Raw genomic sequence first — 72089 nt, forward strand, 5'->3', positions numbered from 1 at the left:
GCTGATGGGCATCTAGGTTGCTTCCATGTCCTGGCTATTATAAACAGTGCTGCTATGAACATTGGGGTGCACGTGTCTCTTTCAGATACAGGCAGATTCTTTACCATCTGAGCCACCAGGGAAGCCTTAAATATCATCCATTCCATTCTCTTATTTGATAAATGGTGGGGGAGGGGGGGAACTAGACACATAAAGACAAGTTCAAACAAAAAGTGTCTCTAACCGCCTCTAACTTCAGAAGAGAGTTTTAAATAGTGCTTAGAAAACATGAACAAAAGCATAAATCAAGCAGATGTAGCCTTGCTCTTTGATTTGAGACTATCTGGGGAAAAAATGTAATAAGCCAATCTACTGTCTTACTTCAGAAACAAATGCAAAACACTTTAAGGAGGTTAGTTCATGCCCCAATTAACCAAACTATTCAACTATGAGAGAACAGTCCAGGATCAAAACTGCTTTGAGTCATGATGAATAATGAGTGAGTGAATGGACTAATTAATAACGCTATGACAGTGTAAGTCACTTCACTGGAGCCTAAATTTTGGATGCCAAGAGTTGCATTTTAGTGATTAATATTCACTATATAAGGTCAATAAAATTTATTTTTTAATATTAGGAAATCCAATTTTATACTTCATAGCAGAGAAGGAATCTGAGATTAGAGAAGTTTATAATAACAAGGAAGCAATTGCAATGCAATTTATGTACTCTGATAAGAGCAAAATAATAGATCTCATTATTGTAGAAACAAGTTCAGAGGGGTAATTCTTTATTTTATACATGAAACATTTAAAAATTTAAAGTGACATGGTGAAACCATGAATTTTACACAATTGCTCTTAACAATAATTTATCAAGCTAAGACATTTACTCACAGATGTAAAATTTCATATGATGTGGGTGTGTATTTAAAGTTTAATTCCCTTAACAGGAATTTAATGTAACTCTCGCAATTTCACAAGCATTCTATTTATTAAGCACTTAATATTATTATTAATTATTAGTTTTTCTTTTCATATCTCAATTTCTTACACTTCATGTTCATCAAGACCTGTAAGCACATATTACAGTATCTTATCCTGACCTCTTCTATAGCTATAATTTTTAAAGCCTCTCCTATAGCCTTAGATTCTTTTTTCCTCTTACACTCTCTCATCACATATTTTTCTATTTCTCTGTCTCTGTCCTTCTTATACTATTTGCAGTAGTCAAAAAACGATGATAGCAACAAAAATGAAGCCTATAAGGACATATAACATTATAGAGTTGAAACATCTGGATAAAAATCATACATTTTATTAATCACCTGAATGTATTGGCATCACAAATATTGTTTCATCTTTGCCAATATTTCAGTTTTTCATTGTTACACAAATCTCTTAGTTACAAGGTAAAAGTTACATAGCTGCTAAGAGGTGGTCAGTAGGGCCCTGCATCACCAAACAAAACCTAATTGACCATGAACATTAACAATTAAATGGTTAAAACACATCATAAAGAATATTTATCCTTCATGTCACATAATTACCATTTTGTCATTATTATGAGGGTTAGAGTGCTTAAAATTTACTATCATATCAACTTGCAAGTCTATAATATGGTACTGTTAACTATACTCACCAAGCTGTATATTAGATCTCTGGGACATTATTTCTCTTATAATTGGATGTTTGTACCCTTTGATTGGCATCTCCCCGTTTTCTCTTTCCCACAGTCCTTGACGATCATTGTTCAGTTTTCTATTTCTATGAGTTCAACTTGTTTGATTCTGCATATAAGTGAAATCAAACTATATTTTTCTTTCTCTGTTTGACTTATTTATGCCCTTAAGGTCCATCTGTGTTGATTAAAATGGAAAATTTTCTCTTTCCTCAGGACTGAGTAAGATTCTGGAATGTGTGTATGGGTGGGTAGATGTGTGTGCATGTTTGTGAATATATGTTTTGTTGATGTTGTTCAGTCACTCAGTTGAGTCTGACTCTTTGCAACCCCATGGACTGCAGCATGCCAGGTTTCCCTGTCCTTCACTGTCTCCCAGAGGTTATTCAAAATCATGTCCATTGAGTCGATGACGCCATGCAACCATCTCATCCTCTGTCATCCCCTTCTCTTCCTGTCCTCAGTCTTTCCCAGCTTCAGAGTCTTTTCCAATGAGTTGGCTCTTTGCATCAGGTGGCCAAAGTATTGAAGCTTCAGCTTCAGTCCTTCCAATGAATATTAAGGCTGATTTCCTATAGGAAATATATATATATTATATATATAATAAATAAATATATATAATAATAATAAATAAAAATAAAATAATAATAAATATATATATTATATTTATTTCCTATAGGAAATATATAAGTTTAAGTATAAAACAAAATACTCTAAAGCTTTCAGCTGTAAAGATGGAATAAATTCATTATGACACAGAACTAAGTGAAGCATTCTTAGGCATAACAACAAAAGCATGATACTGTTAACCTGAGATGAATAAACTGCCAGATAATTTCTCCAGCAAGATAGATTGATTTGGGACCAGCAGAGAACTGCAGTCGGTGGTCTGCAACCATGGAAATCCCCACAGGGAAAGGCAAGGAGAATGCTTTTATATAGAGAAATTGGTTTTATACATGTACAGTGATAAGTGGGAACTTTTGAGTCTCTCATAGTACTAGCTGCTATTTGATCCAAACCAGAGCTTTTTCTTTTTAGCAAAGCTACAGTTGTTCGATTTCCAATCTTGTTTGCGTTTTCTGAGGCCAATTGTTGGGCTTCTCTTGCTGATTTTTCTAAATTATTATTTGGAGAATTATCCCTTTGAACCACAACAGAGTTTTGGCCACGGTGGGCCTTTTTAAGGGCAGCATTCCTTGTGGAAATGTCAGCAAGGTAATACCCCTTAGCTTCAGAGAGTCAAGTTTAAAATGCCCTAGAAGCTTAATAATAGCTAAAGCAGCAGATAAAAAATATTGCATCCAGCAATTCTTGGACATAGGAGCCATTTTTTAAATTTTATTTCTACTGGAAGTAAAATAGTTATATTGCTTTCATAACATTCCAAAGTCATGTTACTCCAAAACCATATCTGCTATTAGGATAAATATTGGCAGTTTTGTCCTTGGCTAAAGTACAGGCCTGTGTAATTGCATATAATTCAGCCTGTTGGGCTAAAATAGCCATAGTAAAGATTCTGCCTTAACAACATCAAAAGGAGATGGCATAGCATATCCTGAACAATATTTGTCATTGTTTCCTTTAAAAAAAACCATCAGTGAAACATGAGAAGTCACTATTTCTCAAGTGAATTTCCTGCAGATCACTATGAAGAGTCAGGAGGTCATTTGTCAGTGTTAAGCAGTCTTGAGAGACTTTATCCATGATGAAGGGGAGAAGAGTAGCTGGGTTAAGGTTATTACAATGTCCAAGACTCATGTTAGGAGCTGCTAATACAAGGACTTCATAGGAGGTGAAGAAGATGATTGAGAAATGCTGAGTGTAAGCACTTGTTTGCTCACCAGCCCTGAAGGCTTAGAGGATCTTCTCTGATCCCCACATGTGTAACAAAAATGTTCACTTGACATAAACAGACTGCCAAATATCTCTCCAGCAAAAATGGGTTTATTTGGGATTAGCAGAGAATTGCAGTTTGGGATCTGCAAACATGTAAGTCCACGTGTAAGTCCCTGCATGGCAAGAAAAGAATACCCTTATAAAAGGGAAAAGAATATTAGGAAGGCTATAGTAAGCAAAGCATTCATGGCTTTTCATTGGCTGAAAACTTGCCAGGAAAGAAAAGGAGTCTTTATTCTTCCTGTTCAGCTTGTCTATTGTCACAGACTGTATAGAGCTCTCCATCTTTGGCTGCAAAGTATATAATCAGTCTGATTTCGGTGTTTATCTGGTGATGTCATTGTGTAGAGTCCTCTCATGTTGTTGGAAGGGGGTGTTTGCTATGTGTTTTGTTCTCTTGGCAAAACTGTTAGCCCTGTTTCATTTTGTACTCCAAGGCCAAACTTGCCTGTTACTCCAGATATGTCTTGACTTCCTATTTTTCCATTCCAGTCCCCTATGATGAAAAGGACATCTTTTTTGGTATTAATTTTAGAAGATCTTGAAGGTCATCATAGAACTGTTCAACTTCAGCTTCTTCAGCATTAGTGATTGGGGCATAGACTTGGATTACTGTGATATTAAATGGTTTGCCTTGGAAATTAACATATCATTCTGTCATTTTTGAGATTGCACCAAAGTGCTATATTTCAGATTCTTTGTTGACTATGAGGGCTACTCCATTTCTTCTAAGGGACTCTTGCCCACAGTGGTAGATATAATGGTTATCTGAGTTAAATTTGCCCATTCCAGTCCATTTTACTTCACTGATTCCTAAACTCTCAGTGTTCACCATTGCCATCTCCTATTTGACCACTTCCAATTTACCTTGATTCATGGACCTAATGTTCCAGGTTCCTATGCAATATTGTTCTTTATAGTATCGGACTTCCATCATCAGTCACATCCACAACCGGGTGTTGTTTTTGCTTTGGCTCCATCTCCTCATTCTTCCTGGAATTACTTCTCCACTCTTCTCCAGTAGTATATTGGGCACCTACCAACCTAGGGAGTTCATCTTTCAGTGTCATTATCTTTTTGCCATTTCATACTGTTCATGGGGTTATCAAGGCAAGAATACTGAAGTGGTTTGCCATTCCCTTCTCCAGTGGACCACGTTTTGTCAGAACTCTACACAATAACCAGTCCATCTTGGGTGGCCCTACACCACATGGCTCATAGTTTCACTGAGTTAGACAAGGCTGTGGTCCATGTGATCAGTTTGGTTAGTTTTCTGTGATTGTGGTTTTCATTCTTTCTGCCCTCTGATGAATAAAGATGAAAGACTTATGGAAGTTTCCAGATGGGAGATGCTGACTGTGGGGGAAACTGGGTCATGATTTGATGTGCAGGGCCATGCTTAGTAAAAGTTTAATCTGATTTTCTCTTGATGAGCTGGATATGTTCCCTCCATATTGTTTGGCCTGAGGACCAAGGGTTGACCCACATCTTATACAGTCAGCAAAAACAAGACCTGGAGCTGACTGTGGCACAGAGCATGAAGTCCTTATTGCAAATTCAGACTTAAACTGAAGAAAGTAGGGAAAACCATTGGACCATTCAGGTATGACCTAAGTGAAATCCTTCTGATTATACAGTGGAAGTGACAGATTCAAGGGATTAGATCTGATGGACAGAGTGCCTGAAGAAATATGAATGGAAGTTTGTGATGTTGTACAGGAGGCAGACCATTGTACAAAACCATCCCCAAGAAAAACAAAAGCAAAAATGGTTGTCTGAGCAGGCCTTACAAATAGCTGAGAAAAGAAGAGTAGCTGAAGGCAAAGGAGAAAAGGAAAGATATACCCATCTGAATGCAGAGTTCCAGAAAATAGCAAGGAGAGACAATAAAGCATTTTTAAGTGGATAATGCAAAGAAATAGAGTAGGACAATAGAATGGGAAAGACTAGAGATCTCATCAAGAAAATTAGAGATACCAAGGGAACATTTCATGCAAAGATGGGCACAATAAAGGACAGAAACAGTATGGATCAAACAGAAGCAGAAGATATTAAGAAGAGGTGGCAAAAATACACAGAAGAACTACACAGAAAAGATCTTAATGACTTAGATAACCAAGATGATGTGATCACTCACCTAGAAACAGACATCCTGAAGTCCAAAGTTAAGTGGGCCTTAGGAAACATCACTACGAACAAAGCTAGTGGAGGTGATGGAATTCCAGCTGAGCTAGTTCATGTCCTAAAAGAGGATGTAAAAGTACTGCACTCAACATGCCAGCAAGTTTGGAATATTCAGCAGTGGCCACAGGACTATTAAAGTTCTGTTTTAATTCCAATCCCTAAGAAAGGCAATGCCAAAGAATGTTCAAACTACCACACAATTGCACTCATCTCACACATTAGCAAAGTAATGCTCAAAATTCTCCAAGCAAGGTTTCAACAGGACGTAAACTGAGAACTTCCAGATGTTCAAGCTGGATTTAGAAAAGACAGAGGAACCAGAGATCAAATTGCCAACATCTGTTGGATCATCAAAAAAGCAAGAGAGTTCCAGAAAGATATCTTCTTCTGCTTTATTGATTACACCAAATCCTTTGACTCTGTGGATCACAACAAACTGTGGAAAATTCTTCAAGAGATGGGAATACCAGACCAGCTTACCTGCCTCTTGAGAACTCTGTATGTAGGTCAAGAAGCAACAATTGGAACCAGACATCAAACAATGTACTGGTTCCAAAGTGGGAAAAGAGTATGTTAAGGCTGTATATTTTCAGCCTGCTTATTTAACTTCTATGCAGAGTACATCATGCAAGATGATGGCTGGATGAAGCACAAGCTGGAATCAAGATTGCCCAGAGAAATATCAATAACCTCAGATATTCAGATGTCACCACCCTTATGGCAGAAAGCAAAGAAGAACTGAAGAGCCTCTTGATGAAAGTGAAAGAGGAGAGTGAAAAAGTTGGCTTAAAACTCAACATTCAGAAGACTAAGATCATGGCATCCAGTCCCATCACTTCATGGCAATTAGATGGGAAAACAGTGGAAACAGTGTCAGACTTTATTTTGGGGGAGCTTCAAAATCACTGCAGATGGTGAGTGCAGCCATGAAATTAAAAGAGGCTTGCTCCTTTGAAGAAAAGCTATGACCAACCTAGACAGCATAATAAAAAGCAGAGACATTATTTTGCCAACAAAGGTCCATCTAGTCAAAGCTATGGTTTTTCCAGTAATCATGTATGAATGTGAGAGTTGCACTATAAAGAAAGCTGAGAAAAAAAAAAAAAAAGAAAGCTGAGGGCCAAAAAATTGATGCTTTTGAATTGTGGTGTTGGAAAAGACTCTTGCGAGTCCCTGGGACTGCAAGGAGATTCAACCAGTCCATCCTAAAGGAAATCAGTCCTGAACATTCATTTTAAGGACTCATGTTGAAGCTGAAGCTCCAATACTTCTGGCCACCTGATTTGAAGAACTGACTCAGTTGAAAAGATCCTGATGCTGGGAAAAGTTGAAGACTGGAGGAGAAGGGGATGACAGAGGATGAGATGGTTTGATGGCATCACTGACTCAATGGACATTAGTTTGAGTAGGCTCTGGGAGTTGGTGATGGACATAAGGCCTGGTGTACTGCAGTCCATGGAAAGAGTCGGATATGACTAAACTACTGAACTGAACTGTACTGAACTGAACTGATTGTTGCAGAATGTGACGATGCCCTCTTCTGTTCTCCCAACTATTTAATTGAGATTTCTCTTTATTAAAGTTTTTTTTTTTTTTTAAATGCATCAGAGACTTCCCTCGTGGCTCAGCTGAGTTAGAATCTGCCTGCACTGCAGGAGACCCGGGTTCAGTCCCTGGATTGGGAAGATGCCCTGGAGAAGGAAATGGCCAACGTCTCCAATATTCTTGACTGGAGAATTCTATGGATGGAGGAGTCTGGCTGGTGAAAGTCCATGGGGTTGCAAAGAGTCAAGCACAACTGAGTGACTTTCCCTTTCAATTTTCATAATACATAAAATAACTTGATATACTGGACTTCATCAAAATTAAAAACCTATATTCTGAAAAAGACTTCATTACAAGGATGAAAAGGCAAACTAAGACTGGGGAAATTATTTGCACACCACTTATTTGTCCAATGACTCAGATCTAGAATCAATAAAGAACTCTAAAAATTAACAGTAAAAAAGCAAACAACGCAATCAGACTATGAGCAAAAGACATCAGCATACTTCAGCAAAAAGGACATACTGATATCAAATAAGCACATGATCAAGTATAATCTATAAAAATACTCAATCACTGTGTTGTACACCTAAAACTAATATACTATTGTAAATCGGCTACCCTTCAATTTAAAAAAAAAAAAAATAAGCACACAAAAAGAGACTCAATATTGTTAGACATTAGGGAAATGGAAATGTAAACCATAATGAGATATCATATACTTTCTAAATTTGTCACAGTCACAAATTATGTGAGAATTCAGAAAAATGGAACCTCTCGTATATTGCTGGTGGGACTAAAAGGTACATCTGCCCTGGAATATAGTGAAATATTTCTCAAAATGCTAATTATATGCATACTAACAATCTAGCTATCATACTCTTGGCCTTTATCCCAGAGAACTGAAAACATATTGGTAAGTTCTAATATCCACGTTAATGTGTAGTTTCCTGAGAGTAGACATGAGTATTTTAGGTCAAAGGCCTATTGGGCTTCCCTGGTGGCTCAGACGGTAAAGAATCTACCTGCAATGTGGAAGACCTGGGTTTGATCCCTGGGTTGGGAAGATCCCCTGGAGGAGGGCAGGGCAACCCACTCCCGTTTTCTTGCCTGGAGCGTCCCTGTGGACAGAGGAGACCGGCGGGCTACAGTCCATGGAGTCACAGAGTTGGACACGACTGAGTGACTAAGCGCAGCACACAGCACAACGCAAAAGCTAATTTCCCGCCCCCCGCCCCCTGCTTCCCCAATCTTTCCACCTTTTAGGTCAAAAAGAGCAGTTTGAAGTGTTGTTATTGGAGTAATATGTGAGAAAGTTACACAGGAACTCTGTACTATTTTTGCAGTTCCTTGTTATTCTATATATTTCAAAATAAAGGTTTAAAAGATAATATGCTTATAAACCTGTACCATTGTCAGTATCTATGCAAAATAACATCTTCAAAATGTTTCAAAAAATGAAATACATAAAATCTCATTAGAGATTAGTGTTGATGAACTTTTACAATGGATTTTGATGATAAGGGACACAAACTTTGAACTCCAGTTAAGTGAGATATTGTTGTTCAGTCACTCAGTCATGTCCGACTCTTTGCAACCCTGGACTGTAGCACGCCAGGCTTCCCTGTCCTTCACTATCTCCTGGAGTTTGCTGAAATTCATGTCCATCGAGTTGGTGATGCTATCTAACCATCTCATATTCTGCCACACTCTTCTCCTTTTGTGAAATATTACCCCCCAATAAATTATATTTTTCTCATTAGTATTGTATTACATTAACTTGTATTACATTACTTGTAATTACATTAACTTGCATTACAAAAATGTATATACACTGTGATGATGATGATGCTTTCATATGAAGCTGCCATGGAAACACTTGTATTTTTGCCCCTGATTTCCCTGAGTCCTAAGTTTTGTTTTGTTTTGTCTATCAGTTATCCTTAAGGAATAATTTCCTGGGATTTTGAGAGTGTTGTATGTATGGGTTTCTCAGTGCTAAAGAATCCAACTGCCAATGCATCAGACACAGGAGATGCAGATTCTATCCATGCATCAGGAAGATCCCTTGGAGGAGGAAATGGCAACCTATTCCAGTATTTTTGCCAGGAAAATTCCATGGACAGAGGAGCTGGCGGGCTACTGAGCACACAGGTGCATTGAAAGAGTAGCTCAGTGAATTTGCAGGTAAGGTGGTGGAGATTTAGTGTTTAGCTGCTTTTTTCACAAGTTCTCACGCAATGATCCATTTCATAACCACAGTTTATCTTCACCTTTTAAGGTTCTTAGTGTCACTCATTGCTAAGCTTTTCTGGGATTCCACAAAAAGAATCAGCTTTCTTCTCCTTGATACTGCCTTCTGTGAGCACTGAGGTTCCATTTTTCACTCTGATAAGCTGGTTACCAATTTTCTATCTGCTCACCTGATCTTCCAAAATGTATTGACATCTCTCTCTCATTCCCTCCCCATTTCTCTTTGTCCATGAGGATTGATATCATTTTTATTTCTTTCCTTATATTACTATTAGCAAAATTTCATGACAGATTGGATATAATTTTTTGTGATTATTTTTCTATATTTAAAGAGAAGTCCTTTTCTTTAAATTTAAAATAGCTAAATATATAGGAAACACTGTAATAACTATTAAAATTTTCATTCAGTGAATTAAAACACTTTATCAAGTTCCAGAGAATAATCAAATGCATTGTGGGTTAGCAGCTACCACTAAACAAATGAGCTTACATGTCAAATGACATATCATTTTGTCAGTCGTGAAGTAGAACTGAAATACAGCCTCCTTTTCTATTACAAAATCTCATGCAGAATAATCCTGTTACTGCTACCTAAATTTCAAGAACTTGAAAAGTCCACCAAATTTTTACACATACTGCTGAGTCAATTTTACAGGTTTAAACAATAAGAAAATATATGGAAATACACAAATCTTAAATAATATTTATTCTATAAATAGAAGATAATATTTTAATATATTAATCTTGACTTTATTGCTTTTGGATTAATAGCATGCTGATATAAAAAAGGCAAAAAATGAAGAATTGGAGTAGTAACTGGAGTGCAAATTAATGCAGAGTCTCAAGATTTTGCCAGATTTTCTGACACTATTCCTAACCTGCTCGATGCCCTGGGGCTTCGTGCTGTCTAAGATACTGGATGAAAATGCTGCAGTGTGTTCAAGTGTAACTGCATGCTCAATTAGGCACAGAATTGTCAGTTTCAAGCAGCAAGTTAGACCCATCTTATTGAAAATGAACCCTACAAAACCTATCTTCTGAGGCAGTTTTTATAGGATCCTACTCTATCCTGAATATACAACTCCACTGCCTTGGCAAAATTGTGTACAGTTGTAAAAAAGCTCCTCCTCAAGACACTGTTGGCTTATAACATTTAAAGAGCAGAGGGACAATGAGATGGGGTTAAAAAAAAAATCCCAGCACAGGAATTAAAAGAAAAATCCTTGGCCCTGGCAAACCTTTTTTGATAAATTGGTGTTTTGTGTATTGTAAAGGACAAAAATGGAAATTTTGACCTCTATTAAAATGATATTAACCAATGATCTGATATTTTTTTAAATATTGAAATATCCTCACTGAATTGAACTATTTTAACATGGATTAATAAAAAGCCAAAAGTCAGAAGTTGTCTAATGAATATAAAATATTTCTGTGAAAATATTACGTTCAACATTTAAACATTCAAACCTAGCAATCAAGTTAAGATGATGTTCTTATATTTGTAGTGAGATATGAGTCAAGTGGGCCAAATTGAGTGGGCTTTAAATGGGGGGAAAATTAGGTGTAGGAGAGGAAGACATATTTTGAAATTTGTTAGTGTCTCTTAGACAATGAAAATCATTATATAAAAGAGAACATTCTTAAATCAGTAGAATCCAAAGTTACTTTGAAAAGTAAAGACATTTGAACTACTAGTGGTTAGCTCATTTGATTAGACTAGATAATACTAGAAAATCTGAGGTGAACTCTTGTGAATCATACTAGGCAGTTCATTGATAATCTATTTGTCATAGTGACGATCAAAGTGAGAAAAAAGGGGTTATTTTGTTTTAGCTGTCGTTCCTAGGGATAAATGTTCTAACCATATGTTCTCTATTCTCTAACACTGCTCTTTAAAATAATCATCTCCACAGTTTCCCCTTTTTTCTCCCTTCCTTCCTTTTTTCCTTCCTTTCTTCCTTTTTCTCCTCCCTTCCTTCCTTCTACTTCCCTCCTTTGTTTTCCTTTAATCTCTCACATGGTACATAAGCCTAACAGGAACTGAGACATAGATTTAAATCCCCCATTTGTTGTCCTAGACAAATTCTAAACATTAATGAATTTTTCTCTAGACTAGATACAAGTTTACCTTGTAATATCGTTGTGAGCATTCATGAGTCTAATTAAAATTGCTAACTCATTGGCTGGCAAAAGACCAATATTCAAAATATGACAAATATTATTTTACCTGCCTGCACACTATTATGTTGGCTTGAGTAACTCTTCTCTTCAACTCTATCAAATCATCTATCTTTAAACCCTACAAAATCACCTAGGAAAAAAAGAGACCTTGGTTTTTTAGGAGGAGGTCTAATTTTGAAATCTAGTGACTAATTTGTATTCCCGAGAATACTTCAGTTAGATCATCAGATTTGCTTCCAACGCCCTGTTCTGTGCTGTGCTCAGTTGTGTTCAACTCTTTGCAATCCCGTGGACTGTAGCCCTAGGTTCTTCTGTCCATAGAATTTCCCGGACAAGAGTAGTGGAATGGGTTGACATTTCCTACTACAGGGGATCTGCCCCACCCAGGGATTGAACCCATGTCTCCTACATCTCCTCCATTGCAGATTCTTTACCTACTGAGCCACCTTGGAAGCCTGTTCCATTGTGACATGCTATACTGAGTTCTTCAGGGCAGTATATATGTGGGAGACACCTCTGGCTCAGTAAAGTCTTTTCCTATAATCTTAAGGCAGTTAATAAGTTACCACATCTAGTTCCTCAAAAAATAAAATGAGTATTGTTTCAGAGTCTTCTGAATTAAGATTGTAACACATAACTAGGCACCGAGTGAACTCCACAGTCTCTTCCTATCTTTGCAGAACAAATAGCACAGACCTTGGGCATCAACCAAATTCATGACCAGTCTTTCCAGGAACATACCTGGAATATTTCCTACATTTCCTTTACTCATGACATCCCTTTATTGTTGTTGTTGTTATCTAGTCGCTAAACTGTGCCATCTTTTTGCAAGCCCATGGACTGTAGACCACCAGGCTCCTCTGTCCATGGGATTTCCCAAGTGGAGTGGGTTGCCATTTTCTTTTCCAGGGTATCTTCCTGACCCAGGGATGGAGCCTGTGTCTCCTGCATTGGCAGGTTGATTCTTCACCACTGAGCCACCAGAGAGGTCCGACATCCCTTTATCACAGCATCCTTCACTTGCCCGTATAATACCAACAAAATCAAATCCATCTATATCAAATCATGGTACTAATTATATCTGTATTTCTCAATATTTGTCTGGAAACCACTAGCATCAAAATTGACTTTAGAATATAGTTAAATTGCAAATCTTTGAACCCTATTCAAGACTAAATCAGAATCTCTGAACTGGCAGCATATTATTAAATTAAACAATCCTAAGGGATCCTGTACACCTTGAAACTTGAGAACCACTATTGATAGATGATAGGTATATGGTAGGTGAAAGAGAGAGAGGGAGAAAGAGTTTAGTAGATAAATTAGAGATTTCCTAGTTTTCTTGGTTGTCAGCCCAACAATCCTTGGTATTCCATAATTTGGAGCTGTGTTACTCCAATGTCTGCCTTCATCTTCAGCTTCCTTCTCCTTGTACATCTCTGTATCCAAATTTTCCTTTTCTTTTAAGAATATAATTAATTTATCGCATTAACTCACTGAATTAAGGCTCAGCCTAATCCAGGATGACTTAGTCTTCACTTGATGCTGCTGCTGCTGCTAAGTCACTTCAGTCGTGCCCGACTCTGTGCGACCCTATGGACAGCAGCCCACCAGGCTCCCCTGTCTACAGGATTCTCCAGGAAAGAATAATGGAGTGGGTTGCCATTTCCTTCTGCCATTACTTGATAACATTTGCAAAGAACATATTTCCAAGTCATGTTCACCAGTGCCAGAGGTAAGGATTTCAGCAGATCTCTTTGAGGACAAAATTCATCTCTCTCCCTCTCTCATCTCTCTCTCTCCCCCATCCCCATAAATACATGTATATATTTACATAAATATATATATGTGTGTGTGTGTATTTCTATCATGCAATGCTAGCCTATATTCTAGAAGGAAGTGAAGTGAAGTGAAGTTGCTCAGTCGTGTCCAACTCTTTGCAACCCCATGGACTGTAGTCTACCAGACTCCTCCATCCATGGGACTCTCCAGGCAAGAATACTGGAGAGTAGCAACTCCCAAATCTTCTAGGTTTAAGACAACCAAAGGTTTATCTGCTACCCTGTCATGGGACTTAACTAACATTAACTTAACCTGACATAACTTCTAGGTCTGAAGCATCATTAGTCATCATGTCATGGAATAGGAAGATGACAAACCGTATACTGTCTCTTAAAGCCTTCTGCTCAGAAGTGGCACGTGCTCCTCTACTTATCTTCCATTGGCCATAAAATCAAATGGCCACATACAATTTCAAGGACAATTACAAAATCTACACTAAAGTATGATCTAGTCATATGCCTGGAAAGTGAATTTAATTTAGGAAGATCACAGTATATCCAATAAATTTACTTCTATACATTTGCAATTTATATTTTGCTTTGAGTTGTTTTCAGTCAGCTCAGTCACTCAGTCGTGTCTAACTCTTTGCGACCCCATGGACTGCAGCATGCCAGGCTTCCCTGTCCATCACCGACTCCTGGAGCTTGCTCAAACTCGTGTCCATCAAGTCAGTGATGCCATGCAACCACCTCATCCTCTGTGGTCCCCTTCTCCTGCCTTCAGTCTTTCCCAGCATCAGGGTCCGGTATAGAAAAGTAGGATACTGCTACTTCTTCATATTTTGAGTGTGTTTATTGGGAGATATTTCAGTAAGGTCTTATGTATATTATCTCATTTGGTCTTCAAAACAATCCTATGAAATTGATAGTGTTATAACCTGCATTTTACAGGAAACCAATAGATAGTCATAGTAACTTGCCAATGTCACATATGTAGCAATAGGCAAGGCAATAATTCAAACTCAGATTTGTCTTTAGATTCCAACCTATAAGAAGTAAATCACTTTGTCATTCATTTATTTGTTTAAAGGAACCAGGCTGTAGTATAAATAAACAAGTAGACAGGAAAATAAATAATGTAAGTAAACAAACATAATATACCATTAGTACCTCCAAAATGCCAAGAACAATGCCTTATCAATCAGTTCCTCAGTCTTTATTTATGACTATCCCTTCTTACTGGGACAAACTTATGAATCAGTTGTGGTCCTGGCATAACCATTTTTACTGTCAAAAGTGTCTCATTTTGAAATAAAACATATAGTTACCATATTTATCCATAATTCTGAAATTCATAAAGCCCCAAATGTTATTTTTTTTAATTTTGTAACAAATGAATTTTGTACAAAGAATAACCTAAAAAGAGATCGGATGATTTATTGTCTATTTATTACTCTTGGTATAAATAATTATATGTTTCAATGCAGATATATGATTGACACTAGGTATTCTTCCAGACTCTCCTAACAGCATCATCTAATTTAGAACCTGAAATCCAAAACACAGCTAGATTTAAAGTGTTTTTCAAATAAGGGACAATGAAACTGAAGTAATAATATGTAAATATATGAAGACATATGAGTGAATAAACATAGAGGAACCAAATTTACTGTTTCCAATGCATTTATTTTTGGTAATAATCATGATACCGACATTGTATAAGGAGCTCTGCTAGTTGATGATTAGTTCAGTTATAGATGAGAACAGTGGCATTAGAATGATTAGAATTTTTGCCTGAGATGACATGAGGCAGATGGTGAAGCATCCCATATCTATCTTCAAAGACAGTGCCATTTTTTTAATAGTCTGTTATAGTACTTGTCACCTAACTGGACACTCATATCAGAAGTTTTTTTATATCGTGTTCACAGAATGTAAAAGGGAGTTCTCATATCCTTAATTGTAATTTTAAAATAATAGTTGAATATAGAGTGGAGGAAAAGAACTATAGCCAATAAACATTTTGGAATTTGGAACAGACAGTAGCTAATTCAAATTTGAAAAGCTCAACTAGAATAAAGTTGTATTCAGGGTATTAATACTTATCAGTGAAAATATACTCAATTACTGCCAGGACTCATTGGTATTTGTTATGTTAAGTGTTAATTAAAGTTTAGCCAAATGGTCTTTTTCTTCTTTCAGAGGTGCCTCTTGTGTTTCATTCTCGTAGGCCTCTGTAACAAGCAGGGCTGCTCATCATTAAATTAGTGTGTTGTTTATGGAGTTAAGCATATGGTTAACCCAGTTGTAGTTTACAAAATGATTTAGCATGAGTTGATAAAATTAAATTTTCATAAATTCTAGTATAATCACAATTTCTATTTTGTAAAATGTGTACACAAATTTGAAGTCATTAAGATGAAATAATTACATTACACTTGGAAACCATTATTCATTCCATAAAGCAAAAGTAATGCAAAACATGCTGTCTGAAATTACTTTTGCTGAGTAACTCAGAAAAGAAAATACAACTACAAGTAGAACTTGTGTGCAAAACTTGTATACAAAATGGCTTATCAGTTACTGACTTGAATAATTTATTCATTATTTTTACCATCATTTAGAGCTTTTAATTGTAGCAGATGAAAAACTTTTTGATTCTCCTGGGGCTTCCCAGGTGGCTCAGTGGTAAAGAATCCACCTGCCAATGCAGGAGATGCAGGTTCAATCCCTGGGTTGGGAGGATCCCCTGGAGAAGGAAGGGGAACCCACTGCAGTATTTTTGCCTGGGAAATTCCATGGACAGATGACCTGGCAGGCTATACAGTTCATGGGGTCACAAAAGAGTCCAACAAGATTTAGTGACTAAACAACAACGATAGACTCTCTTAGGTTCAGAATCTAAAAGGCCTGTAAAACTAAAAACAGATTACTAGGAGAAAAGGCATAAATATTTATTAATTTTAGTAAGGGAAACAGACTGAGAGAAAGGTTACAAATGGAAGAAAAACTGATTTTTAGGAAAGATAAATGGGCTCTTAGGAGAATAGATGGAAGATATGATAGTTTGTGACAATATCTGTCTTGGTCTGGTGACTCTCCATTTCAGGACATTTCCTCTCCTGTGATAAAAGTTAATCTTACCTGGTAGAGAAATTCTCAGTGAAGGGATTTAAGACAATTTTTTCTTCTCTTTTTGTATGGTAGAATCTGTTTTAAGGCAGATAAAGGGGTTCGGCAAAAGTCTCTCTCTACATTTGTTGATTCTCAAATGTCTTCAGCTCAAAAATTAATCCTTACTCCAGAGTGACATATTTGGAGTTGGCTTATTTTTTATCTCCTTCACAACCATATCATTAATTTAGGTATTTTAACAAAATTATATTTTTAAAAATCTACTATTAATATATTTCAGATGTTAGTGCACAGAACCATCTATATAAGTCCATAATCACCAAAAAGCTCAACCTTTTACAGAAAAAAAAAAAAAAAAAAATCTACTACAAAACTCCAATTTTCATGAGACACTGCTGTTCAACATGACACCTATCCCAAGGTTTTGATTTCTTCGGAGATAGAGTAAGGGAAGTGAGAAGCTATAAGGGGAGATTAAAAGTTGTTATTTGGCTGGTATTGTCATCTAATCTCTGGCAGGTCCCTCCTCACCCCACCTTACACCCACCCCACCATTTCCCCCATGACCAGGAATTTCTCTACCTTTTATTTCTATAAATAAACAGGGAAAATGTTTATAAATTATGGTCAGTACTTCTTTTCAGTCACCCAGTACCCAGTATTGCCTACCCTTTCTCGGACTTATTTCTTTTTGGTCTTTAAGAGGCCCCTGTGCCAAGGCAAGAGCTGATATTTGACTTGTAGTTTTGTGATCTGCAGTTTGACTGAAAGGCTTGTAACTTCCTTCAGTTTGAGTAAATGATCTTTCATCTCCCTCTCCTTTTACTATTATTTCTTTCTGAAGTTCTTATTATATTTAAAATTTTTGATCTGTTATGTATAACTCTAAGATTATCTCTCATAATGTTCTTTTTTTGCTTATATCGTTTAAAAATATTTCCCTATATAATTCTTAAAGAGTGAGAAAATAACATATAAAAATTCTATAAAGAAAAAAAAACAAATTAGAATTTATTGTTTTCTTTTAAAGCAGGTTTTCATTTTACCAGCCACCAAGCATGACCTGAAGCTTTGCCATGCAGAAAACAACTATTTATTTATTCCAAATTATGAACTTCTCTTTCCCCCCAGGCTTCCTGGTGGCTCAGATGGTAAAGCGTCTATCTGCAGTGCTGGAGACCAGGGTTCGATCCCTGGGTCAGGAAGATCCCCTGGAGGAAATGGCAACCCACTCCAGTACTCTTGCCTGGAAAATCCCATGGACAGAGGAGCCTGGTAGGCTATAGTCCATGGGGTTGCAAAGAGTCGGACACGACTGAGTGACTTTATTTACTCACTTACTTGCTTAATTATGGCTGTAACTGCATGTTATTCCTTGGCTTTTCTCCATATTTGTATGAGTTAAATATTTACATAAAATGAAACCATACAGAAATAATCTGTTCTAATTCTTTTACTTAGTATTGTGATTGTGAGAAGTATCCATATTATTATGTGTAGCTATAATTTGTTCTGTTTGATCACTATATAATTTTCCATTCTTTGAATATAGCAACACTGATTTAGTTATTCTCCTGTTGATGGGCAATGAGTTTCCATGTATCTAATTTATTTAAATTATATATAATTTAATTATTTAAATTATTTGTTATCAATGTTGTATAGTTTTCTTTGTTCATAATTATCTTCTTAGTTAATTCATAAATATTAATTATTTTTTATACTATTGTAAATGGAGTTGATTTTGTAATTTGCTTACAGACTATTCTTTGTTTTTGTAGCAGAAATGAAACTTATTTTTCTAGATTGGCTTTGTGGGCTGCTACTTTGCTGAATTCACTTATTAATTCAGATCTTCTGGGTGGAGTCTATCGTGTTTTCTGTATATGAGATAATAGCATCTATGACCAGAGATAATTTTATTTCTTCTTTTCCAGTTTGGATACTGTTTATTTCTTTATCTTACTTCATTTCTCTGGTAGAACTTCCACTACCATGTTAAATAGGAGGGGTGAAATCAAACATGCTTCTCTTGTTCATGATCTAAGAGGAAAAGCTTTCTATATTTTACTATGGGTATGAACTTTGCTGTGACTTTTTCTTATTTTTTTTTTATTATTGTTATGTTGAGATTACTCTCTTCTATTGTTAGATTTTGAGTGCTTCTGTCTTGCAAGGATATGGAATTTTGTCAGTTTTTTCCTGAATCAATTGCAGTGATTGTGTGTGTATTTTTCTTCATTCTGTTAATTCGGTCAATATTCATGTATTGACTTATCCTTGCATTCCATGGATAAATTCAACTTGCTCATGCTATAAAAATTTTTAATATGCTGATGAATTGTGGGTTTATTGTTTTGTTTTGTTTTGTTTTAATTCGGAAAGTTTCAGCCTCACTGCTTGTTATTGGTAAAATTAGAATTATTATCAAATTCTAGAAAACCTCTATTAAATTTTCTTCATGTATAAGCACTTAAAGATTTCCCTGGTGGCTCAGACGGTAAAGCGTCTGCCCACAATGAGGGAGACCTGGGTTCAATCCCTGGGTAGGGAAGATCTCCTGGAGAAGGAAATGGCAACCCACTCTAGTATTCTTGCCTGGTAAATCCCATGGACAGAGGAGCCTGGTAGGCTACAGTCTATGGGGTCGCAAAGTGTCCAGCATGACTGAACGACTTCACTTTCACTTGCACTCTGATTGAAGTGAGAGAGGAGCTTCTGAACCCTGAGTCTGAGCCTGAAGCACTTAGAAAGCATATTCCTTGTTTTTAATACTGGTACAAGTTTCACACACACACAGACACAGGAATAATAAAAATTATTTTGTGCAATTCCTACCAAAAAGGAAAATGAATGTGTGGTGTACTTATAATTGTATATACATATTATTAATTATGTTCTTAATGAGAAAGACATTCCACTTTTATTACACATTAGTAAGAGCTGAATTTTATGCCTACAGTTTTATGTATCTGATCATTTGAGACAAAGTAACCTTTATTATTGCCCCAGCTTACCACCTGGAAAGTGTTTCAAGGCTGCAGTGTGGGGAGAAGAGAGTTAAAGAGAGAAGAGGAGAAAGCCAGAAGACCAAGGCAGCTAGATTGTGTTCATGTTCTCCCTGAGAATTACTCACACTTCCTTTCTTTGTAACAGTCAGTGAAACATTATGCCAGTTTTTGAGATTTTAATCCTATTAAAAGAAGATCAAGTTCTGAGTTATATTATCTGTGAGTTTATTTCATCCAACTCTTCCTAGCTCATTGGGATTGCTTTTATAATTAAAAATAAGAATACTACCCAGTTTTGAAAATTCTGTCTAGAACTATCTGTAGCATGTCTCTTTGTAACAGGATAAGATTTCACATGTTTTACACAATCTGTCAATTTCATATTTTCCACATCAAATGGTTGTAACGGGACTTTAGTAGCAAATATTTGAAGTTAGGTGTCTCACGGTGAATCTGGCAATGCATCTCGGTCCTTTTGGATGTTCCATGGTGGTTCTGATATCTTGTTTTATCCCCCTTTGTTTGCTTTCACCTTCATACATGCTCATATTTTTAAATGTTTTCTGGTTAATATCACATTGCTTAAAATCCTCACACATTCTTTTAAAAATTGTTTTTATCATGGATGCAAATATAGGAAACATAATTGATTTTTATCAATGCAAATAAAAAGTTTAGACATCATAGTGTAAATGTAATAAAAGTAATAAAAGACTAAATGAGTACTATATCTCAATCATTTGCGTTGTCTTATGAAGTTATTAGAATGTCTCATTTGCAGTAGTATTTGAAAGATCACATTTCGTCTTGATTGTAAATCCTCACAATGAAACATAATTTTAAATAAACATCAGATTATGTCCAATGACTTTTATCTAAATCACTACTATTCCTTAAACAATGCACTAGATTTATGTATGCTACTGCTCTCGTCTACTTCCTTCATTGTAGGGAATTGGAAAACAATGCTAATAAAACAGAGTAACAATCTGCAATTTATAAATATGGAAACTGAGAAACAGAGAGATTAAGGATACACAGGTCTTAAATGCAAGAGTGGGAATGTAACCCTAGGCAAGTGGTTTTTTCTTTTCTTTTTTGAGAATCCATAAAATACTCTGAGGTGTCAAACTATGCTGAAAACAACAATCCTAAAGTTATGCTTCAGCCGTTACTTTCTAGTTCAGTATTCCATTTTTACATTTGAACCTGTAAGTTTTTAAATATCAAATTTTAAATTAAAATAAAAAAGATACTACAAAAATTAAAAGGGTGCTTTTTGGTTTTATTTTCGTGGTGTATCTGGGTATTAAGAGGATTCAATGAAGAAAGAACAGAACAATTAAAGCTATGATTTGAGAACAACTGTGGTAAAAACTTAAAGTAATTTAAGGAACCCAAACATGTTATGTAACTCAAGAAATTATGTGATGCTGTTATTGTTCATTTTACTTGCTAATTAGTTTTTTTAATAAAAGGTATAACAAACATGCCAGCAGACTGAAGGCTGTGCAGTTCTTAATCTACTTGATTAAATAATTATGCAGTCTATGTCCTGTTAGCTTAGATAGGATGTTGGTATCATTTTTTTTTTTTCCACTTCTTATGTTTTTTAGCTTTGGTCTTAAGCTCTTGCATTCTTGACATCATAAATCTACTTTTATTGTCTAACCTCCCACTAAACAACTACATTTCCTACTTTCTAGGTTTTCAAAAACTATGAGATTAAAATGAAAAATAGTATTTGGCTCATTTTGTGGTAGATACAATAAAAATGCACACTGGAGCAAAAATTTGAAATTGTTTTTCCTCAAATCTTAGAGTAGTAAGCACTTAAGTGAAATGTTTCAAAATTTTTACCACAATTTGAAAACTGAATCAAAGAGATGCCTTTTAAAAACAGTCTCCAGAGCTTCTTTTTATATTAGGGAATATCTATTTCCTAAATTTATGGGAAAAAGAAAGATATTATATGATTATTTAGATTTTCTTTCTTAAGAAACTATGCGCAGTTTGAGGGAAGGGAATAATACTGAAATAGGAAAATTATAGAACACTAATTCCAAAATACTTTTTACTATTCTAAAAGGAAAAGAAGAATAGAACATTTCATTTTTACATATGAATAAAATGATAAATTGAATATATTGGTTATTTGATACTGATTTTATCATTAAAAGTAACAACTGCAATGATAATAGTAACAGTAATAAGAGCCATGAGTTTCCACATCCACATTTTCCCCTCCTTCACTCCAAATATTCTTTCAAGTTTCTTTCTGTTGCAGTGAGGAAATATGTAGTTCTTGAATATATATTTTAATTATGTGCCTGAAGTTCAAGACTAGCTCTGTTTTGTGAGTTTAAATGACTTTAGAAAAGAGTTGATTCATAGTTGGAAATACATGAAAAAGTGAAAGTGTTAGTCATGTTTGACTCTTTGCAATCCCATGAACTATAGCCCACCAGGCTCCTCTGTCCATGGAATTTTTCAGTAAGTATACCGAAGTGGATAGCCATTCCCTTCTCCAGGGGGATCTTCCCGACCCAGGGATCAAACCCCAGTCTCCTGCATCGCAGATAAGTTCTTTACCATTTGAGCCACCAGGGAAATACTTGGGCACGTTTAAAATTTACATGATGATAAAATTTATATCTGGGTTAGCAGTGGACAAATTTGGTAAATTGTCAGTATTTCCTGATTCTTGAACAAGCATCTTGCATAAGTAGAAAGGTAAGTCAGTAGTAGGTCATTCTTTAAGTATGTAGAATTTAAATAACTCCTAGCTGGATTTCTGTTCTGAAGACTATTTTTCTTTTAAAATAAAAAAAAAAAAACAAGAAGAAAAGAGAATTAAAATAATTAACATCATTCTGGTAAATTATTCATATGTAAAATATTGTTGACAGCTTAATAAGCAAAAATCATTCATTTTGTCTATAAAGAACAACCAGAAAGGATATCTGTAATATTGCTTTCTCCATTGGAATGCAGTAGATGCTATACTAAGTCCCAGCTTTCGGGAGTTATTTTATCTGGTGGAAATAGAGCCAGCAAAATTGGAAATGACTCAAATCATTTATATATCATACTTATATGCAATTAGTTGTCATAAAAATTGTTTTGCCTCTGTGCTTTTAACAAAACCATAAAGCTTCAGCAAATAGTAGGCCCTGATGTAACTGTAACTTCTGTGAGAGCTCTTAATTCATATGCATATGTGTTATTCAGATTAATAAAGGAAACAGTGAATAGAATGGGAAAATATGGAATCAAAACTTATTGCTGTATAGTTTCTCATATTCGACCATAATGCTTTTTTAAAAAGTGTATCATTTATACAACCACAAACTGCTAAGTCATAAAAGTGAAGAGAAAAAAATAATTTTTCATACCACATTGGAAATATTCATGGTTGATTTCCCAGTAAGAAAACTTGGTAGGATGTTGCTTATGAAAACTTTTTCAATTCAAGTGTGGCCTATTATTCTGCAAGTAGATGTGGGTGAGAGGTAGTAATGGGAAGCAAAAGCTGTATAAATAGTTATTGCAATTAGTGAAAGTGAGAGAATAAACAATGAGTGGGCAGAGAAGGAATTCTTAAAAACCTCTAGAGGGTATGGTTGTGGAAAGCAGTATGATTTTTTAATTTTTGAAAATTGTGCAGACATACCTCAATAGTTATGTAAAACTGGGCATCTCATGAGTTCCCAGTATATCCGGCAAAATTTTACGCTAATTCTTTATTCACTCGTAAAAATATAGGCAAGATATCAGATATAATTTATGAGAGATAAATGACCTAGATACTATCTTTCTAAGTTTCCGTACCATTCAGTATGTTCTCACTCATAATTACTATCCCAAGCAAGAAATTTAACATGACAGTTTTGTCATTTAGGTAATGGCTATGTCTCACTCCTTTTCAAGAGGTCTGAAAATATTCAATATTTATTCATTCACTTGTTGTCTATTAAATTTTCTTTCTACAAAGTTTTTTAAGCACTAGGAATAGAGTGATGAGCAACAGTTTACTTCTAAGAACATTAAAATGAGAAAATAAAGTGTTTGGCTATTGATATACGAACAGGAATGTTAAGTTTCGATGACATTTATCTCTGCTGCTGCATATTATTGAAGGGAGTGTCACAGACTCCCTATAATCTGTTAAGTAAAAGAGAAGATTTCTTGGTTCTTATGTATTTGCATTTCTATTGTTGTCAGATACCTTGAAATTAATATCTCTGAAACATGGAAATGGCTAGAAAATGATGTCATTATAGGAGACTAGAAGACATTCAGCTCATAAGAATAGGGAAAGTAGGAATCTTGCTTTTGAATATAATTTAGAAGAAAACAGGTCTAATCAGAGTTCTAGTCTGAATAGTTCTAAAACCTATTTATTTTTTAAATAAAACTGCCTCAGTCTTGTTTGTGATGAAATCTAAAATATTTGTCATGTTACAATCAATATAAGATGCCAGCTGATTAAGCTGTATTTGTCAGTTTATCAGACATGTTAGAACTGTAATTGGGTAGATTAATTAATAGATTAATGAATATTTTCCAAACAATGTGCAGAATGTTGGCATCTTGAAAAGTGGGAGAAAATGGACTTGAAGTCCAGAAGTATAATTCAATATAAAAAGGCTGAAAAATGACCAAGAGGATGGGTAGTGCACAAACAGCAAGAATCAGAGATATTATTATATTTCCTTTCACTGTATCTGTATCATCACAAAGACCAATTAGGTTTACTAATAAGTAGTAAATATACAAAGCATGTGTGGCTACAGTATTTCAGAAGCCTTGAACTTGTCATACACAAGCATCAGCCCTTAAACTGCAGATTTATTTACAACAAACGAGACATAAAAGCATACTCTGATAAAGCGTTTTTAAATCACCAGTCAGATCAGTACTTACAAAAGCCTCAAAAAAGAAAAAAAAAGACAAAAGCCTCATTTGTCTATTAGTCAATTTGGTTAGTAGATTTCACAAGAGGATATGCTTTGTTAACTCTTCTGTTCCAAATATTGAAGATTAAAAGCACAGTGACCTTTTAAACTTACAGTGTAACATTATGAGAATAGCACAAAACCATTTTCACATAGGGGTGATATAGTGATTACACCATATACCACAATAGGTAGTAGGATAATGGATTATTACTGGCCAAAGACATTTTCTCATTATGCTTTCATATGCTTTAAACATGTTTAAATTTTTTAATTACAGTAATTCACTATAATTTTTGAGTGCTAAATAAGTTTACATAAAATCATATTTCTCAAATGTATATAATCTAAAATATAAATCAAAATATAATCACACATTTCTGTTTTCACAATTAATTATCTATTGGTAAAGGTCACTAAATAATTTCAATAAGTTGAATACCCAACACGATATTTAACAAAGGACCTGTCCATTATCTCTGTATTTTACAACGCATTTAATTCTTCTTCTTTTTTGACACAATGCGTAACTGTGAGAGTTTTAAAACCATCAACTATTATATGATTCATTATCATATTAAATGTATATAAAACCTATTTTTCTCAAGACATGACAGCACATTTTGCATTCCTGCACTATTGACTTACAACTTTTCCTGTGATGTAAGACACTATTGACTTGGATTTTAGCCATAGCTATATATCAGTTTCTAATGGCACATCTTGGTCTTTTTCCAGAAATACTTGAGTACATTCACAGTGTATGATTTAAACCTTTTCAGTCTGTATCACCTGGGAGCCACAACATGTGCAGATTTTGACCTTTCAAGTTACTCTCCAATGACAAATTTTTTAACTGAAGACAAAGAAATAAGGAAAAATCACTTAAATTATCTTCCATGTTTTCTAGTTTTTGTTCTTTTTAAAATAAAGTTTAATTTATGGTTATTTACTTTCCCAAAGAAAATGAGAATGAGACTTAAAAATATATTGAATCTTACTACTGACAGACCACAGGAAACAGGTGTATAAAAAAGAGAAGACAAAATAGCTCAAAAATAGTTGCCTAGACTCCTATTTTCAGTTATTCTTCCATTGTTTTTTGGAGCCCAAAAAATTGAGCTCCGTTTCCTACTATTCTACCATGGCTTTTGTATCAAGGTCTCTTGTCGTTACCAGTTTTATTAGCTAATGGTCAGTTTTTTGGTTTTACTTCATTTTCATTTGATTTCATTTTGGTCTTGATAGCATTTGAGAAAACTCAATGATTCCTTCTTAAAATACGCATTTTTTTTAATTTTTGAGACACCATGCACTTCTGATTTTCCTCTTACCTCATCAGCTGCTCCTTTTAAATCTCCTTTCCTAAATTGTTTATCGTCTATCTATTCTCTTCATGGAACATTCAGTACTTGTTTATTGTACATCTCCCTTCAGTCAACCCTCACTCCCTTGGCAATATTATCTGACTCAGTTCAATTCAGTCACTGACTCTTTGTGACCCCATGACTGCAAAACTCCAGGCTTCCCTGTCCATCACCAACTCCTGGAGCTTGCTCAAACTCATGACCATCAAGTCAGTGATGCCATGTAACCATCTCATCCTCTGACGTCTCCTCCTCCTGCTTTCCATCTTCCCCAGCATCAGGGTCTTTTCAAATGAGTCAGTTCTTCAGATCAGGTGGCCAAAGTATTGGAGTTTCAACTTCAGCATCAGTCCTTCCAATGAATAGTCAGGACTGATTTTCTTTAGGATGGACTTTTTGAATCTCCTTGCAGTTCAAGGAACTCTCAAGAGTCTTTTCCAACACCACATTTCAAAAGCATCAGTTCTTCGGCACTCAGCTTTCTTTATGGTCCAACTCTCACATCCTACATGGCTACTGGAAAAACTATAGCTTTGACTAGGTGGACCTTTGTTGGTAAAGTAATGTGTCTGCTTTTTAATATGCTGCCTAGGTTGGTCATAACTTTTTTCCCAAGGAGAAGTGTCTTTTAATTTCCTGGCGGCAGTCACCATCTGCAGTGATTTTGGAGTCAAAAAAATAAAGTCTGTCACTGTTTCCATCGTTTCCCCATCTATTTGTCGTGAAGTGATGGGACCAGATGCCATGATCTTAGTTTTCTGAATGTTGAGTTTTAAGCCAACTTTTTCACTCTCCTCTTTCACTTTCATCAAGAGACTCTTTAGTTCTTCTTCATTTTCTGCCATAACGGTGTGGCGTGTCATCTACATATCTGAGTTTACTGATATTTCTCTGGGCAATCTTGATTCTGGCTTATGCTTCATCCAGTCCAGCATTTCTCATGATGTACTCTGTATATATATGGCTGTAAATATGACTACCCTCAAATTTTAATTTCTTGCCTAAATAACTTCTGAGAATGAAGACTACTGTATGCAACTATCCATTCAACACTTCCAACTGGACATTTCATGAAATCCTCAAACATCACCTGTCTAAAATTGAGCCTCTGATGCTCAGCAACAGCCCCACCACCTCTACTGCTCCTACTATCTTCCCAATTTTGATTGTTTCCTCAGCCTGGACACTTAGAACCTTTAATCCTCTTCCAAGTAGTTACCACTATACATCCTCTAGAGTGGCTAAATAAAAATGAAAAAAAAAGAAAAAGAAAAAAAAACAACAGAAAGCATTGGTATGATGCGAAAGAAACATGGAATTCTCATGCATTATTAATGAGAGTGAAACTGTTACAGTTTATTTTGAAATATATTTGGCATTATCTATTAAACTTGAACATATCCAGCAATTCTACTCCTAGGAATGTGTCTATCAAAAAATTATGTACATATGTACCAAGAAATAGTGACTATATTTACAATAACATGACTCATAATAGGTCTTTCTGGAAATCTGTCCATGAAGGGTAAAAAAAGATTTTTTTAAATGCAATTCATGAAATGGAAAAAGAAAATGTAGTGAAAAGTTAACAAATTGCAAACGACTACACAGAAGATTTTCATAAACATTTTGAACAACAAAAGTCATAAAAATTCATATTTATGATTCAATTTATAAATGTTCAGAGGTAGAAAAATTTAAAATACAGTGGTAAATTTGAGGTGAAATTTTAGAAAGCAAGAGAGGAGAACATGATAATATCACTATTTCTTGACCTGGGTAATATTTACATGTGTTTCTTCACTTTGCAATATTTAAACTATAAACATATGATGTGTACATGTTCTGTGTATGTGTTTTACTTCAAAAGTATTTTAAAAATAAGAAAAAAATACCTTCTGCTTCATCAAATCACCATAGATTATCCAAATATTTGTAGAAGTAAAAATGGTTGAAAATTGAATATACTAATAAATATTCCAGAACTGCAAAATAAGGATATATTCTAACAATAGAACATGCACTAAAGCTTGCTTTGTAAATAATTCAAGTCTATACAATGCTAAGTAGTAGTATTGAATCTTGAGAATAGTAAATAAAAATATTTGTGAATGAGTCACTGTTAAAAAGGTAAGCAAACATAGTTTGTCTGTGTTAGCATCACAGAATTTTCTAATAGTAAAAGAATACCCAAGAAGAAAGTCATTTTTTTTTATTTCAACTAAACAATTGAGAAACTGAATTTTCTTGATATAGTCAGCTAAAAACTTATCAATGAAATGAATAGCATGTTTACAATATATCCAGTTAGTGTAAACACAGAACAGAGATTGATCCTCATCTCCTATGGATCCTGCATCGCAGGTAGGTTCTTACCCACTGAGTCCCCAGGGAAGCCCAAGGAAGCTACATACATGTTCTCAAATTCACTGGTCAGATGACATTTCAGGAATGCGTTTTTTCCAGTACCACCATCACCAACAAATGCAAGTTTGAACTGAACTTGGGGTTCTCCTTGTGCAGCCACTGTGATGTTACTGTGAGTGGAAGAGAAAGAAATGAGGCCTGCTGCATGGCAGCGTGGCTGGATCTGCCCCATGTGCCCCGGGCCCACAGATGCCTCCATCCTGGATCCTGGCCACTGGACGCAGCATATTTAAACATCAAATGTGTTTAAATCCATGAGTTTGTAACAATATATAAGTAGACCCAACAAAAATAAAACTCTCAAGGGCTACATTTGGAAAGTGTACACTAACTCATTATTTTGAAAACAAGCAAATGAAGCAAAAATAATCTAGTTCCATCTTGGCTTTCCTATATGGACTGTATCTCAGTCACAGTAACTGAATTGGATAAGGATGACTTTCTTATACAAATATTTAGAGTTAATAAATAAAGAAATGATAATAGCATTATATAATAACTATTTTGCATCCCCTTATAAGGAAATGTATCTAGGCAATGATCATTAGTGACTATCAATATCACAGATGTTATATGCTTCTGATGGAATTGCAAAATACCTATGCAAAACCTATATAAAGTGTGTATGCATGCTCAATCACTCAGTCGTGTCTGACTCTGCAACCCCATGGACTCTAGCCTGCCAGGATCCCCTGTCCATGGGATTATTCCAGCAAGAATACTATAGTGGGTTGCCATTTCCTACTCTTGAGTAGAAAAGATTCCCTGGAGTAGGAAATGTATCCACATTTCTTGCATCTCCTGTGTTGACAGACAGATTCTTTACCAACCGCACCACCTGGGAAGCCCCTTCTTATTAAAAAACAAAAACAAAAACAAAAAAACCTCTAAAATAAAATTAATCAGTGTTTTTGATAAAGCTCATTTATAAGAAATACAAAAATTAAACAACAATAACAACAGCAATAATAAAATAAAAGAACATATTAAATGACACCACAGAAAGACAATGGAAACATCTAGATTACAAAATCATACAAGACATGTAACTTGTTTTCTTCAACAAATAAATTGCAAGGAGAGAAAAATAAGAGAAAAGGGAAGAGATAGCAATACATTTTATAAAACTTAAAATAACCAACAACTTGCAATACCAACTTTTATTTGGAAAGTGATCTGTATATGCTAAGTTGCTTCAGTCATGTCAAACTCTCTGCAACCCTATGGATGGTAGCCTGCCAGGCTCCTCTGTCCATGGGATTTTCCAAGAAAGAATACTGGAGTGAGTTGCCATTTCCTTCTCCACTATATGTATGTATGTTTGTGTGTGTTTCTGTAATGTTGCTTAGTCGCTAAGTTATCCAACTCTTTTAAGACCCCATGGACTGTAGCCCACCAGGCTCTTCTATCCATGAAATTTCCCAGGCAAGAATACTGGAGTGAGTTGCCACTTCCTTCTCCAAAAGTCATATATGACTGGAACAAAACAAAAATAATTAACAATGGCCCTGTAACTAACTCCTGCTTTCTCTCCAAGGGGAATGCTGGTCTTCACCAGAACTCCTTGTTTTTAACAGTTTAACAGGATTTAACTAGACTGCCTGTGTGTGTGTGTGTGTGTGTGTGTGTGTGTGTGTGTGTGTGTATAATTTATGGAAAATATATGACTAGAGAGGTTAAGCTAGCCATATAATCTCTTTTCCCAAGGTAATTCATCAAATATAATATCTAAGAAACCACAGATTTTAGCACCTCTTTTTCTGCTTACATTGACTACATATACACGTTCGAACATTCTATAGTTGTGTGGTCCTGAATCAAAATGTATGTAGAGGGATGGGGCAAATAAGAAGTTACATTTGAATGCCACTCACCTCAAGAAAAAAGAAATGCTATGTCTATGCCTCTTTTTAACTTGTGTCACTTGAATTGTTAGTGAAATTTGGCATTGATTAAAATCCATGACTGCTGTGAATCTATCTTGATAAGTCAACTCTTACGAAAATGAAGGAAAAAATTGGAGTAATTTGAACACTGATGAATATTTGATCGTATTAAGGAATTTGGGAGACTTTTAGTTATGATTGCTACCTTTGGGTTTTTAAAAAGTCCTTTTATTTATAAGAGTTATGTACATGCTGAAATATGTATTACAAAATAATCAGGTGGAGTATATATTCAAAATTATACAGAGGAGAGTGGGGAGGAAATACGTTTATAGATGAAACCAAATTGGCTAAATGTTGATGCTGATTAGACCTAAGTAATGAGTACATAATAACTCATTATACTATTCTGTTTATTTAGGAATATGCTTTCATTGAGACACATTTACAAAATGTAAAAAAAAAAAGTTTAGAAGCTTTGGAAGTATTTGTTAATCATGTAAATAAATAAACATGTGGAATGAATTGCATTGATATGTGGTATAAGCAGCCATAATGTCGATTAAATGTTGATAGTTCTATAATTTTGGGCACCACTGCAATTCAAAGCACAGCTTGATTTGACAATAGTTAGCTGGCATACAGAATATACACTGATAAATACATATGAAACAAAACAAAAAAGAAAAAAATCACTGACAGTGCTTATAAAAAAGTGAGTGCAAATTGATTGAGAATCTCTGGTATTAGGGTAAGAAAGGAAATAGCTTATGAATACTAGATCTAAATTTTTATACATGCATTAATCCTGAAATAAAATAAACTTTATCCAGTTTTACCATACCTACTGATAGTAATAATGTTGGCTGATAAAAATGTAGCACCAGTGTTCAGAGCTTCTGGGAAAGCAGCCAGGGTAAATACTGATAAAACAAAATGGTCTTGGGACATAATGATCTGGGGACATAGCAATGATTTCAAAGATTTCTGCAGATTGGTGTTGAGATAGGTGATGCCCAGGAAGTGAGTGGGGTTTAAACCCCCAAATTTGGCAAAATGATAATAGCATGAGTAAGAATAGGAATAAATACAGCCGTTTGAAACAAAGTGAACCTATAAAATAATCTTGTGTCTATGATGATCAGAAAAAAAAGATTAACATTAAACTCTAATTAAGCATAGTCAAGTGGAGCAGTTTGGTGAAATTTTCTAAAAGGCTCTCCTGGTGATTATCACAATTTGTGAGATGACGAGTAGAGAGTAAATTTCTAACTTGTTTATGGAACTGCAAGTGTCCTCATTATTGTTCACCTGGTGACACAAATGTTTCATTTCCTGGTAAAATAAATTATTCTCAAGATAAAATAATTGCATTAATAATAATTAGGCCAGGCTTATCTAATGAGCTGACACTTGGGAGAAAACAAGCCTATAGGAAATAACTCCCTAAGCCTGATTAATACCTTGTGGAAATGGAACATAAGGAATAAACCCAAGTTTTTAATGGTTATAGCCAGACATTAACCACATAAAAAGACTCAGCCACGCACAGGAGGTGGACCTATCACAGTGCACTTCTTTCCAGTAAAGATCTTCTCTGGTGTGTAGTCAAGCCTAATATGTTTATGAGGTACCGCAGCTACATCATTTTCTGTGAATCAATGTCCATCTACAGGTCATATCCACTCTATGGCTGAAAAACAGAATCATGCAAATATCCTATCTTGGTGTCATTAGAGGTCAATTAGAAGGAGAGATGTTCAAATGATTCCGTATTTGTTATTACCCAAAGAATTGACCCTCTTCTTTTTAAAGAAATTGGTTTAGGAAATGTCATTTTTCCAGCACCTCCACTGTTTCTATCCAAGTTCAATGCAGCATCTTCTCTTGCCTGCATAATTGCTGTGGCTTTCTAACCTGTCACTGTGCTCCCACGATCATTCTCGGTTTCTGTAAATCTGATTATGTCAATCATGAAAACCTTACATACACTTCACACTTAACTTAAAAGTGATAGTCCTTGCAACTGCCTGTAGGCCTTACATGAACAGATCCCCCCAAGATCTCTTTTATTTAGTCTCCTTCCTAGCAGCCTTCCTCTTGCTCATTTTGCTTCAACCACACTATCTTCTTTTTATTACTGACTCACTGGGCATGATTTTGTCTCTGGCCTGTTGCATTTATTGCTTCTTATAACCAGAACATTCCAGCCCCAAATGTTAGTATAGCTCACTTTCTTAATTCTGTTTGGCCTGTACTCAAATTCAACCTTCTCAGTATGGTTTTCCATGTTTGCTATCTTTAGAATCTCAAATTCCAGTCCAGCACATTCTTCCATGTTTTTTAGTTGTCTTTATAGCCATCTGATATAATATTAATAAATATTTTAACTATACATATTCTTTCTCCTCTCAGTATAGAAAACAGTTCCTTGGGGGCTAGAATTTTGTCAGTTTTGTTCACATGTATGTTTCCAGCATCTAAAGCAGTGCCATTAAATAATGATAGAAGGATGGACAAATAGTCATGTCCGACCATTGAGACCCCATGAACTGTAGCCCACCAAGTATCTATTTAAATAATAGATAATTTTTTTTAAAAATCAACCAAGGAAGAAGATAGCTACAAATATCCTGAAATCATATTGTTAAATTTGATTTTCACATTTCCTTCTAAATACTGGAGTATCTTCATGAGATGAACAGAATTAAATTTATATCATTATGCACTTTCACTCAATAGCAAAGGAAAAATGAGTAATATATGAAACCTGGACATAAGAGGTTTGATTTCAGATGATTGTGGATATTACCAGCAATTGTCCTGTTTTTCATCTACAAATAGGAAATACAGATTATTCCATTTTGTGTCATTTTATCAAGTCAGGAATTGGTCCTGTTTCTTCAATGAACTAAATAAAGAAAATTTAGTAATCTATATGTATTAACAAGTGCATACATGCTCAGTTGCTTCAGTAGTGTCCAACTCTTTGCAACTTTATGGGCTGTAGCCCACCAGGCTCCTCTTTCCATGGGATTCTCCAAGCAAAAATACTGGAGTAGGTTGCCATGCCCTCCTCCAGGGGATATTCCCAACCCAAGAATTGACCTTGTGCCTCTTATGTCTCCTGCATTGGTAGACGGATTCTTTACCACTGAGCCACAGGGGAAGCCCCATATTAACAAGTACTTTCATAAATTTTAAGGGAAAATCAAAAAGCTCAAGAAATTTGTGCCCTAAATAAGCTATTGTCTCTGGCAGTAACTACTGAAAGCCTATAATACACATCTATCCAAAGTAGTTCTCCTGTCTTTCTTCTTGAAAGCCACTGGCATTACCTTATTTCAAGTCTGACTATTGCTAATTGTTCTCTGTGTCTTTAGTCTTTACTGCTCCAGCCTCCACATTTCTTACTGGGACTGGGGGTGCTGTTTCCAAAGCTCCTAAGATAAAGTGTGCTGCCTCCTTAGAGTGATACGTGGTATTTTCCACGATCCGTCAAAATATCTATCTGTACATCCTAACATGTCCCTGTATCAGTCTTTTACCAAGCTGATCAAACTATGTATAGCTTTCTCAAATAACTATATTATCTCTATTTTGCTCTCTGCAAGAAATTCCTTTCACCTCATCTGGTGAACATTTACTAACCCTACAAAGCCAGTCTAAAATATTTGGGGTTTTTTTGTTGCAAAAAATACATTATATTACTAAAAGAATTTTAACTTTTGTTATAAGTATCTATCTAAATACTGTGATATCTTTATTGGTGGGGATTGTCATACTATTTTTATAACTCAAGTTCTTGTCACAGACAATTTCTTTAAGTATAATTCAATAAAGAAAATAATTTCAGAGCATTTTAAAATTCACTATTATTATGTAAAGTAATTTTGACCATAAAATCAAATTTATTGTATTTATTATTTATTTGTTTTGAAGTACCATCAGTTTTCTTTTCCTTAGGATTTCTAAATGAGATTCTGACTTTTAGAACTGTCTCTTCCTTTAGAATTTCTGATTTGTCATCATTCCCATATTATGGAAATTTTTTTTTTAATTTGCTTTCCTTTTTAGACTAGGAAAGTTGTTCAACTTGCCTATTATGAACTTAAACCAGGTAGTTTTTTATACAACTTTCTCCCTACTTCCAATTTATCATCTAACTCTTCCTTGTTGATAGAGAAAAGTCCAGAGTTAAGTTTCTTGTCTTGATCCTTCATCCTACTGAGAGCTGAAACGGTCAAATAGTCAAGTCAAAATTTTATGAAATGTTTAGTTTTCAGCAGAATATAAGCTGCAAAGAAAATTTAAGTCCTTTTTCCCTTCTCTTGTTTCTCCTGTTTCATTTTTACTGTCTGTATTGTTAAACTCAAACCTTCTCCTTGTATGGTGAAACATAAACACACACACACACACATATACAACACACCTTGTCTTTTTTTTTTTTTTAATGTGTTTACAGTTAACTTTTTAGGGTATTACTTCCACTCCCATGTTATTTTTTCTTTATTACTCTTCTAAATATGGTTTTCCAGTCCCTACTTAAACCTTAGTACCAAGAAAATACATCACCTTAGATTTGAAAGGCATATGAACATCTGTTTTGTTCAGGTGACTCTTTGGTGCTTGATGGTTCTATACAACACCTCCAATAAGTGTTTAACAAACCTCAGCTTGAAAACCTCGTGTCTCAAACCGAGAGTTTTCCCTTAAATTGAAAAGAGGCTTTAAAGTAGTTCAAAAACAAATGGAATTTTCGTTACTATTACTCACTGGCTCCATGGCTACTTTTTAGCATCTTACAAAACATAGACTTCAACTTCCAAATGAAAAGCACAAGTATTTAAATGATGCACTAATGATTCACTGAATTTTTATTTTCATCTGTTAGCAATTTTAATTTTAAACAAATTTTCAAATTTAACAAATAAGCATATAAAATTAGCTTATAATTTCGAATCTGTTCTGGCCCATAACAATCTAAATTTCTTAAATTTTCTCAATTAAAAAGTATTTTATTTTGAACATTTTTTTCTTTCTTGATCATTTATTTCGTCTTTATTAAATTCTACTGTAAAATTACAAAGTTAACACACACAATCACCATAGCAAATGAAACAATATAAAATATATAAAGAAAAAATAATCATCACTGATTTCCTCCCCCTTCCCACCACTGACCGACTGAAATCAGTGTTGACAAAATTGTTTCTTCCACGGGTTCTTCCTTGTAAAGAGAAATGGTTGCACATATCACAAAGTTGTTTTGCTTTTGTACTTATTTTAGCATACCTATATTGTTCTTTTTTAGCAATGTACTATGCTCTTCCCTCTATATCAATGGATAATACCAATCACACTCCCTTCCACAGCTGTAAAATAGGTTAGTCACTCAGTCATGCCCAACTATTTATGACCCCACGGACTGTTAGCACGCCAGACTCCTCTATCCATGGGATTTTCCAAGCAAGAATACTGGAGTAAGTTGCCATTCTCTTTTCCAGGGGATCTTCCAGACCCAGGGATTGAACTTGGGTCACCTGCATTGCAGGTGGATTCTTTACCATCTGAACCACCAGGGAAGCCCATGTATAATATTTTATATTAATTTTGACCCACTACTTAGTAGATATTGTGTTTTCAAGTATTTTATCAGTTTTTGACTGAATAATCATAATTAATTATTGCTTTAATTTGCTTTTCAGATTAAGTTAGATAAAACTTCAAGAGATTAATTTACTTCACTTATGAAGTAGAGTAGTTTTACCTTCTTCACAGCTCAATTGTAATGAGCAAACAAGACGAAGTATACAGCTATGTCTATAACCATTATCTTAAGCATAGAAAATTTGTAAAAAGCAATAGTAGGGTTAGTAGAGTTTCTCTCAAGTCATTCAGCAAGCATGCATCAGCATCCCCTGTATGCCAGCCCCTATTCCTGTCCCTGTAGATTCAAACAGTCACCTTAAATACAATTTATTTTCTCATGTAATTCATAGGAGGGGGACATTAGTTACAGTTGGGTGGTTCTTGAAGTGATGGCTTCAGTGGATAGCTTATGAGTGAAAAATGAGCACAAACATGGATGTAAGAAGACAGGGGAGAAGGAAACAAGAACAACTCATTTCTTGTTTTGTTTTGCCTTTGATTCGATAGCCTTCATAATTTGCCCTTTACTTACTTTTCCAATATTGCATCCTAGTAAACCTCAATCCACACCTTCCACTCTAGTTAGATTGGTTCAAATATGACATGTCTATCCTTCCTATGTTACTTCATTCTAAAAGACTAAAAGACTGTAATACAACCTAGTTATCTCTGCCCGTTTAAATCCTAACCATGTTTCAAGTTCCCATTGAAATCCTTCCTCATGACTGCAAATTCTTTTGACTGAAGAGCAACTTGTTTGATATAACAGAATATAAGAGAATATTTTAAAAATAACTGAACATGGAGTGAATAAGTTGAGGTTAGATAATTCAAAATTTTAATGCCACTTGTATAGCCTATCAGTGATCTTCAAATACCAATCACCAACTATCTCTTCTAAAGTAGTAATATAATTCTTTATAATATACACCACCCAATAGTTGGACAACTTTCCTCTGATTGAGTTTAGCCACTGCCTCTTGAGCCAAATCTAACTTTTATGTATAACAAAATAGCAGTGTGTTAATCCAGATGCCAATGATCTGTTTATTACTTAGTTCCCTTTTTTAACTTAATAAGTGAATACCAAATCTATTGTTTTAGTATTTTCCAGCTTTACATTTTTAAGAAGGAATATTTTCCTATATAATGTATATCAGTCTTTTATAGTTAATAAAATATAATGTAGATAATATATATTATTTTGGGGACACAAAGGATCATCTAAAAATACTCAGAGATTTTCCCCAATGGTTTCATGATTCTATTTAACTCAATAACTATATATATATATATATATATATATATGTATATATATATATATACTAGTTACAGAAAGACTTGTGTAGAATATAAAAATAACCAAAGTATTCTCTACTGAGAAACTCTGTAGCATGCTTTTTATCCTACTAAAAATGTCCCTACACAACAGTCTCAGAAAGATAAATAATCATTCATTTTCTTACTATTTCCGAAATTTAGAAATAAGTTTAAGAACGAGTGCAATAAGTTAGAACAAGACCCACTTAAGTATGTGCAACCTCTGATAAAAAATGAAAAATTGAGCCAGTTATCATGACAATTTAAGCTTAAAAAGTAATTTTCTTGAGTTACCTGGCTATCTGAAGCAAATGAGCCTTTTTAGTTCAATTTATACAAAGTGCCCTTAATTCTTCATGGTATTTTGTGCAAAGCCAAGAAAAGCCTATATTTCTCTTCTTGCTGAAACAAAAAATTATGCTGAAGATAAAGTTAAATCTAAGCTATACTATAAATCATGACATCGAAATAAATCTACCTTTAACTGATTTGGTTGAATCTTCCCTATCAAAGCAAAGCAAAAGTTATTTTAAGAATGTCTAAAAGTTCATATATATGTCATAGCGTAACTGTTTTCCTATTCCTTCATTATGTATTTTACAACTAGCATCAAATGTTATCTTGCTTTGTAACTCCAGGAAATATTCTAATCCAACAAAACAGGATGATTCCTACTCATTTCTCAGCAAGAAAACTAATTTTCAGACACTGTGATGATAAAATGAATGTCTTCTCATCCCACTTCCCTACCCCCAAAATAATTTGACATTCTAAAAGTCCAGTGCTTTTAAAAATGCTGCATTCAAAGCTCCAATATATATATAATACATAATAATTCTATCCCTTGATTCTTATATTTTTTAAGGATTTAAATTTCTTATAGTTTTTTTAATGCTTTTTGAAGATTTTAGATGCATCCAAAACCCCAATTCTTCTCAGATAATTTTAGTTGTAATTTAAAACTACCTTCTAAACAAGACTTTAATTCTGAAGGAACCAAGTACCAATGATAACCCAATCTTCTCTCCATAATTGGACATACAGCTCTTCCTCCATTTTCAGGGTAATTAATAATTGGATAAGTTTAAAAAAGCGGGAGAAAAGAAAGAAAGAAAGACTAGTCTATCAGAAATACCATTTTTAATGTAGTCATCAGTAATATGACATGAATTAGTCTACTGTTATTTCATAGTGAAATTGATATAAAGAAAATCGATTGTCCTCTTCTCACTAATCAAATCTTAACTACTTTTTGGAGACATTAAACAATAATTTTAAATGGTCCCAAACCAGGTCTGTCTAATCTCAATGACTAAACATGAGGCAATACAAAATACTCTAGGCTTGGAGTAATTTAAAGCATTTATAGTCTTATCTTTTTGATCCATTCTCAAAGTCTAATGTCATGTATTTAAAGAACTACTTCTAATTCCATCGATTGTGCATAGATTCCAGATGGAGGGAGCTCTGATCATTACTTGGTAGTATTATTTAGATTAGACAGAAGACTGTAACTCTACCTAACACAATTCAATATAGATTCTACTTATAAACATTACACTAAGTCTGAGTCAAATCTCTTAACAAAAGTTTTGAAGAGAGGTACTTGGTGGGTATATGGGGCTTAGGTATTCAACAGTATCACTTTTCCAAGAGTAGTGAAAAATATTTCCTAGAATAAAAGTGAAGGAATGGTAAAATTAATGTAATAAAGTTTTCGGAAAAAATTTTGCTTTAAAATGCATAATTTGTTTTCAGGTTTTTTTAAGGAAAATATACACTAATCAGTTTAATGCTCTGATACTTCATTATTTAATATATACCAAAAATAATTATTTTTAGGAACAGTGATATTTTAGGTGATATCTGAGAATAGTCTAACACATTAAAAAAAAGAAGTGAAATAACATTTTAAAGATATATGTTCATTTGTATCACCATCTTATTTTCAAAAAGACTCAATGCAGTAAATTTATGTACTTTAATTTTGATTACTAAAGTACCATTACCATATTAATTTTGCACATTTGTATTAATACTTTAGTGGCAGTTTATGCTTATTTTTGATTTTTAAAGAAAACATATTAATATAAATCATTCAAAGCGGTTTTCCCTCTGTGCTTCACTTTACTCTTACTAATGTGTATTATCTAATTGTTCGAATTGTGAGATAAAGAGAAAAAGACACAAAGAGAAAGAAAGAGGAGATAAAAGCATCATTTTTCCAGTCTGACTTCTCAGTGAGAGTATAAATACGATGACTTCTCTCACGACAGAGATCACACACAGACGTGCACACACATCCCTGTATTTCTAATCGCTTTTCAGTTGGAGTGACAGCGTTTTCTCATCGTTTGCACTTTAGTATCATTCAGTTCCCTGGCGTCCTTCCAATGATCCTTTTCTCAGAAAAACCTGGTTTTCACCTCTCCTTGTTTACAGCGCATTCAAACTTCCCAGCTCTCTTCTCTCTTCTGCTTTTCTGACTTTCACTTATAAGTAAATGGAAGGCCTGAAAAGCCTCCCTGCTGGGCAGCACTAACTTTAGAAAGTGACTTTCTAATGACTGAGAGACTGTCCTTTAGGAAATTTCAATTTTTCCATCCATGAATCACCCTCCTTAGCATTCTTTCATTATTTTAGAGATCCCTTTGTCTAGGAGCTCATTTAGAACAGTGTAGCCAAGTGGAAAGGGGTTGAGCTGAAAGTCAGTGAAATGAGGTTTCTGTCCTGGCTCTTGTTCTGCATACTCAGTGACTCTGTTGCCCTGAATTCCTGGTGATAAAAAAAGAACATTTCCTTGCTTTCCTCCCCTACCCTCCTTCTCATTCTTATACTCTTTGTTCTTCTTCTTTATCCTTCAAAGAGCTTTAAAGAAAAAATTTCATACTGTACAAAAAAACTTTGTATAAGCAAGGAGATGTTCCTAGTTAAAGAGTGACAAATCAGTGTATTGCAAAATATAGATCCTTTTGTTCACTACACAATAATAAATGTGGTAGAGGTGTATGATGAAAGAAATAATATCTTCACGCAGGGTCTACTGTTTTGTGCCACATGCCCTGTTTATTCTTCACTAAATGGTGACATGAGTATACTATCCCAATTATATAGGTAAAAAAATAGGCCCAGAGATTTTAATATTCTTTGTTCATTCATTTTGTTAGTGCAGGGGAAAAAAAGGCTAAACATTAGTGTTTGTTATAATCTGGAAGGAGAGAGGAATATGTAGTAACTGCTTAATGGGTACAGTGTTTCTTCTTGGGGTGATAAAAGTGTTTTGGAACTACATAAAAGTGGTTGGTTGTATAATATTGTGAATATGGGAAATGTTGCTTAATTGTTACCTTAATATGATTAATTTTATGTTTTGTGAATTTCACAGAAAAGTTTTTTCATCAATAAATTTAAACAGTGTTTTATTGGGGTTAAATTAAGATTATTTTGCCCAGAAGACCCCAAAATACTCATATAATGCCTCCAAAGTAACCATACTCTGAAATCCTTGCAGGGGGAATAAAGGAGAGAAAAACAAAGTGCAAAAGTGTTTGTATCTGAGGTCTTGCCCTTAAACCTCAATATGGCACTCCAGTGGTTGGCTGGATAGGGTACTATTGTCATATAACTCTGTAGGTAAGCTATGAATGCTGAACCCAGGGCAAGCTGAAAGGACCACTTAGGCTATTGTTCACGAGCCCCAAATCAAGTCTTGAATCTTGATCCAAAGCATATCTGACAGTTTCAGAGAAAAAGGAAAAAAGCAGGCAGAAAGAGAAAAATATTCTGTTTCATTTGTTCTTAAGAGCCAGGTTTTCTTTTCTTTCTTTCTTTCTTTTTTTTTTCTTATTGAAACAAGGTTTATTTTGCAAACAAATTAGTCTTAATTTGGCTATATTTACTGGAAATGAGGATAATTTTATTTTTCCAGGTACCTTCTATTTATTTAATTAATTTATTTATTTTAATTGGAGGCTAATTACTTTACAATACTGTAGTGGTTTTTGCCATACAATGACATGCATCAGCCACGGGTGTACATGTGTTCCCCATCCTGAAGCCACCTCCCACCTCCCTCCCCATCCCATCCCTCAGGGTCATCCCAGTGCACCAACCCTGAGCACCCTGTCTCATGCATCGAACCTGGGCTGGCAATCTGTTTCACATATAATATACACGTTTCAATGCTATTCTCTCAAATCAGGAAATGAGGATAATTTTAGACAGAAAAAAATTATGTTTCAACAATATAACTTTGTGGATATTAAATTCTAGTGTTCAATTTCTTTTTTTTTTTTTTTTAATTTACTGCCTAACACTCATTTCCTGAATGGCTTCTCATTATTATTGTTATATTATTGTTAACTTTAATTTTTTTTCATTTATTTTTATTAGTTGGAGGCTGTATACTTTACAATATTGTAGTAGTTTTCTCAGATAAACAGAAATGGTTCTGTCAGTGGTGTGTGTAATTTCCTCAGTTCTGTCTCGCCACAGCAAAAATTTGAAGTGACGGCTGGACCAGTGTTACAGCTTAGTTTTATTTACAATGCAGAGGAAAATACATTCTCAAGGTGTGAGGGTGAGTCAACCCAAAAGAAGGGAAGAGAAGAGAAGCCCCGGGCTCAATTTTGGCTCCTCTTTTCATGTTTTTTCTCCTCCCCTTGAGCCTGCCCTATGTAAACTGGGCTAGTCAGGAGGGCTGTTTGTTTCACCTGAGGTCCTCACTCCGGTGGTCTTTGGACATTCCTTTGTTCTATTTTCACAAGCTTTTCCCTTCTTTATCCTTTAACCACCGCCATTTTGGACCCCTTTAGCCCACTCCAGTAATCTTATCTGGGAAATCCCATGGATTGAGGAGCCTGGTAGGCTACAGTCCATGGGGCCACTAAAAGTCAGACACAACTGAGCAACTTCACTTTCACTTCCCTATTCTAACTACCTAACAGTTCTAACCACTCTAACATTTATAAACCACAAAAACCTTGAACAACTTATTTGATAACTAAGCTCATTCTCAGGTATAAAATGGGGACACTAATAAGACTTTTTTGAGAAGGAGTTTTAATAAATTGAATGGCAATGGATGTTAATAGTATTAATAGAAGCCTTGTCACCAACAGGAAAGAACATAAGGAATAGAAGAAACAGTGGGCAAGTATTTTGCCCTTGGGCTAGTACTTTGCCCACAGGGAACAGTCCCTTATCACTCCAGGCTCTTGGAACTAAGAACATCCAAAAGCACAATATTCCAGGTGCTGAATTTTTAAATCTGGCTTAGTGGAAGCAGTTCTGGTTAGTGCTAGCCAATAGAATATTCAGAAATAAAAACTAAGCTCACTGAGGTCAGTTAATCCTCTTCCTCAGAAACAGAGAAAGGAAAACAAAATGGAGACTTCAGATTTCCACCCTTGGAGCTCAAGGTACCACATTTTTTTCTTCTCTGAGCTACTACCTCAATGGGCTAATTATGCAGAGCTTTTCTATCCTAACTGGGAATACAGGACTTGATTTTGTTGTTGTTCATGTTTATTAACAGGACAATTTTTTTGTTTTCATATTGTTTCCCCTTATTTGGCTTATTTCTCCTTTTCTTCCACTCTCCCTCAATTTAATAATAATGATAATAACTCAGTCATGTCTGACTCTTTGTGACCCCAGGGACTGTAGCCCACCAGGCTCCTCTGTCCATGGAGTTTTCCAGGCAGGAATATTGGAGTGGGTTGCCATTTCCTTCTCCAGGAAATCTTCCTGACCCAGGGGTGGAATTTGCATCTCCTGCATTGGCAGGCAGATTCTTTACCACAGGTGCCTCTCTCAGTTTAGCCAACCTCAAAATAACCCTTTAATAACCCCCTGTGTTTCCATCCATATTTTTATCCATGCTAATATAATTCTACAGCATACCACATTATAAATTCTAGCATAAGTAGATCTTCGTCATTATTTTTATGTATCTACAACTTTCTTTTTTATTTTTATTTGACTATAACTTATGTAAATCTATGTATTTAATTAGAAAGTTGTAATGAATTCATTTTAGTGGCATTATAACTTTTTAGACTATAATTGTATCTACTTTAGTCAAACATTCTTCTATTTATGGGCATCCATTTTGTTTCCAAAATTCATGCTACCCAAAATAATTCTACCACAAATGTCCTTGTATCCACCAATAAAACTGGGTGTATTTCTCTATGTGACACTTTTTTAATTGAAATTGTTAGGCCAGAGTGTATATGTTTTACAAGCTGTAATAAGGGTACTTTCACATGGAAAACAAATATTAAAAAAAAAACCCTAGAATCCTGTATGTTAAACAGCTATACAATATATGCATATTTAACATACCAGACATACTAGTGAATCACAAATTATAGTATCTGATACACAGGGATTACAAATCTCAGTAAAAGATATGAATATTCTAATCTGTATTTTCTAAAAATTTTAGGGCAGAGAAACTAAAAATCTGCATAACAGTAATAAAATTTTAGGTTTAGAGGAGGAGCAAGTAGATTAGAATACTTTCTACTTCCTGTTATTTCAATCTTATTCAGTACATACTCTTTTCTTTTACTTTGACATATTTATAAAATGTAACCATTACAACTGCATAAGTATCATACATTAAATATTATTTTATGAATTTTTTTGAAACAATGATATGAAGGAAGTGTTTTCACCAAGAAGTCTATAATTCTCAAGAAAGTGTAGAGAGTCAGAGTGACTTGACTTGTTAAAGATAATTTCTTCAGCTTATAGCAATGCTGACAGGAAGAACAACATTTAAAAGTGAAGGAGAACCTTACATGAAGAAGAAAGACAGCAGGTTTGGATGTGGGAAGAATGATCTGTATGCTGGAGAGCTCTGTGCTCACTGTACCATATTTCATAACAAGTAGTTGTGATACGTGTTGACCAGAATTCAAACGACAAGTTACATACAACTAATGAGGGACAAACAAGTTTCATCTGCTGAGATAACCTAGGATACTGTCAAAATAAAATTTAGGATTATGTTGACAGTGTACTGTTAAGGTGTTTAAAAAGAATTATGTTTAGTTTCAATAGGGTCACTTCTGTTCTCACTGGAAATGATAAGGTCAGTTCAGTTCAGTCACTCAGTTGTGTCTGACTCTATGCGACCCAATGAATCACAGCATGCCAGGCCTCCCTGTCCATCACCAACTCCCAGAGTTTACTCAAACTCATGCCCATCGAGTCAGTGATGCCATCCAGCCATCTCATCCTCTGTCGTCCCCTTCTCCTCCTGCCCCCAATCCCTCCCAGCATCAGGGTCTTTTCCAATGAGTCAACTCTTCGCATGAGGTGGCCAAAGTACTGGAGTTTCAGCTTCAGCATCAGTCCTTCCAATGAACACCCAGGACTGATCTCCTTTAGCATGGACTGGTTGGATCTCCTTGCAGTCCAAGGGACTCTCAAGAGTCTTCTCCAACACCACAGCTCAAAAGCATCAAGTTTTTCGGCACTCAGCTTTCTTCACAGTCCAACTCTCACATCCATACATGACCACTGGAAAAACCATAAATCTATCAACTCTTGCCTTGAAACAATATCCCTTCCCTAACTGAGATCTCTTGACTATCTCCAAGGACTGAAGATTTGTTAAATTCAGCTTTTGCTGGAGGATGCATTTTGTAATTTATTTCACAGTATTCTACCATGATTAGGAAGTTTTGCACTAATGGATTTTTGAGCTCTTTGCTCTCAGTTGGTAGAATGTAAGTTTATTCATTAAATCATGTAACAGGGGCTTGTTTGTCTTTGATGAAAATGTTAAGAAAATGCAATTTAAAACAAAAACTTTATTAGTCAAGTCATCAGATAAATTTCCAATTGGAAATCAAACTACCATAAACATATTTAGGCAGTTCATTTTTTATTATACTTACTCAGTCAGAAAGATTTGCAAATTACAAATCACTCCATTTTAAGAGTCCCTTGTACAGTTGACAAGAACTAGGTGATAAGGTTATTCAGTTTAAGTATATTTGTGGAATGATCACTGTACGTAATATATGACTGGTTTGGTAAAATCAAGAAACTGAATATAATTAGAGTACCAGTATAACATACCAATGGAGCAAACCAATGGAGAAATTCATGAAAAACTGTATCAGGGATCATTTTAAAGACAGCTTTAAGTATAATCTAGTCATGTGAAGTGGTTGCTTCTAGGTTATTTGTCCTGTCTCAAACAAATACAGATCTATTCTTAAATTATACTATATTACATTCAGAGAAATAAATAATAAAAAGTGGAAGTTCTTTAGGAAGTGGATAAAAAATTCAGATCTACAGGCAAAATAATGTATTAGCTGTTGTTGTTTAGTCACTATGTCATGTCTGACTCTGTTGTGATTCAATGGACTGTATACCGCCAGGCTCCTCTGTCCATGGGATTTCCCAGGCAAGAATACTGGAGTGGGTTGCCATTTCCTTCTCCAGGGGATCTTCCCAACCCAGGGATCAAACTGCATTGTCAGGCAGATTCTTTACCACTGAGCCACCATGGAAGCCCCAAAATAATAGATTTGGTACTTAACATATCTGACAATACTAGGGTCAGTAGTTTGTAATTTTTAGGATAGTTTGAAAATTACTCTTATCTGATACTTAGTTGCCTGGCCTAGTTGAAGTCTGAAATCCTGGGGATCTTCTTACTCCCAGCTAGAAAGGGTAGTGTTCTAGCTAAACTTTTGCAGAAACTTTTATTAATTCTGTAATTCCCCATAGTCCTCAAGTTTCCCCAGATATCTCTAGTAAATAGGTGCATGCCATGGAGATTAAAAGAAAAATCTGTTTACCATACCAATGACAGATTTTTGTCGCTTGCTCACTTGCCTCAAAAGATGAATCCACAATGGGAAGAGATAATCCCCTAGAAAGGGAATTCATTTTCCATTTTCAGCAAATACCCTGACCCTGTCATGTTTGTCCTTGGGAAGACTGGGAGACTATAGGACTATATTCATATCTATCTTTCTGATGTTGATCTGAGTTTTCTATTTTCCCAATAAAATTCATTTGTTATCCCATGACATGTGACATAACAGGATTTACCCATGACTCCTACATATCCAGTGGCAGCCCAAAGTGAGTCTTTTGGCACAAAATTGAAAGAAAATAAAGTTAACATCCAATGTCATTTTACCTTAAACATTGTATCTATCTCAAATATTAAAATATGTAAATACAAATTCATTTGTTGAACTTCTTTTGAGTCCAGTGACCACTGTTTTTTTCTTTTCTATTTTTCCTTGTACTAGCAACAAATCTAATGCAAATTTCAGGATTTCCACTAAATTTTTAAAGCAAAAAGAACTTAAAGACATTTGTGCAGCAATATAACTATTAAATTTTATTATTTAACTGCTAAAGCAGTCGCCATCAAGTATCAATTAATAGGATTTTAGTGACTTAATTTCATTGTTTTTTCTTATGTAATTTTGCTTTAATCTGGAAAGCACCCTCTTTCCTTTTATATTATTTTATCAACTTATGCAATGTTTAGTAAGATGTCGGTTAGTTATAAAATGGTCTGGTGACACAATTTTGTGAACAAGCCTTGAATTTTGGTAAGCAGTTGTGAATGAAAGAGAAAGAGCATCAGCATACAAGTGAGAAGCATTAATGTGTCATGGGCAGTCAGTATAGAAATATCAGAAAAAATAAAACTTTGGGTATTTTGGTATAGGTAAAGCAGAAGGCAGTTAAGAGAGTTATTCTTGTATTTGGAATTAAAATAGATATTTGATCATTTATTTTTAATCTGTATAATATTCATCTAAGCTGTATAAATGTTAAAATATAGATTAACTGATACTGACCTTATTGTGTAAGTTTTCTCAAAAGTAATCAGTAATCTCTTATTTATAGAATAATTTATTCTCTACAAATTATAAAGTTCTGTGCTGCATTTCATAGTTTAATTTTATCTTTCCCCTTGAAATATTATCATTTACTATATAGAATAATATTTCATTATTTCATTCTTCTGACGTTCTTCCCAACTTTTCTTGCATCTTTCTCATTATCTGACTGTAGTCATCTTTATCATCCTCCCAGCATCTCTTAATGTGGACATTCCTGAAAGTCTTTTCCCTCTAAATATTTCATTTTTACTAATTGTATTGATTTTGAATAGTCACCCAATGTCATTCATTGAGCTTCAGCTACATTCTGAAATCCATCTCTGTATTTCCAAATCTTCAAGTGTTGGTAGTATGTCAAATAATGAATATCATGTCTTCCTTGACTCATAACTTTCCATCATGGTGTGTTTCCTAAATAAAATTGAATATATAATGTCATTTTTCAATACAACCTCAATGTATCTTTCAAACCTTAAACTATTACTATTTCATGTAACTCATCTTTATCTAAACTGAAGAACTTGCTAATTTCAGTATGTCTTTATTTTCATGTTTCTGCCCATTCACCTCTCTCCTTGAAAAATCTACACATTGTCAATGCCTTTGAGAAAATTGCATACCAGCAATAAAATGTTTCTGAAGCCCAATTCTCAGTTTACTTAAATTCTAAACTGTATCTAACTTCTGTCATGATATTCTTCATGATATTCACCTACTTATGCTATACTTGGAGATCAGTCAGTCACTCATTTGGAGTTTAGACCTCATTAGAATTTTGCATTTTTACTTATTTGCATTTTGAGGACATATGATTTATATCTGTGATAAGAATATGTTGACATCTCTTTTCCTATGTGGCTTATCTCAGGTTTTAGACTCTAAAACTAGAGAACAAAAGGAAAGCTGTAGTTCATATTTTGATCCTCCATAGCATCTAGTACAGTATCTTGTTAAACTGGGAGCTTGAACACTGTTATTTAGAATAAATAATTGAAAGGGATATGTATCAGATTCCTAAGATCAGAGGATTTGATTACAGATTTATTGCTTGATTTGTTGTTGTTCTGTCGCTCAGTTGTGTTTGACTCTTTGCGACCCCACGGGCTGCAGCACGCCAGGCCTCCCTCTCCTTCAACATCTCCCGGAGCTTGCTCAAACTCGCGTCCATTGAATCAGTGATGCCATGCAGCCATCTTGTCCTCTGTCGTCCCCTTCTCCTCCTGCCTCAGTCTTTCCCAGCATCAGGATCTTTTCTAATGAGTCAGCTCTTGCCTAATTATTCTTTAGTTTATAAATTGCCCATTTCTAAGAGTAATAACATGGACATTCATACTCGTACAGAACAGAATTTTGGACTCTGTGGGAGAAGGCGAGGGTGGGATGTTTCGAGAGAACAGCATTGAAACATGCATATTATCTATAGTGAAACAGATCACCAGCCCAGGTTGGATGCATGAGACAAGTGCTTGGGCCTGGTGCACTGGGAAGACCCAGAGGAATCGGGTGGAGAGGGAGGTGGGAGGGGGGATCGGGATGGGGATTACGTGTAACTCCATGGCTGATTCATGTCAATGTATGACAAAACCCACTACAATATTGTAAAGTAATTAGCCTCCAACTAATAAAAATAAATGAAAAAAAAATCCTATATATTCACCATTCATAGATTATTTTTTAATTCTAGATTCTAGAAATAGTTCATCCAGAAAAAATATCACTCATTTGTTTCCCTTTAAGTCACTGTAGTATGTAAATCTGCATTATATACATTTTGTTTTCTCAGTCTTTCTTATATTTTCCAACTATTATAATGAGAAATTGAGAATATTAGCCATAAAAATAACTCATAGCATTGTTGATATATTTCTTTTAAAAAAAAGTCTATGTAATTGTGTGGAAAAGTACTAATAATGAGATCCCATTCCAATTAAGATGGTAGAGGATTTACAGTGTCAGCTAATTCACAACAGGGACATTTCAAGTCTGTGTAAGTACTAATTATTTCACAAAAAGATTTTAGAATTTTAAGAACAACAGAATGCCTGGGTCATTTTTGAATCCTGATTACAGGCTTAAAGGATATATATATATATATACATATATATATATACATATATATATATATATATGTAATCAAAAGTAAATATTCTTCATTATAAAACATGTTCTGTTTCTGCCCTTCTGAAAGGCCAAAAGAGGCTCTAACCTGGCTTGCAGACAGAGAAGAGTCAACAATTATTAGTTACCTAAAAGTGGAGGGAATTAGGATCTGATGTTCAAGTGCTTTCAGAGAACAGATTTATAACCATATCAGTCCAAAAGGGTGAAAAAGACAGGAAGTAGATATTTATCCTTGTCCAGAATGCAAATGACGAGTAAGGGGAAAAGAGTAATCAGTGGGAAATTGACTGATCTCCAAATGTGACAAACAAGTAGGGGGAGTCCATAAAGAAAACATCAGATATTCAGCTACGTGATCACCCAGGAAAACCTGCAGAACACAGTCTCTGAGGATAGAATTGCTAAATTAAAATGATAAAAAAATAAAAAGAAAATATTGATGGTTAATAAGTATGTCTCAGAAAAAGCACTGTCTGAGTTTACATGTAATGAGTCAAACTGATTCAAAAATAAGGGTCACAGCAAAGTCTAATCAGAAACAAGTATACAATATCAGTGTTAGAGGGATATGAGTAAGGAAAAGCCATCCTCTCACAAAATTCCACAAGATAATAACTAGTGGGCCACCAACCAATTTATTTATCATTATTCATTCCTTCTCTTTTCTTTGCTGTTATATAAAACTAAAAAGAAAACTTTCTGCTGACTGTGGAAGACTAGGTTCTTTGGAGCAAACAATCCACACCTTATTGAGAACTAGGACGTCTGGGTAACATAACACACACACACACACACACACACACACACACACACACGCGCACACACAACTGTTTGTAAGTTTAAGAAAGTTAAAATGTCAATGAAAAATTGAAGGATTCCATATGAGAGAGAAGAAAACTTCAGGGATGTGAGTCTGAAATTGGTGCTTTCTTTTTTAAAAGCACTGGACCTCAAAGTGTGGCCCCAGGTAAGAAGCATCAGCATCACCTTCTGAGTAATGCAAATTCTCCAGCAATACTCAAGATCCAATGAATGGAGAAATATGAGAGTGGAGTCCAGAGATCTGCATTTTAACAAACACTCCAGGTGATTCTGATGTACTCTAAAGTTTCAGAAAACTATCCATGATGGATTTAATGGTTTAAAAGTAATTATTAGAACACATTAAAATGCTTCTGATAGGGTCATAGTGCTGATGGAATAAAAATTAGAATTATAAGCCTCCAAAGAGGAGTTAGATATCTACAGATAATATTCATATACTTTATGCCATTAGGGTAGAAAAATATTTTTAAATTGGAAACAAATATCCCCAAATAGAAAAATGATAAATTGGATCACATTAAAATGTGTAACTTATGTTCATCAAAAGTCACCTCTAGTTTTAAAAAAAAAAAAAGATGAGTCAGAGTGGAAGAGAATATTTGCATGACATGTAATTAATAAATAGGTCACATTTAGAATATATTTTAAGAAAAACACCTCTGTGCATCAATATAAAATAAACAATCTAAAAGAGAAATGGAAATGAGAATTGCTAGAAATATCCTAAGGATAAAATGAAGAGTTTGATGTATCAAGAAACTGAGACAAGTTCAGGATTATTGGAGTTCAATATAGGGAATGGCTAGACATGAAAACAGAGAGGAAAGTAGTGACCTGAAAAGACATTGTGTGTAAGTAGGGGATTGTAGAAAATGAAGGGAATAAGATAACAGATAGACTCATTAAAAAGCTGTGACCTTAATCCATGTTATAGATCACAGAGCCACCTACTATAGAAATGGCAGTGGCAACTGGAAAGATGTAGCATAAATCGTGTGTGTGTGTGTACACATACTTACATGTACAGGCCTTGGTGAATGATTGAATATGAAGGGTAAGGAATGAGGAGACAAATTTAAACCCAGGTTTCTGACTTGAGCATCAAGAACCGTTTGCAAGAAAGTAAATCAAGAGAAAAAATGTTTTATTTTAATTTCTATATTTTTACTGTCTTTCTCATGTTGTTCAGTCACTTAGTCATGTCCGACTCTTTGCGACCCCATGGACTGCAGCATGCCAGACTTCCCTGTCCATCACCAATTCCCAGAGCTTGCTCAAATTCATGTCCACCGAGTCAGTGATGCCATCCAACCATTTCATCCCCTGTCATCCCCTTCCCCTCCTGACTTCAGTCTTTCCCAGCATCAGGGTCTTTTCCAATGAGTCAGTTCTTCATATCAGGTAGCCAAAGTCCAATGTAGTAGATAATATTTTTATCCCATTTACAGATCAGGAGGTTAACAAAACTAAGTAAATGGCCCCAATTCACAAAACTAGCCTGTGGCAAATTGAGATTTACACCCAGATAATGTGATTCTGGAGTCTGTGGTCTTAATCATCCTGGTGTATCACTAAAGTGGGCTTAACTTGTTTCTTTTTCTCCTGCTAATGTAATAGTATTTACTATGGCTTTTAACTTGGTTGCTCTGATTGGAAAATTTCCCTTAGCAGTAGCCTGTACCAGCAGGTTGAGGAAAAATGCTGGGATCCTCAAATTCTCTTTATGAGATAAAGTCCCAATGTGTGCTACTGATGGGCATAATTTGCAATGAATGAATGTCCCCTTCATTGCCTCCAATCATTTCTCTGGGCAGGTAGCACTGAAGTTACACTATATTCTAAGGATTTGTCTATCCTTAGAATAAAGGATATTTTAACAGGGATGTGATAGTTAAAAGAAGAAAAAGATACGGAATGATGGCTAAAAGTGTGGTTCTGAACAAACAGGACCCATTCTCTACAGAATTCTGGACATTTCTGGACAACTCACATCAGTACATAGTATCCACAATGGAATTTAGATATTCCAGAACATGAGTTTTGGTGAAGTTTAGCTCACCAAGCAACTGTTCCTTTTATAATACAGTTAGCATTCAGTGATCATAAGCTTTGCTTCAACAAGAGTGGAATTTTTATTCTCAAACTTGGTATATGTAATAATCAGTTAATTTCCAGGTTAATATATATCATTATTGTTTCAAGTAACAGGGTGAACTCCAGGAGCATTTGTTGAAAATATCAAAAGTTCAAGAACCAAGACCAGGTTTTCCAAAGGGTAGGGAAAATCCTTAGAATGAGAGTCTACTTCTGAAATCAGGATATCATCATAAAGGTATTTTTACTCTTGCTCAGAATTTTCTAGGACCTACTAGATCTTTATAGGATGGAAACTAACATAATAATTTTATTGATGATTAAATCAGTATCAGTGCTCTGTGGGTGCCAGTAGCTGAAAGGAGACCTGGATATTTTAAGGGATAAAAGATAATTTGTCCAAAGGGATCTAAGCGTATCTATCTGATATCATCATGAAACAAACCACCCAAACATATAGTGTATTAAAACAGCGTTCACTTATTATTATTCACTTACTGCAGCATGGCTCACAGATGGCTGATCTAGGTTGCACTTGGCTCTCTTCATTTTTGAAGGTGGTTCTGCTTCATCCTACTAGGAACAGCAGATTTTCTCAAGTACAGTATTATCTTGGTGATGACAGAGGTGCTAAATGGTAAGCAGAATCGTGGGGGGAGGGAACTTCTTAAGTTCAAGGCTCAGAAGGATTCTTATTTGGTGAAAGCAGTTCATATGGCCCAAACCAAGGTTGAGGTGTGGAGGAACACAGGATAAAGGGAAATGTGTAGCCCAAGGTAAGGCCGTGGCTGGAGCGTAGATGATGGAAGAGTTGAAGAATCCAGGCTAAGAATTCAATCAACCCTTCTTGTAAGCTTTCAAAATTACAAAAATTATATATACCAGGCTCTAGGAAAAATAGGAAGAACAATAAGAAAAATCTCAATCTAAAATTCATATAGAGAATCTCATTTAGGTAGCATCCTGCCCACAACCTAGCTGACCTCTTACTGACATCTGTAAATGCCTTATTCTTACAGGAAGTAAAGAAACTGAGAGAGAAATTCTGTTTTGCTTCTTTGGGTCACATGTACCCACTCCTACTCCCAGGAGTGAAGGGTGGAGGTGCTCTTAGTTTGGCAATCCATGATCATCCTAAAGCCACAAGTGTGGGGATGTTACTCAACTCAGGTTCAGCTGCTTGTTGCTTGAAAATCAATACTTGAGAAGCAAGTGCCGGTAGAAGCAGAAAACATCACTTTTAATCAGAAAACCAGCCTTCTGGGGAGAAGGCAGACCCGTGTCTCAAATCCAACTCCAGAGATTCTGCTTGGTCATGAAAGTTTTTAAAGGGAAAAGGGGAAGTACTCTCAGTTAATCACTGAGTTAGGAAATCAGACTCATTCCCATCTTCTACTACTTGAAGGCTTGTTGACTCATTGTGGTCTTTCTTCAGATGCTAATTTCTTCACACAATTTATTGGAGAGATTATTGAAGGGGAAGTTAGAAAAGAGATCTGGTCATCTGTTAATTACTTATTCCTCATTTTTACTTCTCTGATCTATGGAAAGAACCATCAGGTTAAGGCAAGGATATCCCGTGCTCAAAAGGTTTGAAAGGCATTTTTGAGCCAGACAGGAGTAGAACATTGGGATACTTGGTTTAAGGTTAATTAAAACACAGCTTTGCTAAAGTGACAAGACAAAAGAGGTCTCCTGTAAAGAGCTCTTTCCTGCCAAAAGCTGGCCACAAATCTCCACTTGTCAGACATTATTCCATTTCTGTGGGATTATGGGCAAATTCTGTCATCTGTAACTTCTTCATGTTGACATAGGGTGCCATATTCTTACAATGGAAGATGTTGACATAGGTGTGTAGTTCTCTTTGCTGACAATTTTAGTTGCTTGCTTAATTTATAGGCAGGGAAAGCTACAGTTATTTTGATGCTCACAAAAATATAGATTATTGTGAGCAATCGTGTTAATCCCAATCTCTTAAGGCCATTTACTGGAATTGTACTAACCATAGATTCAGGACTGCTCAAAATGGAGCAGCTTATGTCACAGTTACAATCTGGTTACCATTCAGTTAGCTTTTTCCCTCTGATGGATGTTATAGTATCCGTAGAACAGCTCAAGAATGTGCATCAGACCTTGAGTCTATGATTCTATTGTCCTAATCATTAACTACCTGAAAGTCCTCTTTTGTGTTTCAGAGATGCCTGGGAGACTTCAACTTTTCTACAAATAAGGGTCGGGGACGTGGAGGGGGCCTTTGTGCTTGGGTGGGCAGGGAGGGCTGCAGGATTCTGCTCAGTTCCAGGGATAATTTGTTTCCCTAAAGAAATGATAGATTCTACTCTGCTGAAAATAAAGGAGAAAATATTCTGGACTGATGAAAGTAGCTGATGTCTACTACAATTGCTTAGGACACTTTGACATCCAGTTGTATATTACCCTTATCAAAATTATCCCATCTGGGGTATGATGTCAGGGTCATCACCAAAACTGAGACAAAGAGACACAATCTTAAATTATGAATGAACTAATGAGTTCAATCCTTGCAGGATCAAGGGAACAGAACAAATATGAACTGAAGGATCATTTTACAAGATAAGAGTTAGACATTGCAGTAAATGTGAGCCACTTATTAAAAGTTTTGGGACTCTGGTGCTTTGGAATTTTGAAACAATTATGCCAGTCTGTTTTCAGCCTAGAGGTGGAAATGCCAAGTCATCTTGAGGATATTTTCTGTTCTGAGGGAAAAAAAAGAAAACCTCCTTTAGTTATGTAAATGTGGAAGTAGAAGCAATTCTCACCCTAAAGAATTAGTATAAAAAGATCTTTTTAGATTTCCTAAGATCTAGCAATTTTTTTTTCTTCCTTTAGTGTGCAGAATTCTGAAAAAAAGTAGCAGTGTTGAGCCTGTCTGGTTTAAGAATAGTAACCTTCCCTATGCTCTGTGAGACAGAAAAGGTGTTGTTATTTATTTAGGCCACTGATGTTTTTAGTGTTATTATTTTTGTTTGCAGCTAGATCAAATCTGAATGGATACATATTTCAAATTTTAATTAACCACACCATTTCATTTCTTTGTATTTCTTTATATATTCGCCCCCTTGGCAGATCTCCATATTTCCTCTTTCAAGGTTTTAAATTGATTGTGCACAACCACATTTTGGTCATTATTGCAAGATTACACTGTAGTTTTGCATAGGTGATGTCTAGTTTTCATATTAAGAACTGTGTAGAAAAAAATAGCAAATGTACTCATAGTATAATAGAAAAATGTTCCTTTAATCCCCATAGACTTCTAAAGGTTTTTGTGGGTTTGTTGGTTCTTTTGTTTGTTTGGGGTCCATATGAGGCAAAGGTGTTAGGGTTTTAGGTAAAGCAGTTAGACTTTGTAAGATTTAAGGTATGGAGCTTTACAGAACTTGGCAGAACAGCTTCCTGCACAGGAAGAATTCCATCACCACCAACCCAACCATGACTTCTTGGAGAACTGACTTTCAAGAGGCTGTGTCATGGAATATTTACCAGCTAATTTCTCTGGTAATATTTTTTGCTGACATTGCATCCTGTAGGGAAATAGAATTTTAAAAGGTCTCCCCACCTGGAAAGCTTCTCCACAAGGGTAATAGTAAAAGAAAACAGTTTGATTATTGAATAAGGATTAAACCAGATGTGATGTGTATCACATGCTGTCAGCTAAGAGATTGCAAAGACAGGATGGAATCTCAACCACTTATAAAGCTGCCTTAATCTGTTTGGGCTACTGAAATCAATAGGCCATAGGTTAGGTGACTTTTAAGAAACAGAAATTTATTTCTTATAGTTCCAGAGACTGGAAGTCTGAGATCAGAGTCATAGCTTGGTCAGGGTCTGGAGAGAACCTTCTTCTGGGTTGCAGACTGCTGACTTCTCATTGTATCTTCCCATGGCAGAGAGCAGAGAGGGCAAATAAGCCCTCTCATGACTTTTATAAGGACACTAACTCCATTTATGAAGTCTCCACAAGTATAACCTCATAAAATTCCAATTATCAGCTAAAGACTCCCAGTTCCTAATAACATCACATTGTGGGAGTATGATTTCAACGTAAGAATTTTAAGAGGCCATAAATATTTGGTCCATAACAGTAGCCAAGCTGATACAACCCTTCATACACCTTTTCTAAGATAAACAATCTCTACCATAAAGAAGGCTGAATGCTGAAGAATTAATGCTTTCGAACTGTGGTGCTGGAAAGATTCTTGAGAGTCCCTTGGACTGCAAGCAAATCAAACCAGTCAATCCTAAATGAAATCAACCCAAATATTCATAGGAAGGACTGATGCTGAAGCTGAAGCTACAATACTTTGGCTACCTAATTCGAATAACTGACTTATTGGAAAAGACCCCAATACTGGGAAAGATTGAAGGCAGGAGGAGAAGGAGCGACAGAGGATGAGATGGCTGGATGGCATCACTGACTCAGTGGATGTGAGTTTAAGCAAATTCAGAGAGATGGTGAAGAACAGGAAGCCTGGTGTACTGCAGTCCATGGGGTCACAAAGAGTCAGACACAACTTAGCGACTGAACAACAAGAAGTCCTAAGTACAAGTACTCGAGGGCACCATTTGTCACACATTGTTCATACAAACTGACTCTCTCTGGTAACTGAGGTGACTATCTGTGTTTGCTAATAGGTTTTATCCAGAGGAAAAACAAACTTCTCGTATCTTTATGACAAAAGGAGTTTTGCAAGTGGGAGCAAGGTGTCCAGAAGTTAGGTCCTTTGCTCCCACAGACACTGGGAGACTGGGGCAATATCACCTCTGATGTTTACATTTCAAAGAAGTGGCTCTCAGATCTTTGAGAAAGACAATTCTGGATCATAAAGCTAATTAAATGCCAAAATGATTCACAGTCATTTCAAGGGAAGGAGCAAGTATTTAAAACTTACAGATTTTCCAAAGTGAATAAGCTGAGGAAAAGGAGAGAAGGAAAATCTTCTTCTTTATTTGCAGTAGGGGGAATTAAGCCTCCATTTTCAATGTATATTTGTATTCGCAATCCATTAGTGGATATTACAATAAAGTCTGAATTTACAAAAGATTTTTATAAAACTCTTCAGTGTGCTATAAACTTCCTCTGGCATGATGTTGAATAATACTGATGTTTATAGGCTCTTGACTAAAGTGGTCTTAATTCTAAGAAATCACCAATAATTATGTTTGCTATAGATGTTTGTAGACAACATTTATCAAATAAAAAGCACTTTCATTTTCTTTTGTTTTCTAATTGGCAGGAGAAGCACGTCCATGTAAGATATGTATGCTCTGTCTATATCTGAAAGCCTTGTCACTCAGGAAGCTTATCTGGGAAACAAACCACTGATGTTTCCGAGTAGAGACTTCCTGCCCTTGGAAATGATAATGAGATGTGTCTGGATTGATCACTGCACTTTTTGTGTGAAAGCTTATCCCACCTAAAGTAGTGGGGGTGGGGAGAATTCAGCAAAGTTCACGCCAATGTTCTGTGTATGGTCCTCTAATTATCTCATATCAGGAGAGGCAGTTCGAGAGTTCTCTGCTCCAGGAAGTATTTCAGCAAACTGAAGTGCAGAGATTGAGAAAGGCAAACTGATTCTTTGACTAAGAATGAAAGGTATCAGAGACACTTTAATTGAACAAACAAAACATTTTTGCCACCCTTGAAACAGGAATTTTGCCACTGGCTATTAACTTATTTCTTTTAAACAGGAAAAAGACCTGAGATAACTAGCTATTTCTGTCTTGTGGTGGACAAGAAGGGCACAGTATTGAAGAGCCTTCCTCAGGATGCAATTAACCTTAGCTCAATTTACAGAAATCTTGGCAGAACACAGGGCAGAAGAGTCACTTTACTGGACTAAAGTTTCAAAAACTGCAAAATGGGGAACATTTTCTGGCAAGGGGTTTAAGTACCCAGTTCTCTATCTTATGGAGAAAAGGTGCAGGTGTCTACAGGGTACTGAGGTGGAAAACCCTTAGACAAGTAAAGCAATGTCCAGAAATAAACTATTGTTAGGGCAACATAGGCAGAAAACTAGTGCTATCAAGGGTAGTTTGAACAAAGTGTAACAGTAGTGAGCCATTCAGGCAGTGAGAGCATTTACTTTTAACTCACTAGGGCATGAGAAAGCAGATATTGAGCCATGAAGCAGAGCTAGGAAATGAAAATGAAGGAGGAAATACTCTTGGCTCAGAATCTCAATCTCTGTTTTAAATCCTTGAGATAGAAATTATCTAGAATTAAATTAATTAAAACTAAGTTTTGTCTTCAAATAATGGGAAAATGGACCACCATCACAGACAAAAACCTGGGAATTATATTCCTAATGCTTTAGACCAGGTTGGCAAGGTATCTGAAAATGTCCAAGTTTACTTACTGGACACTGGTTGAACCTGGAGTCTATGCAAGTCTAAGGCAGCTTTCTGTGGGATTTCTACTATGGGAAAGCCAATTCTGGACCAATGCAAATTGGTAACTGTCTCAAGGAGGGAAGACTATCTCTTTTGGGATACAAAATATTACTAGGAACATGAATTTTGGGGCAGGATAGTTTTTTCATTGACTTTTTTTTTTGGTAATTTCTCATCCACAATCACTTTATACTCTTCATTGGTCTTCCCTGATGGCTCAAATGATAAAGAATCTGTATTCAATGAAGGAGACCTGGGTTCAATCCCTGGGTCAGGAAGATCCCCTGAAGAAGGGAATGGCTACCCACTCCAGTATTCTTGCCTGGAGAAGCTCAAGGAAAGGAGGAGCCTGGCAGGATACAGTCCATGGGGTCACAAAGAATCGGACTCCACTGACTGAATAATACTTTCACTTTCAATTTTCATACTCTTCATTGGGTCAGAATATTCTAGTCCTTTAGATATAAGGTTTTTCCAGTAGATATGTAACCAGGGGAAAAAAGAGTCATCAGTCAGCTTTTTTTATTTTACATTGTTTGCTTGAATTTATAACATTACAGCAAAAATAAAATTGTTGTATAAATTTAAACAAGCTGAGTGACTCTGGTTTATGGAAATGTAAAAGCTGAAAGATTTAAATTATGAAGTTATTTATTCATTCATGTAGTCATTTATCCAGATATTATTTAACAAATGAATCTCTGTTCTGTTCTGGGCACTACTATTAGCATTAGGAATATAGCATTGAATAAACTAAAATGGCCCCTGCCTACAGGACAGGAAGCTCTAGTTAGAGTGGAAGGGGGTGCTTCTCTGAGAAGGTGGCGTTACACATGTTACTGAAGGAGAAAAGGAGTCACAGGACTCTGAGAAGAGAGAACTGCAAGTAAAGGAAACAGAAGAAGCCCTGAGACAGGAGAACACGGGCCATGCTTATTGGACAGCAACAAAGCCCAGAGTGAGTGGACCAAAGGAAGCAGTGGGGAGGGGTGGTAGAAAAAGATCAGACAGGTAGAAGAAAAACTGAATTATTTAGGGCCTTGTGGACAAACCTAGACAGTATACTAAAAAGCAGAGATATCACTTTGTCGACAAAGGTCCATTTAGTCAAAGCTATGGTTTTTCCAGTAGTCATGTAGGGATGTGAGAGCTGGGCCATAAAGAAAGCTGAGCACCAAAGAATTGATGCTTTTGAACTATGGTGTTGGAGAAGACTCTTGAGAGTCCCTTGGACTGCAAGGAGATCAAACCAGTCCATCCTAAAGGGAATCAGTCCTGAATATTCATTGGAAGGACTGATGCTGAAGCTGAAGTTCCAATATTTTGGCCACCAGATGTGAAGAACTGACTCATTGGAAAAGACCCTGATTATGGGAAAGATTGAAGGCAGGAGGAGAAGGGGACGACAGAGGATGAGATGATTGGATGGCATCACCGACTCATTGGACATAAGTTTAAGCAAGCACCTGGAGTTGGTGATGGATAGGGAAGCCCGGCATGGTGCAGTCCATGGGGTCACAAAGAGTCATACCCGATTGAGCAACTTAACTGATCTGGACCATTTACAGACTTGGCTTCCATGCTGAGTGGGATGGAAAGACGAGAAAAAGATGAAAAGATGTTGACGTGATCTAACATATGTTTTTAAATTATCACATGGGCTGTTTTAAGAACAGACTTCTCAGCATAGAGTACATAACAAGGAGTCTATCAAAGAATGAAATAGTAATCCAGTCTTTTTATTTTTCCCTTCATATGCTTAGAAGCAGTAATAGTATATGTTGTAACTGATTAAACTATTAATCCCTTGTCCCAAGACTATTTTAATGAGTTTTCTTTTAATAATTCTTGTAAATTTTCCCAATGCGTGTGTGCATTTTTCAGTCGCTCAGTTGTGTCCAACTCTTTGTGACCTCATGGACTGTAGCCCAACCAGCTCTTCTGTCCATGAAATAATCCAGGCAAGAATACTGGAGTGGGTTGCCATTTTCTCCCCTAGGGGATCTTCAATATTGTGTATTAAATATATATATTTTCTTAGATATATTTCCAGACTGCTCTTCTTAAATAGATCTGTCTAGTCCTACACTACTACTATAATGTCCCATTTACTGCTTAGTTGGCTGGAATAATATGTTCAGTACCTGACAGGGCTAGTGGCAATTCTTTGCTTTTTTATTTCAGAGCTTTTCTTTGTTTTTAAGTTAATTAATTTATTTTGTGCTTGCTAAGTCACTTCAGTGCAACCCTCTGTCCATGGAATTTTCCAGGCAAGAATACTGGAGAGGGTTGCTGTTTCCTTCTCCAGGGGATCTTCTTGACCCAGGGATTGAACCTGCTCCTCCTGCATTTGGCAGGCGGATTTTTTGTTTTACCACTGTGCCACCTAAGAAGCCCTCTTTTCTTGGTCCAACCAGCAATTCTTGTTCCAAAGAACTCTTATTAATGTTATCAGTCACTTTCCTAATAAGTAAGTGAAAATATTATTTTAGATGTTAATTAGATTGCAGGATTATTAAGAAGTTCTTATCATTTATGTCTAATACACTTTTTCATAGGAAAGTATGATTGTAGGACTGAGGTGCCTGGTTTTTGTCTGTCAACTGGGTTCTGCTTTCAGCTCCTAGAGACCCCTCACGTGGTCCTCTCACAACACAACATCATACTTCTTTAAGGATAGCAGAGAAATCACACTCTAGACTTCTGTCTCTGACTTCTAGGTCTATTTTAAAGCCTTCACTCAATTAAGCCAGGCCCACCAGGATGCTATCTTGTTAATTAACTCAATTGATTAGAGATCTTAATTATATCTGCAAAACCCCTTTACATTTGCCGTAGATGTAACATAGTCATATGTCAATTTGCAGAGTTAAGCAGCAAGCTGAGATATTCTTTTATTTACAATATATTATATTTTTAGCATCAAGTTATAAGTTCTTCCACAAATAAGAAAAAAGAATCTTGCAAGGCTTGGGCCTTTGGATGGTCATATTAAAATTCTGAGTTTGGCAGCAGTTATTGCAAAATTCATGATGGCAAAGGATGGTGTAGAAGAGGGTGGTGCCAGTTAGGGTGGTAACGAGTGGTCAAGCAGAAGAAATTTGCTGTCAGCCTCAGTTTGTGGAGTAATAGGATTCAAAAGTTTGACACTATTTTTACCCCCAAGAAACCAAAGGAATGGAATCATCTTTGACTTTGAATAGGAATACTTCTGAAAGAACATTTTGGGTTCAGTCGTTTAGAGAAATATCAACATGTTAGTTCAGTGCATATTTGGCATAGAATTCGTATCAGACATTCAAGAGAAGATGACAAGAAACCAGTTGCCTACCTGAGTACCCAGAGAAGAGGACTGAATTGGTTTTAGTTAAATATCAAAATGAAGATGGTATTTAAAGCCATGAATCTTGATAAGCTCTAGGGACAAGGTGGAAATTAAAAATCTAAAATAGTTAAAGGACAGAGCCTTGGGCTTGCCAACATTTCTAGTTTGGAAAGATGAAGAAAAATAATCAAAAAGTCTATGAAATGGACAGAAAGGTAGAGGAAATCCAGAAGGGAATGGTATCCTGGAAACTAAGTGAAGAACTTGTTTTACAGAGGGGAGAAAACAAATACTTCAGATGCTGCCCATACATCAAGCAAGATAAGGATCTTGTTAAGAGCCTTTTGGGGCTTCCCCAGTGGCTCAGAACTTCCCTGGTGGGTCAGCTGGTAAAGAATCCACCTGCAATACAGGAGACCTGAGTTCAATCCCTGGGTTAGGAAGGTCCCCTGGAGGAGGTCATGACAACCCACTCTAGTATTCGTGCCTGGAGAATTCCCATAGACAGAGGAGCCTGGCAGGTTAGGAGTGGGTTGCCATTTCCTTCTCCACTGGATCTTCCTGACTCAGGAATTGAACCCAGGTCTCCTGCCACTTTCTCCTGAATCGCATGTGGATTCTTTACTGCTGAGCCACCAGACAAGTGGGTAAAACAAACCAAAATCAAGTAAAGACCAAAGAATTTGAGAGTTATGGAGGGAGTAATTAAAAGTGATGCTGATGGAAATGATAACATATTGTAGAACACGCTAGGCAAAATGGATTTAATTTTTAAGTTTCGGGGTAAAAAATCCTTAGGCAGTAAAAAATAGACTCTAACATCAAGTCCCAGTTAGGACAGAAGAAACATTAAGAATTAAGAGGGCATCTAAAAAGGTCAGTCAGGACAAAACATAGATTCAGAAGATGGAATAGAAGAGATTCACAAAGTAAGAATATGAAGGACTAGTTGTTTCCATCATGTAGAATACCTGTTGGCACATTTTGAGGTATCAATATAACCAAAGAAATTCAAATATCTTTAGCAAGCTAATTGAAAATTTTAAATATAATGATGTGTAAAGGACAAAATAATATTATTTGTGAGGTAGCAGAATTCTGGTGGGGAAGTTTGCATTAGGTCTTAAAGAAAGGATAGAGCAATGTTGACTGGCAAATAAGACAAAAGTTATAAATGGATAAATCGATAGATATCAGGCAGTATCATTCTCTTCTAATAAACCAAATAAAAAGTGCCAGTTGCCTAATTTTGTTAAGAATTTTATCGACAAAAGAAAATAAACATAGAATTACCATTATAATAAAGTGATCAGTTTTGATGTCCTGCATATACTGGTCATCATTGTCAAGTACTATAAACTATATATGTTTCATGTTAAGAATGTGTGGTTTTGAGGAATCCTCTGGTGGCCCAGCGGTTAGGACTCAGCAATTTCACCACCAGGCAGTGTTGGATCCCTGGTAGGGAATTAGGATCCTGCAAGCCTCACAGCATGGCCAAATTGAAAAATAGAATAAAATTAAAAAGCGTACTTTCTCCTGTAATTATTGCATGTACTTATATTCATCAGAATGGCTTAATTATACCATAGAAACAAACTCCAAAATCCCAGTGGCTTAAAACAACTGAAATCTGTTTTTTCCTCAAAAGTCCACTGCAGGTGTAAGCAACTTCCCAAGGGCAGTTGAGTGTTGTGTTTCCCTAGCAGCAGGTGCTTCCACTATTATTAAATGAATTTGCAGGGAGAGGCGGGGAAGCCCTGAGCACCAACAATTAAATGCTTCCACCTGGAAATGAAATGCACTTTTGATTATCTATCATTACCCAAAAGGTCAAATGGCCATGAATAACTTCAAAAGGGTGAGGAAATACAAGTCTCCTGTGTTCTCAGAAGCAGAGAAGAGGTAGTGTTGACTGGTAGATATACCTAACTTGATATCCTTAAGATATTTCTTTTATAGATCTTTTATTAGGACTTAGAGATTTGTAATAATTCTCTAAATATTCAGTCCAACTGATTTTTTTTTTTTCAAAGTGATGGCAATGGAGTTCAAACAGAGGATCTTAAAAAGTGTATTTATTTTCTCTAATCTTTTGTTAAATGGCTTGGTATTACAAAATGGACTTATTAAAAATCATGCTAAGGAAAAACTCTTTGATATAAGAATGATCTGAGACTTCACTTATCCAAATTCTACATATTCATGTATTCTTTAGAAAAGTAAGCATATTTCATTCTTAACTTACTAAGAAATAAAAATGTTTTTGTTATTTGATGATTCCTCTTCTAATGCAATAATAAAAGCAATGAACGCTGTAGTGTCATCATGGAATGTAAGGATTTGAAACCATTTATTTTTTTCCCTTCATTGAGTTTTCTCCTCCAGTATTTCTCAGCTATTAATTTTGTTCTTCCAAAATTCATTTAGAAAGAGACAGAAACATGAAAGAGGAGCTATTAAATGCAACTGTGTTTCTAGGTTTGGTTTTTTCCTTCAATATATATATTTTCTTTGTTGGAATAAGCACTGAGAGATGGTACATTGCATTTTTTAAATAAATGTTTTAGTATGTATGTCATTGGAGTAAATCTGGATAGATTAACTGAAGCTTAAGAAGCATTTAAAATATGCTGTTGATATCTAGTACAATACCAATGAGTGCTCAGTAACTGATAGTTGATGATGATAGCAAAGACATTGTGGGCACAGCTACTTAATAGCTTTTCATACTGAGAGTCGATATGACTTTTTAAAATAATTCTTATGTTATCTACACTGAAAAATGTATTTATCTTCCTTGTATTTTGAATAGAGAAGTTAGAAAGCAGACTGAGTCTACTTAGTCTACTTAAAACTAATTATCCAGATATAAAGTGAAAGATCCCTTCATTTATTCTGGCATTTATAGACATCTGATATTTTAAATGTATTTAAGGGAACTGTGCTGTGCTGAGAAAGTTATCCAGATATTTACATCAGACAAACATAGAGATGAATCCCAATTCTGACTCTAATTATGGCAGCAGATGCATGCTCCTTAGTATGCTTGCACCCTTAATTCCTTATAAGTTTCAGCTTTCAGTTGCTTGTTTGTTTTAAAAGCTTATGAAATAAAGGAACTAAACTACTGTTAGTTCATGAACGTTAGTTGTTTTTTTTTTCTTTTAGAAAATAAATTGCCATTTTTAAAAGAAAAGGAGAATTAAGGAAGATAAAAATCCATGTAATTGATGATGAACAATGGTCAAATGCATAGTTTTGTTCCAATTTTTACATAATAATTTTATAGCTCTGTAGGACTGTGCAGGAATACTGGTGACAGGAAAGGAAAGATGGATTATGTTTAAATGAATTTAGCACTGTGAAATTATCTGGGTAGCGGACTTTGTGTATGGGAAGAGGTAGAAATGATATACATTTTGGTAATAATAGGATATAAACAGTTTTCTTGAAATAAAGAAGCAGGTCAAGAAGCAACAATTAGAACCAACATGGAACAACAAACTGTTTCCAAATTGGGAAAAGAGTATGTCAAGGCTGTATGTTGTCACCCTGCTTATTTAACACATGCAGAGTATATCATGCGAAATGCTGGGCTGGATGACGCACAAGCTGGAATCCAGATTTCCAGGAGAAATATCAATAACCTCAGACACTCAGATGACACCACCCTTATGGCAGAAAGTGAAGAAAACCTAAAGAGCCTCTTGATGAAAGTGAAAGAAGAGAGTGAAAAAGTTGGCTTAAAACTCAATATGCAGAAAACTAAGATTTTGGCATCTGGTCCCATGACTTCATGGCACATAGATGAGGAAACAATGGAAAGAGTGACAAACTTTATTTTGGGGGACTCCAAAATCACTGCAGATGGTGACTGCAGCCATGAAATTTAAAAGACTCTTACTCCTTAGAAGAAAAGCTATCACCATCCTAGACAGCATATTAAAAAGCAGAGACATTACTTTGCCCAACAAAGGTCCATCTAGTCAAACCTATGGTTTTTCCAGTAGTCATGTATGGATGTGAGAGTTGGACTGTAAAAATCTGAGGGCCGAAGAATTGATGCTTTTGAACTGAGGTGTTGGAGAAGACTCTTGAGAGTCCTTGGACAGCAAGGAGATCCAACCAGTCCTGAATATTCATTGGAAGGACGGATGCTGATGCTGAAATTCCAATATTTTGGCCACCTGATGCAAAGAACTGACTCACTGGGAAAAAACCCTGATGCTGGGAAAGATTGAAGGCAGGAGCAGAAGGGGACGACAGAGGATGAGACGGTGGGATGGCATCACCGACTCGATGGACATAAGTTTGAGCAAGCTCCGGTAGTTGGTGATGAGACAAGGAAGCCTGGCGTCCTGCAGTCCATGGGGTCACAGAGTCAGTCATACACAACTGAGCAACTGAACTGAACTGAACTTTCTTGAAGTAAATTTAATTATAATCCTTAAAGTAACTGAATACCTAACAAAAAGGAAAGCAAGCATCACCATAATGATATACTTTTAATAATAGCTTTTATTGTAAGAAATCACTAAATTTTTTGGCCATTGAATATAATAAAAAATAGTAAAATTAGCTAAATCTGGTCCATAGTCTCTAATATTAATAGTACTAAATAATTACATCCAAAAGGTAAATGTGCAGTGTTTACTCTTAACTTCCAGAGCCTTAACATTGGATATTTTACACAAGATTGGGTATTTTCAGAGTGGTGTGTCCATAGACTCAATATTGGACATTTTAGAGTTGTTGTGAAGCTCTTTAATAGCTCAAGTGAATAGTAGCTATAAATATATTGTCTTATCCATCTCAACAGAGAAATTATCCAAGTTCTTAAGCAGGGTTGAGATGTTTATATAGAAATTTTGGCATCTTTTTGATCCACCACTAAAACGAAGATGGTTGGGCCCTGTCCAAAGCTCTGTGTTTTCACTAACATTATACCTTCAGCTTTATGAATAGTTGAAATGGATTGAAACATGTATTGAAATATGTCCATATTGTAAAATTTCTCATAGCTGTGTACTTTGTTAGGATGACCATTTGCTAGAAAAGCTGCTCTTTAAAATTGTCAACTTAAAGTCAGTGAGTTTTATTTTCAGAATATTCATCTAAAGGAAGCTCTCAGAATTTTCCCAATTGGCCTAAACAAGGAACTGGATTTTAGTGTCTAGACAGAAGTTACCACTTTAAAAATACCTTGGAATGCAGAGGCCTCAGGAAAATTGGGAAAAACTTCACAGGGATGAGGATCTTCCTGAAAGGAGAGGGATTTAAAATGCTGAACTTTTTAATAGATTAAGAAGTTCACCAAGGATTTCCTAAAGAAAACTCAGTGGTTAAAATGTAATATTTACATGCTCTTCCTGTGTATAAGGTACAGTTCTAAATTCTTTAATTTTATAAACTCATTTAATCCTCACAGTAGTACTGTGAGGACTCTTATTGTCCTCATTTTAGAGCTAAAGAAACTTAAGAATAGAGATTAAATAAACTGTCCAAGGTTGCAAAGCTAGGAAGGGACTCAACAGCTTGAGCAACCTGCCCCCAGGGTCTGAGCTCTTATCCATTAAAGCAGAATTGAAATTTGGACTGATAATTTGGTTTCAACTCTAGGACCTATATGACTGAGAGTAATACTTGATTCTGCTTTAACAAGTGGCTGCACCTAAAGCCATCCACTCCTACCCTCTTCCACATGCCCATCTGCCCATCCTAAAGTGATGTGCTTCTGGAAAAATCTTAGATATGTGTAAGCTAGCTTTGAATCACTGAAGACTCAAGTAGGAGATATTTCAAACAGACAGTATAAGTATCCTAGGTAGATAACATTACTGACCCACTCAAGTGAGCCTCAACAAGGGTCCTCTGACCTGGTGTCCTTTGAGTAGTAGAACAAGACCAGGTTTGGATCAGAAGCAAAGGCTAGTTTTTTGCTCTGATTAAAGAATAGAGAGCTGCAAGCTCATGCTCTAGAATAGATGATCTCCTGGAAAGGCCAGAGGCCGGGCTCCTTTATAGGGTATCTTATCACCATGGTATGGAGAAAGAAATGGCAACCCACTCCAGTATTCTTGCCTAGGAAATCCAATAGACAGAGGAGCCTGACCGGCTGCAGTCCATGGGGTCACAAAAGAATCAAACACAACTAAACAACAACGACATCAGTGGGGGAGGGGGCAGAGCTCTGGAGAGTGGGTGCAGCTGTGATGCTCACGGGTTGGAATCACAGTGCCCAGGTGTAGCGCCTCTACACACGTCCTTGAATCGAGGTGCGGGCCGTGGTCCTCTGCACTGGGCCCTGAGCTGAGGCATCTGTGCAGCCATTTCCCACTAGGAACGTGTCTGGAAGGACCAGCTCTGAGGCCTGTTCATGCAGCTCCCTATGAGCGCATGTGAAACTAAGCACAAAGGAAAAAGGAGTTAGACATTATTTTACTGCTCAGAGTCTTTTTGATTTCCCGTGAATAGTTAATGGGCTTGGTGGGTGAAAGTATTTTATCAATGCTGGGGTCAGTGGCTACAACAGGGATGAAATCTACCAGTGGCTGGAAGAGATACTATAATTTTCTCTTTATCAGAGATTTAGGAGCAGAATTCATCATTTTGAAGTGGGTAAGCTCCAATATTCATGAACTATTTGGGAAAAGGGGATACTTAAAAAAAGAAGTATTTTCTGCTAATTTGAAAATAATTTCATAAATACAACTTTCTGTGGTATGGACACATTTTGATAAAGATTTGAGTAATTCTTTAGCAACCTTGATGTGTGTGTGTGTGTGTGTGTGTGTGTGTGTGTGTGTGTGTGTGTGTTTCCTTTTGGAAAGTGAATAAAGCCTTTTCCTTTAAAATTTTAAGTTTTCCATGGTAAATGCGTCTTTGAGTTAGGACTCATATTCTCCCTATTTTTTATTCTTTAATTTTTTCCCCCTCAATTGTATCATTTTTTATTGAATTCTGGTTACTGTTTTTCCATTAATATTACATGTGTTTTTTCAGTTTCTTGGCATTCAAGTACTTAGCAGGGCAGCTAATCTGAATTCTATATTTTCTTACTAGCAACAAATGCTCCCTGGATTTCTATAGTAAGATTCAGACAGGTGGGTGGTGGTGTTGAAAGTTTTAACATAAGGGAATCAAAGATTGGAGCTTCCCTGGGACAGGATTGCCTCTTTCTCCTTTTTTTGTTGGATAATTCCTAGAGTAAAGGTTCATTCCACTTGTGCCATTTCAAACTTTAGGCCAGGAATGAGGTCAGGATTATAGTCTTGTGTTCCAAGAAAAAGATCAGACTAAGACTGAGGTAGGAACACAAAAGGCGATATTCCTCTTTTCTTCCAATTTAAGGCCTGGAATAAAGAGCACAGTGTTTATTTTATATTCTTTATTTTAGTTTGTTGTTTGGCAGCTGGAATGGGAGAATGATGACTTCTTTGTAGTTTCATTTTTTAGAAGTGAACTTTAGAACCATCAAGTAAATGTCTATTTGGCTTTTGGACATTTACATCTGTAAGTCAGAGGAGTGTCTAAATTGATGATAAGCATTTGTGTTTAAAGTCAAACTAACTTGATTTGTTGGGATTAATTGTATGTTTTGATTTTTTTTTTTAACCTGGATATCATGCAGTCTATGATTGACTCAAAATACATTCAAACGCATCAGGTTAAAGCTGACTTCAGTGAATTGGAATTGCTATTTCTGACAATAATCATCACTGTTTTTTTTTTTTTTATAAAGAAATATTGTTTACAACATAAAGTTAAAGAGGTTAAATGAGTAACTTATTTAAAGAACTTAGGCTTCTTATCCTAATTATTTTATATATATATCAGAATTTTCTTTGCATTCAAAATGCTTTGTTTTTTAGTACTTTTTATGTAACTAGCAAGAACACTGGAGTGGGTAGCCATTCCCTTCTCCAGGAGATCTCCCCAACCCAGGGATTGAACCCAGGTCTCCTACATTGCAGGTGGATTCTTTACCATCTGAGCCACCAGGAAGACCTCATGTATGACAACTACTCTCAAATTATACTAGGTGGTGATTATAATCTTCTAAACTAGTATTTGCAGCAAGACAATAACTAGAGGGCAAAAATTATTTATGTATTTTTCTCTCCTGTAGAAACTAACCCATGTACTTTTGCATTATAAAATACAAGAAAAATTGTTTGTATTGGTTTGGTGTAGTTTGTGTTGCAAGGAGCTTTGTTATTTGTATCACAGAACTTTAAACCTAGAAAACTATGAAGAAATAATATATTAACACTCATTTTGCCAAGATTTTTAAAAAATACTAGGTTGTAAAACTGTTAATGATTTTTCTAATAATGTGGAATTTCATAGTTGAAAAAGGAAAAATAAACTTTTGAACTTCTGATTGCATTTTCTTTCTATAAAGCCCATTAATTCTTAATCCCTTTAAGGTACATATGTGCTTTTTTTAATGTAACTTGAGGAGTATGTAATTTTCCTTATGCTACTAAGGAATCCACTTCCCACTTTTAGCAGATGTTCAGCATTAAAATGAATTTTCAAGAGAGCACCATACCATACCCATTACTATCCCTGTGTGTGTGTTACACACTCAGTCATGTCCGACTCTTTGTGACCCCATGGACTGTAACCCATGGCCCATCCATGGAATTCTCCAGGCAAGAATACTGGAATGGATTGCCGTTTTCTCCTCCAGGGATCTTCCTGACCCAGGGATCAAACCTGGGTATTCTGCATTGCAGGCAGATTCTTTACCATCTGAGTCACCCCTGTGGCTCCAAACAAGTAATATCTTTAAATGTAAATAATGTTGGGCATATATTTATATGTACACTGGAGTTGTAGATGTTTTAAATAAAACATTTGCTTTATAGAACTTTAAAAGCTAAGGCAAAGACATTCTTTGAGATTCTTTGATATGTTTTTGGAATGTAACTGACATCAATATAACTATAAGTAACCATAAGAAAAAATAAATTAGTTGATTTTGGAAACTAGGGAGACATGATTATTAATTTATCAACTTATTTAAACATACACTTGAACCCCTAACAATGTGAAATGGGGACAAATTGGATAATCATTGTTCTCAAGGAGTTTGGAGACTATAGGAGGAAGACAAATAAAAAGTAAATGTTCATGAACTCTGATAGATGCTATCAATATAGAGGTGGTACTAGAATATGAGAAAGGAGCATTTTCTGACATTGTGTGTAGTAATGTCACAGTGCTTGGTTGGGATGCCATTGTCATGTATGTGCCTGAGTCCAAAATGCTAAATCACCAGTAGTGTTTAAACAACTCTTGAACAGCACTGGGATTGTTCTTCCTATGTTCTAAATAGCACCCCTTTTTTGAAATGTTGAGCTAGAGTAATACTTCTGGCCCAAGTCCTTGGGAAGACCCAAGTACTGTAGCAAATTTAATGAAATTATTTGTTCAGTTTGGATATTGGGCTGACTTTGGAGCCCAAATTGGACATAGAATACAATTATTCTTTTCTTCTTCTTATAGTGAGCCTTCATTCAGATTGCAAAAGCCCGTGGTTATCCAGTCATACAATATACTGGGTGTATATCTAATATATCACCCTGTATATCTAATTCAGGGTGTGGTTTTGGCAAGCCAAAACTGCAGCATATCTGAATCTTTACCTGCCTGATTCCACTACCTTTCCACTGGATGCAGTTGTGGGAAAGGGGGTGATATTTGTTAGATCTGAAATTTCTAAAAGGTAAATAAAAATTGTAGGCTTCCCTACAAAAAAGTGAACCTTATGCAAAACCGAATAGCTTGTGATTTAATACAAAAATGATGTAACTATACAATGCTTTCTTAAACACAAATCTTAAGCTATTGTTAATTTATTTCTCAAAAAATGTTGCTGCCAGGAACATTAAAAAAAAAAAAAAAAACTTCTTTAATCTTTTAATCTTTTCTAAAAAGGAAAATTACCAAATCACATTGACATGTTGCTGGACATAAAAATGGGCTTCCCAGGTAGTGCTAGTGAAAATAAATCATTGTATATATTTTGTTAAAACAATCCAATTTAGGATCCTTCCTTACTTATTTATTCATTTTTTTCTGAGCTGAATAAATTCTGAAGTTTCTCAGATGCCTATCATCAGTTTATATC

Source organism: Cervus canadensis, chromosome 12 (assembly GCF_019320065.1).
Source record: "Cervus canadensis isolate Bull #8, Minnesota chromosome 12, ASM1932006v1, whole genome shotgun sequence".
NCBI classification, from domain to species: domain Eukaryota; kingdom Metazoa; phylum Chordata; class Mammalia; order Artiodactyla; family Cervidae; genus Cervus; species Cervus canadensis.